The sequence below is a fragment of the Lacerta agilis genome, chromosome 1, assembly GCF_009819535.1.
Source record: "Lacerta agilis isolate rLacAgi1 chromosome 1, rLacAgi1.pri, whole genome shotgun sequence".
NCBI lineage: Eukaryota > Metazoa > Chordata > Lepidosauria > Squamata > Lacertidae > Lacerta > Lacerta agilis.
The window spans coordinates 31,503,849-31,575,937 of NC_046312.1; the positions used below are offsets into that span (position 1 = coordinate 31,503,849).

Consider the following 72,089-nt stretch of genomic DNA (forward strand, 5'->3'; position numbering starts at 1 on the left):
ACAACTTCTGGTATTATGATTGCTTTATGAATCTAAAAGCAAAAGCAAAAAAGGACATACCTGAATAGTCCTGCTGTTAACGTCAAAGGAAAATCTAGCTGTGCCAGCTGTGACTGGCTGCTCTAACATCACAATAATCCTGGTCGCTCTCATGGGTCCTGGCCCCTTTGGCTGCCACTGATTTAGCAGCAGTGATGTCACAGTTTGAGCCTTAGAGAAGGACTTTGAGAAAACCTTTGATTATGAATTCTGGGGTCTGTGATCAACTCATGGGGAAAAAACCAACAGAAGTACCCAGGGCTTTTTAGTGACATATGCACATCTGAGTACTCATGGAGCCTTTTTTGAGACGGACAATCCTCTTAGACCCAGTGTGCTCCACTTCTAAAAGTTAGCTTGCAAAGAATCCCATTCATTGTTGATAGTTATTCTTGATAAGTTGCAGTTACAACATGTATTTATATTGTGGGATGTGAAACACAGAGCAGTCAAATACAACATTCCTAGAGTGGACATGTTTGTACCAGCCAGTCGGAACTTCCTATTTCCTCCTAGGCTGGGACAACTTCCCTCCACATGTGGACTAGAGGTGGGCGTGACCTTACCTGTGCAGGTAACATAAGCACAGGGCTAGCCACCATCTCTCTCTCTTCTCCATCTTTCTTTCGTCGTAGAAGCATCAGCTGCTTAGCTTGAGATGCTCTCTTGGCCTGCAGCCAAGAGAGGACAAAGGAACTATCTCCTTATGGGATAGATTGCAAGTGAATATATTTTGTAAGTTAAGTCTGCCTTCTGGGAGCCACCTGTGAACAGATGTGTGAGTAAACTATTTTATACCTTTTATACAAGACTGTCTCGTGTCTATTCTTTTTAGGAGGGAATAAAGGGGAATAACCAGGAAACTTATTTTAGAGGCTTAAGCAAGCCTTGGCAACAAGTTATCCAGTGTGTAAGTTAAAAAAGGGAATGTTACTCTGCTAAATTATAAAACTTGCTAACGCAAGTTGCGAAAGATATTATTAAACAATATATCCTCTCTTGCCTCCCTGAACATTCCCACATATATTTCTTTCTAAGCTTCCTCACGTTCAAGAATGGGTGGCTCTATTTGCTAAAAGGATTATTATACCCTTCCCTCTTAAAAATTGTGATTGGATAAAGAGTTAGCCCCTTTCAAAATGGCGTGTGTGCACATGCATGGAGGTGCTTGCCTTTTGAGACTACCCAGAACTGGGATAGGAGCATGAGCCAGTACAGATACAAAAGAACAGTCATCTCTGCCAGTTGCACAACACAGAACAGGGCCAGCAATGGGCAGAAGAGCCTGTATAATGTACATGCCAAGCTAGATGGCCAGCAAACATTAGCTCAAGCCACTCTGTGAATCACATCAGCTGGGCGATCAAAGGATCTGATATTATGCATTTTGGTTTCTTCACTGGGACTAATGCTTTGCAGTTCTGTAAGGAATTACCTATCTATTGGTACACTGTTACTAGGGGCTCATTTTACACATTACAGAAATGAGGAACTACATCACACGCACAAACAAGGAAAACAAATGGCCAAAGAGGACAAATATGCCATTGCATAAGATTGACATATGTTGATTCATATGCAAATGTAGAAATGCATTACCCCTTACAAATAGAGGTTGCCTTTGAACAGAGGGCTTTCCTCTGTAAAGTAAGACACATGCACAACTGTCCTTCAAGAGAAACCTCTTTTGCCATGAAAAACTCAATCAGAAGTTTCTTTCTCGGCACAAGTATCAGGATAAATGCCATCACATTGTTTATATATGGCCTACCACACTTTCCCGTCTATAAGATGCCCCCAAGTATAAGAGATGCCCCCTATTTTTGGGAACTCAATTAAGAAAAATGGAGCAGTTATTGAGCTTTCTTTGGAGAGGATTGTCCAAAGTTGTTGGGCTTTTTGGGGAGGATTACCCCAGGGTTGTTGAGCTTTTTTTAGGGAGGATTGCCAATCAACACCACCCATTGATGCAGCAACCAATAACACACCGCTGACAGCCTTGGCAGCAAACAATCAAACGTTCCTATCATGCACTACTCATGTATAAGATGACCCCCACTTTCTAGCGAGATTTTAAAGAAAACTACATAGTCTTATACACGGAAAATTACAAGTATATAGCCACTGTGGACATTTGCGCCCAAAGTTACTTGCCTGTTTCCTTATTTGCTACTTTATTTGCTTTTTTTCATTTTGAGTGCATCCAGATCTTCTATAATGGCACTATATGATACTGTTAAGAATTACAGATCTAACAGCATCAAGTAAGTAGCACAGACTGTTCTCTTTCTTGAAACAAAATGATATAATGCGATAACTCTCTTCCTTGGATGGATATTTTCCCTTCTCATCAATAGTGAAGCTGCCCGAGACCTACTGCTAGTCTCCCTGGAGCTAAAGAATTAAAAGTTTGTCACTGTAAAACAAAATACCCCACCCAATGGACCACCACTCCCCCTCCCCCAGCACAAACATGTTTTATGGTACTAAACATGGTGCTATCGTTCATATAACCCTTTAAAAATGAGCTAAACCGAAACATAGGGAACCCCCTCCAAAAAAAACGAAAGTGTTCTCTCCCTCCCTCTTTATTTGCTTTTCTATTTATCATATCATCGATGCATAGTATGTTACAGTCAAACACATCGTAGTAAGAAAGAGAAAAGAAAAAGAAAACAACATAAGTATAAGACATATATCTGCTAAATAATAATAGTAACATAACTTATTCCTCCAATTTAATTGGATCTTATGGGCCTAATTTTAACTCCCCTTCCACTCTTTCTCTGGTTTCTATTTGGTTGTCTTTTTGACTGCATTTCTTATTCTACTAAATTATTTTCATTACTTTACAACTATCCCATTTTGGTCACATCTATAAAAAATCCTTCCAGTAGCACCTTAGAGACCACTAAGTTTGTTCTTGGTATGAGCTTTCGTGTGCATGCACACTTCTTTCAATGCACACTTCTTCTATGGCAGACCAACACGGCTACCTACCTGTAACTGGAACTATTAATTTTCTTGTATAATGTTTCCCATATATTCTCTATATAATGTCCAGTCCTCTTTTTTAAAGCTTCTGGGTTTGTTAGGAAACGTTCTTTTAAACATTTTCTTAATTTCATTATAGACCATCTCCAGAATTCTTATTATTTCTAAAGACCACCATGGGTGATAAAATGTGCCAATTGTTTCTGTACATTTCCAGCATAGGTCCACTTTTAGTTCTAGTTTTAGCTAATTTACTTGGCATCAAGTACCATTTTAAACAGTTCTCTTTTAATGCATAACTAGCAGTGAATTTAAATATATTGCCCACAAATGTTCCCACAGGTTCGGATCAAATTAAATAATACATAATAATAATAATAATAATAAAATTTATTTATTTATTTATACATACCCCGCCTATCTGGCTGGGTTCCTCCCAGCCACTCTAGGCGGCTTCCAACAGAATATTAAAATACAATAGTCTATTGAACATTAAAAGCTTCCCTAAACAGGGCTGCCTTCAGATTTCTTTTTTTTCTCTTTGACATCTGGTGGGAGGGCATTCCACAGGGCGGGCGCCACTACTGGGAAGGCCCTCTGCCTGTTCCCTGCAACTTGGCTTCTCACAGTGAGGGAACCGCCAAAGGCCCTTGGCACTGGACCTCAGTGTCCGGGCCGAATGATGGGAGTGTAGATGCTCCTTCAGGTATACTGGACCGAGGCCGTTTATGATCCAATCTTGTGCCCATTTGATCATAGATGATTTCACAAACTCTTCTTAGTTTCCCAATCTAATAATATCCTATGCATTTTAGATTTTAAAAAATTACTCTAGCTCTTAATATTTCATTTTTAAATTGTACTGGTTTTTCTGCACATCCCAATTTATTACCTACCTTAAATGTTGATTTGATTTGATGATAGTTTAGCCAGTCTGAAAACTAATCTTTAATCTCTGCAATTTTTTTTCATTTTTGGTTCTCCTTCTGAAAAGTCTAACAAATCATTATAGGTACCCCCAGTTATCACTCTCATTAATTTTTTTCCTTTTTTTTCTGCTTCTATTGGGGATAACCACCTGGCTGTTTTGTTTCTAATAAATGTTTGTATTTTCCACACACTCTAATTAAATTTTGTTCTATTAACATGGTTGCGAAGCTTTTACGTATTCCTGCTTTGCCATACCACATACTGGCATGCCAGCCGTGTTTGACATCATGACCTTCCAAATCTAGCAACTGTGTGTTTCCTAGCAGTATCCAGTCTTTTATCCAACACAGGCAGGCAGCTTCAAATACAATTCCAAATCTGGGAGTGCGAAACCTCCTCTGTCTTTTATATCAATGAGAATCTTATGTTTTATCCTAGGTTTCTTCCCCCTCCAAATAAAGGTATTTTCGCCAATCTTTTAGGCATCGTGTGTCATTAAGTATTGGGATTGTTTGGAATAAAAAATAGCCTTTCCATTTTATTCCAACGAAAGTGTTCTCATAACACTTGCCCTTGGTGCTGAAGACAGCAAAGCCATGAGTGGTTCCAAAATTATAGCTAGTGTGCAATGCCTGTGGGCAGAAACATAGCAGAGACTGACCACAAAATCTGCGTGGTATTGGGGGATGGACTAATTGAAAGTATACATTTGATACCTATAAAGAAGAGCCTGCAGACATGCCTTTAGTCTTCCATCTCCATTAACAGGTCTATCATTTACATATCCTTTCGCATATGTGACTTTCTAAAAATTGGAATGCTCTTTGCATTCTTGCTTCTACCACTGCTCTTGCCACTTGAACCTTAAACCACTTAATACTGTACTGGTTTTGATTCTAAATTGCTCTCTTGGTTATTATTGTTAGCAGTAACAATTAAAAAAGAAAGTAATAAATAGTAATTATATATTCTATAGTCTAACCCAATTAAATATTCTGTTCAGCCCTGCTCCTGTGTAAACTCCCTTAAGGAAGTAGGGTTTGGCAGTTTGCGGCATACAATCACCATAGCAGGCAATTATTATTCCCATTTTACAGATGAAAGTGAAGGCTAAAAGGAAGCAAATTGCCTTAAGGCATCCAGAAAGCCCAGTACTGAGACAGTGTGAAAAGATGATGCATCTCCCACAAGCTTCAGTTTGGTGCTAATTGCCAAGTTCTTCAAAGAACTAAATAAACATTTAAATTCTTTATGAGAGTTGTAGTTACCTCCGTTCTTTAATGTAGTAAGATGCCTATTCAAATACATAACAAAGTTCTTTTTCTGAACATCAAAGCTGTATTAAGAAGAGTTCCTACTATTTAGAAACAAAAATGGATATGTATGACTGATCCCCTAGAGGGCAGTATGACCTAAATTAAGCTGAATCGTTCAATTAGCATTTCCTCCTCCAATGATCGGCTCAGTTGTCTCACTTCAAGAATTACTTTCCCAAATCTGCTGGTGGTGAAAGTTATTTTTGATCCCAGAATCAGCAGAAGGAATTATAAATGCTTTGCTCATAAATAACAAGCTATAGAAAGAAATATTTTGAGTACTGTTCAAATATGCTTCATATGCTAGTTCATTTTCAAGTCATAACCCGGTTTATGACTCCCATTCCACTTATGATCCAAGGTGAGGCATGTGACACAGCAAAGATATTAAAGCTCAGCAATATAGGCCTGGCCAGTGCCTAGAATAGAGATCACCTGGGGATCTTATGTACCCTGGATTCCATCATGGGGAAAAGGCATGATTTTCAAGAAGTATATTTAGCCATGAGTAAAAACTGAATTCGCTTGAGACCCTGAGTATGTTCTTGGTATTAGGGTTCAGCCTTGGAACATGCTGCAATGATAAGAAAGAAGAGTGTGTTAATATTTTGCTTATTGTTGTTGTATAATATATAATGTACTATGATTGTAATGGATGGTGATAATTATGTGGCTACCATGGTTCTTTATAGAGAACCTTAGAATCTAACATCTGACAATCAGAAGGGGCAGGAGAGGGAGGAGGAGAGGTAAAGGGGGGAATAATTTTTTTTGCCTGTACTTATGGCTCTCATTCCTAACTAAAACTAAGCCTAGCACCCATGCACAATAGGTGGACCTTACTACTTGTTTTATATAAAAATAAAAAGGTAAAAGACCTCTGGATGGTTAAGTCCAGTCAAAGGTGACTATGGGGTTGCGGTGCTCATCTTGTTTTCAGGCCAAGGAAGCTGGCATTTGTCCACAGACAGCTTTCCGGGTCATGTGGCCAGCCACAGTGGTACCTATTTATCTACTTGCACTGGCATGCTTTGAATTACTAGGTTGGCAGGAGCTGGGACAGAGCAATGGGAGCTCACCCCATTGCGGGGATTCGAACCGTCAACCTTTTGATAGGCTTCTCCCATGGTGCTCCCCATCCAATCTTAAACCATGCATGATGAACATGCACAGGAGCACCCTGGAGATATAGTAACTATTATTGCCATTTTACATGTGGAAACTGAGGCAGGGTGCTAGAAACTGGTGCTGGAAAGAGGGGTCAGGAATGATGCCCTCAGTCTTTCAGAACAAATGCATCTGTCTTCCTCTAGGTTTCCTGACAAGTCTTAAATTGATCAGGACAATTTTTCTACTTTTTCAAAAGATGGAATAGCTCCCAGCATTTCCTAAACTTAACAGTCATGGGATCAGCAACCAATTAAACTTTAGGACAAGCAGTGGATAGTAAGCATAAACCGGGTGTCTTCACAATGCAAGTAAACAAAGTTGTGTTCCTCAAGGATCTTTGCTGGCAATGATTTGCAGAAAGATAAAAGGACAAAGCTCTTTCTTCCGTGTCAAATAGCTACTGCTGCTCTCAAGCATGAGTTAAAGTGGGACAGAACTTGTGATAGTGTGCACTCTTGGAATGCGCTCAGTTGTGTGTCCCAGGATCTCACAAGCCACTCTGGTGTGCATTCTTTTTCTTTCTTTCTCAATTAAGTTTTTGTTAAAGATTTTCTTGGGTTACAAAAGCACATACAGTACATCGTCTCTATTTTCAGATCATAATGTCCTTTAAGACAAAGGAGGGAACCTGTTACCTGCTCTGATCCCCCACTGTGCCTTTCCAAGGTCCTTTCTACCTTTACACTTTGGCTAATTTAGGAACAACCCATAATTTCAAAAGTTACAGATTAGCTTCTGTAAAGCTGAAAAAATCACAGTTGAATTCTTGGTTCTTTATGCTGTTAGTTATCACATTGCTTCCACTATGTGTTCAAACTCTGTTGTTGTAGGGAAACCATAAAAGTTAACTATGATCTCTTTTTTATATATACTTTTAGGGAGTGACTGTTGTAGAACTGTACGTCAGAGTTATTATCGGGATATATGGCAATGTATGGAAATGTTGCTTTGTAAACAATAAACTGCCATGCCTGATGCTTTATTTGCTTGTTAGCTGGCATACATTTCTTCTGAATGCAAATTTCTTAGTGACAATCTTTGTGACACAGATGGCCCACTCACCTGCTTCATTAAAGCCTGTTTAGAATACAGGGCTTAATATAGACTTTAGTCAGGGTAACACCATGTACAGCTAATTTGTAATGATCATATCAACTAACAAACACATAATCATGAAGCTCTTAAAATGTATTAAAATTCAGATCTCTCCATTAGCAGCCTCGCTTCATTAACATATTAATAGACAATGTGCCTTTTATAATTAGCTGTCTTCTCTTTGCATCGTTGAAGATAATTCCAGGAGGGTTTATGGAAAAGTTCACATTTTCTCCACAGAGGACTAGTGCAGAATCCAGGGGTCCCCAAATCGTTATGGGGTTTTTCCATCACCTTTTCTTTCTTTCCCTCTTTCTCCACTCACCCAACCATATTGCCTGATCAATAATAAAAGCCTTTTGCTCCAGAAGGTGAACTTAAGGACATAAACCCTATAAAACAGGGGAGCAAGGCACTTGGAACAGTATATTTTCCTGACTAGACTGTGTCCATTGGTTAAGACCAGCCAGCGATCTTAACCATCTTTGGTTGAGGGCCATTATACAGCAACATAGATAAGAGCATTCTTGTTGAGAGGCACCTCAGTTTTGGAACACCCTCTCCTTTGTGATATGGCTAGCACCTGCTCTTCTAAATTTTAGGTGCCAGCTGAAGGCAATAATTTTTTATTTGCCCAAGATTGTGGTGGAAACTGATGGCACTACTGGCATTTTTTGTTGACTGGTAGTGACTCACTGCCTTGTTTTTAATCGTTGTTTTGTGGATTTGAAACTATTTTACTTGACAACTGCTATGAAATGCCTTTGTGGTAAATGCATGTGTGTGTATATATATATATATATATATATACAGTATGTAAGAAATAATAAATAAATAAGAAGAGCGCTGCTCTAGTGCTGGCTCTCCTTGCACTTGAAATTGATCTAAATCCTGAAATTCATTCTTGAACTCTGGTTACGTTTTTTTGATCGCAGCCACCAGAATGGAATCAGTGGCCAGGTGGAAAACAGGGGGACATCTTAATATGCAAGCATGGTTTGTTAGAATATGGGAAATGACATTGTCAGAACAATTGACTCAAACACAGTAGGATTTAGTTTTAAATTGTATTTTAATCTGTATTTTAATGAACTGTTTTATGTTTTTGTTGTGATTTTATTGGTGTTAGCCGCCCTGAGCCCGGTTTTGGCGGGGAAGGGCGGGGTATAAATAAAAATTATTATTATTTATTATTATTATGGTAAGGGGGCAATGTGAGAAAGATAAATGGATAAGTACATAGCATTTGTTCATTGAATATATAAACAAATCAGTATAGTCAATGCTGTGTCATGTTTCACTGTGGAGAGATCTAATCCATGAATTTGGTTTTGCTTTGTCTCATCCACGAATCCTTGTTTTGTTTTGTTTTGTTTTGTTTTGTTTTGTTTTGCTTGTGTTTATTGTTCTTAATTGAAAAGCAATAACAATAAAATACATTTTAAAAAAAAGAATAATAATTCTCCTGGAACATACCAAAACTCCATCTGGTCCAGCATCCTGTTCTCAGAGTGGCCAACCAGAGCTTGATTAACCAGTAATTGATTAATAAACTAAAGGTGTCTTCATCGATCTGGCTAATAGGAACTGTAGTTCAAAACATGTGGAGAAGACCATGTTGGCAAAGGCTGGAGCAAACCAAATGAAGACAAGCCACCACTGAGGAGTAAGCATGGCTGAGATTGCTCAGGCAGCATTTTGTGATGTGATATTGCAGACTTGAAGTACCCAAAAGCACCCCTGCCTTCATGTGTAAAATCATAGAGAGTATGTATTTAGGATTCCCCAGAGCAACTACAATAACCCTCTCAGTCTGAGCAGGAAGTTAGAACAGCTTTGATTATTTGAAAGGAGCTACATATGTTTAATCATCAAAATGGACTGGCTACAGTGGTACCTTGGTTTGCAACTGCTTTGGATTACAACCATTTTGGATTACAACCACGTCAAACCCGGAAGTGTGTGTCCCTTTTTTAAGATTACAACCCATTTTTTATTATTACAACCAAAAATTTTTTGGGAGGCCCATTGGCGAAAGTGTGCCTTGGGTTACAACCTGTTTTGGTTTACAACCGGACCTCCGGAACGGATTATGGTTGTAAACCAAGGTACCACTGTACTTTAAAAACCATCATATTGTTGCGTGTAGAATTCCATGTTCCATAGGACCTGGATATTTCCTGAGGGATAATACCAGTGTGTGGAATATATTGCTGAAACAAAAAAGATGTGGCCTTCTTAGCATTTTGAACGGAAAAGCAGGTGGTGTGTGTGTTATTTGTGTGTTTTCAAAGGAAACAAGTAATTATAGTGTTGCCACCTGGTGGTGATTGACATTCCCTACAATAACATAAACTTGATATACAATTAACATAAATTGATTCTGCTAGAACATCTTGGAACAAAGTATTTGGGTTCCCAATCAACTTGAATTTTATGTAGTTTATGTCGGATCCAACAACTTACCGGAAACACACAGGATGGAGTTTCTAGGTGACCCATTGAACTGGAAGCCCGGCAAATGAAGATTATTTCTGTATTGAGTCTACATTCTGCCTCACATGTAATTGCGCTGCAGAGGTGACAGGAAAGAAATGCCCCCCCCAAGTTTGCATTTTCCACCTTTCCTTTCCTCCTGCCTCAATAAAAGAAGCTAAGTAACACATTTGCAATGCAGATAACCTGTTGTGAAATATTAACAATGGAGCAGTGGAGTTCCGCAAAAGGAAAAGCAGGGGGATGCCATCCATGCTTTCCAGTGTGACAGCAAGTACTTATGTCAAAGGGAAAGCTTGGGAAATAATAAGCTCCCTGGTGTGGTAAATACCAAAGTAATAATGCACTTGTGTTGTGGTGAAGATCTGTATTATGAAATCTTGTCTGCCTCTTGAAGCAAAGGAAGGAATGTGACTTCCTGTACATCAGCCTATAGAAAGCTGAAATGTGTAAATCTTCTTGTCCAACAGCTCATCTAGGCTTCTTCCTATGGATATTAGAGACAAAGTAGACGTTGAGCAGCTCCGCCTTCTCTCTGTCACCCAAGAGCATTTCTCTGTCTTCTCCATGCAGAGGACCTACTACTTGCTTGTTCTTCCTCTTGCTTTGAAAACAGCTTGAAAAAACCTTTTATTATTACTTAACTTCTCATTCAAGCTTGAGCTTGTTCTGAGCTGTGGCCCACCTGAGCTTCTCCCTGCAAGTGTTGGCTACTCGTATATACTCTTCCTTCATGAATTGCCCTTTCTTCCATTTCTTATGCATGCCCCCTTTAAATCTCAGTTCATCTGTAAGCTCTTATGCAACCACACTGGTCTCTGCAGATGCCTCTCACTTTTCTTTCTTGTTGGAATTGTTTGCAATTGTGCCTTGACCTTTAAGAAATTCCTCTCTCTCTCAGAAAGAGAATGAATATATATAATCTTTTATTAAAATAATCAATGGAAAAAATGCACATTTCATGATACTGAAATAAAATCTACACAACATCAAAAACGAATTTAAGGCTTCTATCCTAGCTGAATCTTTATAAGAGAGGACCCCAACATGGCACCTATGGGTGCATGGCACCTTTGAGGCCTTCCTCAAATGTCTATGAAGCCTCTGAGCTCCCCCAACTCAGGGCCCCCTTAATCATGATCTGGTGAAAGTGGTCACCATTTTATCCCTTTAGGGAAAATATATAGAACTGAAGGAATAAGTCAGAAGAATAACTCACTTCCAACTAGGTGAACCGGCTTGCCCCCACCATTGAAGAGGCCAGTGAGCAACTACCCTATTCTAAGGTTACCAGACGTCCCTGTTTCCCAGGGACAGTCCCTGGATTTACAAATCAAGCCCCTGACAAAATCCATCTACTGTATTTAGTGGGAAGTTGAAGTGTCCCAGTATTCATTGAAAAAAATCTGGTAACCTTGCCCCTATTCTGAATTTAACAGTGGAAAGCATAATGCTGGTGGTCAACAAAAGAGGATTAAAGACTGTCTCAAGGCAAATATTAAAAAATGTAGTATAAACATCAACAACTTGGAAACACTTGCCTGCAAGCACTCCAATTGGGGAACAGCCTTTACCAAAGGTGTCATGGGCTTTGAAGACACTCGAACTCAGGACGCAAGGGAGAAACGTGCAAAGAAGAAGGCATGCTTGGCAAATCCATACCATGATCAACTCTTGCCCGGAAACCAATGTCCCCACTGTGGAAGGACATGTGCATCCAGAATTGGCTTCCACAGTCACTTATGGACTCATTGTTAAAACCGTGTTTATGGAAGACAATCTTATTCAGCTACGAGTGATTGTCAAAGAAGAAGAAGAAGTAATGTGCTCACGTAACGCATGCATGCCATGCGTCGTGCACACGTCACCACAGGATATTGAAAATTTAGGTGGGCCTAGGTATCTCGGCCCACCAGCTGCTTCCCCTGCTTCCCACTTCTTTCAGCTCTATGTACTTTTGAAGGCTCATATTAATTCTATTGTATATAAATCTTACCCTTAGAAAAATGAAGTGTGTGTGTGTGCGTTCTGTTTCTTTGGGGTGGGGGTTAATCTGAGGGGGGGGGAGAGAAGAGAAAATTGACCAGAAGGGATGGTGCCTATAGCCCTCACTCAAAATCTAAATGTGCTCATGGGCCTTAAAGAGTTGGCAATTTCTTTTTCAGAAGATGGAACATGAGGTACATTTCTGCCTTTGCTGGCTTCCTCTCTTCACAGCTATCCCAGATTTGCTTATTGCTTCATAGTTAGTGGAAACTGTGGGAAGTAAAGCACAGGAGCAGTCAAACACAACATTGCTAGAGTAGACATAGAAGGGGAACTCTAGGCCAGCCAGTCAGAACTTGCTGTTTCTCCTGGGCTGGGATGGACTTCCTCTGTGTAACTGGAGATGGGTGTGGTCTCACCTGGGCAGGTTAACACAAAACCACAGGGGCCAGACTCCATCTTCCTCTTTTGGACCACGCTCTCAAAGAAGCCGCATTGCTAAGATCCTCTCTTGGCTTTCAGCCAAGAGAGGGCAATGGAACTGTTTTCCCTTATGGGACAGTCTCCTGAGTACATGTGAATTTTACTAAGTTTAAGTCTGCCTTCTGGGATCCTTTTGTGAACAGGACGCCTGTAAGTAAACTCTTTTTATGCTTTTATAGAAGACTGTGTAGTGTCTTATTTTGAGAGGGATTAAAGGGGGAAATACCAGGACATTTCTTACAGAGGTTTTAACGAACCTGAGCAAGCTTTCCGCTGTGTGTGTGTGTTTAAAAAGGGGAATGAGAACTCTGCTAATTTCTGGGACTTGTAAACACAAGTTGGAATAGGATATCTTAAACAATATATCCTCTCCTGCATCCCAAAACATTCCCACAGAAACAAGGGGTAAAATGCTAGCCTTCTACTTAAATAACAGCAGTGAGTCATTTTTTAAAAAAAAAATCACCTGTCCTATTAACAACTTCGGGTAGCAAGATTTTGGCATCTGTTGCCAATTGCTATGGCAACAGTTGCCATGTTTTATTCTGCTCTCTTTTGTGTACAGTATGTAACTCTTAATAGTATCAATAGACCCCCATGTGCACACATGAAAAGCAGAAAGTTTGCTGGTGAGGAGCCTTATCTTGTGTTCTTTTGAATGCCTGTTGCAATGAGTGAGAAAGCTCAGTAATGTTGGAGAACTCTGAAACTTAGTGGAAAAACATTTACTGTATCAGAATTCAAGGACAAATAGGCATACATAGTATTGACTGTCACAAAAGCCCATGAACCCACCATCATTCTGGCAATCAGACAAACACCCAACTCAGTCCAAAGTTCAACACTCAGGTACTTATGACTCAGGTGTTATTGATCCACACCCAGTCTAGTTTTTGAGTGTGTCTCTCGACATCAAGATTAGACAGGAGTAAGTATCAGGCCAGACAAAAGCTGATCTGAAGGGAGAGCATGCAGGTGTCTGGCTCCTGTTTAGCAAGAAAAGATGTTCTCTTCATTTCTGGTTTAATTATGCCCCCTTTGCTCATAACAGGTGGTCAGGTTTGGGATTTGTAAGGTTTTCTTTCACCTCTAGAGTCCACAGAATATGCCCAGAAAGCAAACATAAGAAAGAAAGGTCATAAGAAACTGTAGTTTCCCTCCCACAGAGCTACAATTCCTAGCAACCTTAACAAACTTCAGTTCCCAGAATTTTGAGGGGGGGGGTCATGTGCTTTAAATGTATGCTGGTTCTGCTTTAAATATATGGCATGGCTGTGCCCCCAATCTGGTCTCCTCAGAATAAATATATTCTCCCCAAAACATGAAATTAAGTTTTGAAAGCTATTGATGAAGTGATGCAATTCATGAAAATGAAAACAGCATCCCCAGTAATGTTCCACTGAAACAATTTCTTTATGCTCTTCAGAATTCTCTATCATTTGGCTTATTTTATTTTTAAAATGTTATACATCACTTGGTTATAATAGAACCTCTAAGCAGTTTTTGAAAGCCATTAGAATTTTCAATAAAAACAGCTCAAAAGCAGGCATTTTAAAAACCTTCAGAATATACCGTAATTACAACAGTACAACAGAATATAATTACAACAGTAAACTAAAAAAAGATTAAGGCACATGTCAGCTATTACTGCTTATAACCAGCTTTTCATTGCTGCAGAAAATTGGTTGTCAAAAAGCAGACAAATAAACAAAATAACAATCCCCCTAATTAATACAACATATCTGTATGATAATAATTATAACAATACATCAAAATACAAAACAAGTAAGGAAAAACCCAGATTCAATAATTCAATAATACAATGAATCTGTTAATTCTATAGAAATTCATTCATAAACATTCCCATCAACAATAAGAATTTATCTCAGTTAACAACAAAGCTGCCCTGGGATAAATATTATAGTATATTAATACCATAAGAAACCAGTCCAAAAACAATATCGATCTTCAAAGCCACTAAAAATGCAATTAATGCATAGTAAAACAATACAATTTGTACACAATAAAACAATTACACTAGCATGCAGTCAAGACAAGTGAGTAGCTGAAGCAGTTTTAATGTATGTATCTAACTAAGAGTAGGCAAAGCAAAAATATTGTATCGATAGATATGGTGAAGAGGTCACATCAGGACATTCCTTATCAGCGGGAAATAATTTCCACTGTTTTTGGCATGTTAAGATACCAAAGAATCCTCTGTGTTAAAATCTGGTCCCGCTAACTTGGAACTGAAGCAAAGTGAAATAATTGGAATGGAAATAAAATATTTTGAAACACTTAAGTGCTTTTATGGAAATGTTTGAAACAAAAAACCAGAATGAGAACAGACAAAAATGTTAAAATCCATAGTTATCAAACCCCACCCTGGTTTCAAAGAATCCTTCCAGCACCAACAATGTGCCCTGTTTTCAGTGTCTAGTGAGCTGCTTCTCCTTCACAAACTTTGCCTTCCATTTATCAGGGTACAGAAATCTGAGGGCAGTCATAAGGCATACTGATAAATTTATGCATGTACCTGATCCCCTGGAGAAAGACTGGCATGAAATATTTGACAACAGGTCTGGATTCAGTTCTTGGAGGTCATAGACAGGTTCCAGACTGATGCCTTCAGTTATTATGTCCACTCAATCAGCATTACAGGTTGGTAAGTAGCAAGGTAGCTGAAAGAGATGCTTGTGCAAAATGGTGGAAAATCCATCTACCTGCAAGAATCATAGAACTGCAGAGTTGGAAGGTCATCTAGTTAGATTCTCCCTTACTGTACCACTTATAGCTGAGGGATGTTTTGTTATGGCATATAGAAAGGTAAAGGGACCCCAGACCGTTAGGTCCAGTCGCAGACGACTCTGGGGTTGCAGCGCTCATCTCGCTTTACTGGCCGAGGGAGCCGGCGTACAGCTTCCAGGTCATGTGGCTAGCATGACTAAGCTGCTTCTGGCGAACCAGAGCAGTGCACGGAAATGCTGTTTACCTTCCTGCCGGAGCGGTATCTATTTATCTATTTGCACTTTGATGTGCTTTCGAACTGCTAGGTGGGTAGGAGCTGAGACTGAGCAACAGGAGCTCACCCCATCGCAGGGATTCGAACTGCCAACCTTCCCTAGGCTCTGTGGTTTAACCCACAGCGCCTCCCGTGTCCCACAGTGCCACCTGTGTATATACCAGTGCTATTTTTCTAGAAAAGGAAGTGCCGGAACTCACCATAGACACCTCCCTTGTTCTCTTACAATGGCAATGGTGCCCACCTGAAAGATGCCGGAACTCAGTTCCAGTGAGTTCCAGTGGGAAATAAAAGCCCTGCATATACCCGGAGGAAAAGAAGTATACCAGATAATATGGAATGTGTTTTATACTACTTTTTATTTTTAGATTTGCCTTGAGAAAGTCTTTAAACCTCTTTTGTTGACCACCAGCATTACATTTTCCATTTTTAAGTTCGGAATAGAGTAGTTGCTAAGAAGAAGAGTAGAAGAAGAATTTGGATTTGATATCCTGCTTTATCACTACCCGAATGAGTCTCAAAGAGGCAAACATTCTCCTTTCCCTTCCTCCCCCACAACAAACACTCCGTGTTTTAAATTTTTCATTTGTTTGATCACTTCTATTTTATAAGTGCATTCATTTTATCAGTCATTCATTAATGTTACATTCATGCTATTGCTTATATTCTGGTGGCTTTTTTCTTTTATTTTAAAACTTTTTTTCTTGGTTACTTTCTATGGTTCAGTATCTGCTTTGAATGTGGAAGGTCCCAGGTTCAGCAGCCCCAGGTAGAGCTGGGGAAGAACCCTGTCTGAAAATCCTGTTGTTAAGTTAGACCTTGGTATAGGATAGCTTCCCGTGTTCCTGTGTTTACCTCCTCTGGAGGTAGCAGTGATGGCAGCTGTAGTTTGTATGTTTTAAAAGTATGGTTGTGAATTTCTCTACTCTTTTTATCTTTAGTAAACTGCTTTGAGATTTATTTATTTTTTACAAGCGCTGTGTAATTTTTATTAAATAAATAAATAGATAGATAGCAGCAGTAGCAGTAGCAGTAGCAGCAGGAACAATCTTAAAATTAATAATGATTTAACATCCAAGAGCTTTTTGTAGGATGAAAAGAGAATAACATGGAACTGAAGGAAAGCATGTGAATTTGTTAGAATGCAGTTCTAAATACACAAGCGTGCGTGCACACACACACACACACACACACACACACTATACCCCTTGGTGATATTATGCCTAGACCTAAGCCATCACTACTAACACATGAACAGCAGACAACATGACGAAGGAGACAACTGAGCCTGGTCGTATTAATTTTCAGAGGTGTAGATGTAATAGTCACTTGCAGGGGGGGGGGAAATAGTTTTTTAAAAAAACACACACCCAGTGGCACCTTCAGAACTACAAATTCATTATGGTACAAGTGTTAATGGAGACTCAAGTCCCCTTGACTTGCATCTGTTGAAATGACCTTGAGTCCACAAACACTTATGCTGTAATAAATTTGTTAGTGTTTAAGACACCGCAAGAGTTTTAGTTGGTTTTGAAGACAGAGGTTTATGTCGTTTGCTTAAGAAAACAAGAGACAAGCAGTATCTTTTTATCCTTTCATTGTTGTTCTTGTTTTTTAAAAGGGAAATAATTAGATTTTCATGGGTTTGCTCAGTGCAACAAGTATTTAACTGTTCTGAAGAATGAAAGGTGACATGATAGACCCTCAGAGAATAAAATTCACTTAGATGCTTGGATACTTTCTTTTCTTAATTTTTTTTAAAAAATCCTTGGGGGAGAGGAGACAGGAAACAGCTGGAGGGGAAATAAGAGGGTAAAGGCCATGCCTGGATACTTTCAAAACCATCATAGGAATCTTCCTCATCAAGATGCCATTGGGTGGTCATCACTGCTATGTATAGGAAACTATTAGAAAATAAATATCTCTGGAGGTCTAACAACTATTAAATTATCTGAGTGGCTGCATAATAATTATAATTTATTATTTATTATTTGTACCCTGCCCATCTGGCTTAGCTTCCCCAGCCACTCTGGGCGGCTCCCAAACGAATGTTAAAACAATACAGCATTAAATATTAATCCCCACTGGTGATGATTTCGAAAGACATGTGGGAATACCCGGGCAGTGATGGATTTGGGCTCTCAAATTTCAGTGGCATCCTGTGCAATGCTACAATTCGCCGGCCCACACCAACTCTCCAACTCCATCCTACAGCATTGTTGTGTCACCCCCTGCAGCTACCCTAAAACCGCCGCTGACCCTGGACCCCGAAGCTGAAGCAGGACAGTGCTTCCATATATACCACCCATCACACTCAGATAATTTGCTTCTAACCACTTCCAGCAGGACACATATTCCTTATTTTTTGTCCATATTTGCCATTGATCCTGGGAATAGGCTAGGAAGAGACTCAGTTTTCAGAAGAAGAAGAAGAAGAAGAGTTTGGATTTGATATCCCGCTTTATCACTACCCGAAGGAGTCCCAAAGCGGCAAACATTCTCCTTTCCCTTCCTCCCCCACAACAAACACTCTGTGAGGTGAGCGGGGCTGACTAGCCCAAGGTCACCCAGCAGCTGCATGTGCAGGAGTGGGGAAGCGAACCCGGTTCACCAGATTAGGAGTCCACCACTCTTAACCACTACACCACGCTGGCTCCACGCTCTCAGGGGAGAGGGGAAAATAACTACTGGGAGAAGGAGAGGGGAAGTGTGATCTTGCCCTAGCAGGGAGTAAGGAATGTGGGGCCGAGGTTGCCTGCCTGTGTAATACTATCTATGAAGCACAGCCTTTCAGCCCCTGCAGAGTTTTTTCCCCTCTTACCACTGAGCCTTATGAGAAAGAAACTCTGGAGGTAGGAGAATATCCACGGGAGAGGACACATGCAGATGTGAGACCCGAGACTCCACGTTTCGTTTCGTTTCGTTTCGTTTATTTTATTTTTCGAATTTAAGCACAATTTTTTTTACGAATATTTAAATTGCTGCTGAATTAAGCGAAGTGTGCCATGGGAAAAAGTTCTGCATTGATCAAGAAGGAAAAATCAGAGCTGCCAAGAAGTGTCAGGAGAGCAGTGGCGCGGTAGCACTGAAGGAACTGAGTTCGAAAGCAACGACAGTTAACCAGAAGCGGTGCTGGAAGATGCGGCCGCTCCGTAGTTATTCTTTGATTGACGGGGGAATCGACGCTCGGCTTCTCTCCGGCGCTCCCCGGCTTGCAGTTCTCGCAGCGCCCGGTAGAGGCTACTGCAGATCGCCTCAAGCCAAAGCGAACGCGCCTTTAAAAAGCAGCTCGAGTCCCAGGAGTTAGTAATAAACTTTGCTACCCACAGGGCGCCTCGATGCCACTTAAACAGAAAAGGTATCCTCTGAGTTTAACGACTCAATGGCAGATTGCAGGATTTCCCTTCTCCACTAAATGTCTTGGGTTCTTGTTCCACGGGTCACGCTTTGCATGGGCAAGTAAAAGTGAACTGGGACTTACAGTTTTTGCTCCATCAGTGAATTACGCCCACACCGACACCGACACCGACACCCCAACACGCCCACAGCGCAGCTTCTCGTCCTCCCACTACCAGTACCACCACTCCCCAGGGTCCACAGCCATCGATATACTCCAAAGCAGGCACCCCCAAACTAGGCCCTCCAGCTGCTTTGGGACTACAATTCCCATCATCCCTGACCACTGGTCCTGATAGCCAGGGATGATGGGAGTTGTAGTCCTAAAACAGCTGGAGGGCCGAGTTTGGCTGTGCCTGCTCCAAAGTGACCAACGGACAAGGCAACTGAGCAGCAGCTGGTGGGTCCTTGCTTCTCCTCCGTCGCCTTCAAGAGAGGCAGATCCTGCTTCTGTTGTGGGTAGAAACGAATAAATAAGAACAACCAAATTTGGTCTGTGTCCTCCAGAAATCATTCCATACTTTATTTGATTAAAAAAAAAAAAGAATTGCGTGGTAATTGACGCGGGAGGCTGTTTGTTTGTATGTTGGATTGTCTGTTTGTTTTCAGACGAGGAGGGACGCATTCCTTTCCACAAAGCAAAGGCAGAACCAAGAAAAATTAACACGTAGCCTTGAAACTGTTGGTTTCTGAAAGGTGGGCAGAGAACGCCCGGGGTGGACCGAGCCGGGTGTTTGGGGTTTAGAGGATCTCCAGTTGCTGTTGGACTACAACACCCATCACCCCTAGCTAGCAAGACCAGTGGTCAGGGATGATGGGAGTTATAGTCCAACTGGCCAGCCAAGTTTAGGAAACTCCTCACACATGGAGTGTGATCCTCAGTTGTCACAAGCACATACGTGGGTGGGGAGGAAAGAAGTGTAAAGGTTGGAGTTAAAAACCAAGGGATGCAATACAAAGAGAAAGTAGAAGCATGCTGAGTTATCACAAGCCTAGGGCTTGCTGATAAGAACGTCGGCGGTTCGAATCCCCGCGACGGGGTGAGCTCCCCTTGCTCAGTCCCAGCTCCTGCCCACCTAGCAGTTCAAAACCACGTCAAAGTGTAAGTAGATAAATAGGTACTGCTCCAGCGGGAAGGTAAATGGCGTTTCCGTTTGCTGCTCTGGCTCACCAGAAGCAGCTTAGCTGTACCCCCGGCCAGTAACACGAGATGAGCGCCGCAACCCCAGAGTCGGACACGACTGGACCTAATGGTCAGGGGTCCCTTTATCTTTATCTTAGTTTGGTATCCTATTGCCATTTACTCGCCCTGCCCCTTTTACACCCATGCACCTGGGAATTGAGGACCACGCGCCATGCATGCAATGAAACAAGCTACAGTACACAAAAGCCAATGCGGTGTAATGGATAGAGTGTCAGACGAGGACCTGGGAGACCACGGTTCAGATGTCCACTCAGACGTGAAGCTAATTAGGTGACCCTAGGCTAGTCGCCGTCCCTCTACCTAACCTACCTCACAGGGCTGTTGTGAGGATAAACACGTGGAGGAGAACCATGTATGCCGCCTTAGGCTCCTTGGAGGATAGGTGAGATAGAAATGTAGCAGATAAATAAGTAGGAAAATGTGTTAGTCTTTGAGGTGTCACAAGACACCTTGTTTTTTGCTGAAACAATCTAAAATAACTACCTCTCTGGAAACAGCTACATTAGCCCAGGAAACCTGATCCACAATCCTCTAAATTAGGCCAGTAGAATAATTTCCGTATTAGGAAGGCGGGTTACCTGGCGACATCGTAGCTGCAGAAAGATTTAGACCTTCCTTGCTAACAAATCCGTCCTGTCAAGCTGCCATGGCTCCAAGTCCATGAACTCAGGGATTGATTTATTCTTAAACAAAGAGTGTGCTGCAGATTCACTACAGGGCAATTCTCCGAGTTGGGAGAAGAGGAGGGACCATGACATTTAAATGTGGGTAAAAACTGAGTCATCCCCCCCGTCCTACAACTACCTCTTTTAATGGAATCTTCTGAGCACCAACCCCTTATTCTCATCGTATTTACTAGGCTATCAGGGTGACTAATTTCAAGGTGCTGAGTCTTACAGTCGTGTGGAGCTGCTGGAAAGTGGTCGTAGTCTGCAGACTATCTGGGGCTTTCAGATTTAATTCAGCCTGCCTACACACCCAACACATACTGAATAGATGCCAACACCTACGCAAAAGACAGCGGAGGAATACTGTATTTTATTACTTTTAAGCCTGTTGTAGATTAATCGAGGAGTTGAGTATAAACTGCGAAATAAACTAGTAGCAGGTTCTTAAAAACCACTGTCGTCTGTGGAACGCTCGCCCACAGTAAGCTGGAACAGTCACTTCCGGGGGTGGGGAACATGTGGTTCTCCAAATGTTGCTGGACTACAGCGCCATTATCCCTGACCATTGGTCATGCTGGTTAGGGACGATGGGTACTGGAGTCCAGCAGTATCCGGAAGATCACAGGTTCTCCACAGAATGGTCTGTCTGGAATATGCATCCAGTTATCGTCGGTAGTCTAAGTCTAGCTGTGTTCCAAATGCGCTGGAGCCATTTAGGGGGAAAGGCCGTCGGCAACTTAGGCAGGAGCCTTGCCACTCTGCTGTCTGAAATAGGCATCGAGCAGAAGTAGCAGAGAGACCTCCCCTTCTCCAGTTTGTTTCCATGTAATCCGACAGCCGAATGATAAACTGATACACTGAAGAAGAAATCGGCGCTTTGCACACTGTAAAGCGCGCGTACGTAAGTTTGCAGGAAGAGGGGAAAAGAAACGGAAGATAACAGGATCCAATCCAAACCCGCCGCTTTAAAAGAGGACCATTAGGATCTTCTGTGTTTGAGACAAAGATCTGGTATATCTGAGGCGAAATGAGATCATAGAAGACTGGAAAGGGGCAATAAATCTTGGTATCTGGTGGCACAAGCGCCAGACACACCTTTGCAGCTCCTTCTTAAGCCTGCTTGTCTGTAGAATGCCAGGTAGGAAAGAATGGCAGGAATGGACCATAGATATATCTGGAGCCGGGAAGGGACAGAGAGAAGTTTAGGGGCTGGTGAGCAGGCAAAGCAGTTGGAAACCAAAGGAGCGGGGGACTAGCTGTAAAGAACTGCGCCCCATTATTCCTTCGATCAATTTGTGCCCAGAGCTCAGTCAAGAAACCAGTCCCTACTCCGAGTGATATGAAATGTTACCAAAGTGACTGGCAATGTGCAGAGTGCTTTTACCACTCTGCACATTATACTTCCCGGATAAAGTTCCACGGGATGGGGTGGAGACGCAAGGTGAAGCCTTGGTGACGCTCGTCAGGTGCGGGTCTGGAATAAAGGGTGGATGGAAGGAATCAGATAAGGGCCTCTGAGCCTGAAGGACTTGAGTTGAGCTCCTAGTCCTTTGAAAGCCCTGCCTGCTGGGCACTTGCCCGCGGGTCGTCCAGGGGCAACGCTAGCTAGTCACCTATTTTCCGAACGAAAAGGCGATGCCAAGAAGGTAACTGGAGCAGGGGGGCCGCACTGTGCCTCAGTGCGGTGTCGTGGTCTCCTTCACTGGTCACTGTGTCATGATCTCCTTCACACACACGGCGCCCCATAACTTATTGACTGCAACTGACGCCCCGATGTTACTGCTTCATCACTAGAGCTCAGGTGGCAGGTCATCTGACCTGAAACAATGGCTGTCAGTGGGGCGAGTGGGGCGTCACACATTGCGCTCCCCAGCAAGTGCGCAGCTACAGTTAATGAACTGCAGCGGGGAAGAGACGCTCACCTTGTATTCGTTTGAGCTTTGCATAGAGACCTAACAGACTTCTCTACCTCTTGCATGCCATGCCCCACTGAGTTATTTCCTCTCTAGCCCTGCATATGTATGTATGTGCCCCACGCATCTGGTGAAGTGGGCTTTATTTCATGGAAACGGATAACCACCATACATCTATATTAGCCCTTTCGGTTCCATATTCAGTTCCATTCTCTTTTATTGCAGCAGCATGAAGAGGCTGTATTCGTCTCCGGTATCACGTAGAGAGAAATCACGTGGATGTGCAATGTATGTGTGAATCAGCCCCTAAACGAAACAGGAACCCAGTACTAAAATCTGACCAGTGAGACTTAGCTATCTTTAGACATGAAAGGAAAATATGAAATATGAAAGTAAAGTGTTCACAACCACTTTTTGACTGTTCACCCCGGGGAAGCAGCCACTGACTTCAATGCCAGATAGTGTATTTATTGCATTTATATCTCACATTTTTATCCGAGCTCAAAGTTGTGTACATGGTTCTCCTTCTCCTCTTTTGATCCCCACAACAATCCTATGAGGTTGGTTAGACTCAGAGACAGTGACTGCTCCATGGTCATCCCGTGAGTTTCACCGTCGAGTGGGAAAATTTGAACCCAGGTTTCCCAGGGCCTAGTCTGGCATTCTAACCACTTCACCGTGCTAGCTCTGTTAAGTAGCTGGTGGTATTCTGCAGGAAAAGGCTGTTTCCCTGTGGTCCTGTTGGGTTTTTCTTGCTTTGTTTTGGTGGCTGACTTTTGCTCATGGAGACAGTGCTTGCTGGAAGCGCATGTTTCCTGAGAGACCCTGGAAAATTATTATTATTATTATTATTATTATTATTATTATTATTAATTAAATTTGTATATCGCCCTAAACCCACAGATCTCAGGGCGGTTCACAACATAAAAACACAATATAAAAACACAAACTACACAACAGAAATAAAAACAAGAACAACTCAACTATCCCCTGTATGCAAAGTCAGACCATGGGCTCATCTAGCTCATCTGGAGGTGACAGAAGACTGTCCCAGCCGTATGTGGTGATGCCGGGGATGGAACCTGGGACCTGCAATGCAACTCATGTGCCCCATTACTGAACGACGGCCCTTCCTCAATTTTTCTGGGCAGGTCCCTAGCCCGAGAGAGCTCTTGGCCAACCTTCTGCGGCGCAGCAGCAAGCAGCATCTCACTCAGCCTCTTCTCTGCTTCCTTCGGTTGTTTTCTCTTTGGTGCCTCTAGAATGTACGTAGTCATATCTGGGACTGACAGCCAAGGAAAGGCGGTGTTTTGTTTGTTTGTGTGTGTGTGTGTGTGTGTGTGTGTGTGCTGTCGATTTCACTATCTTGCCGGGGAGGATTTTAGCTGTTAACTTCCCGAAAAGGTCCTACTTTAGACTCCAGGCGAGAACATTTCTCTTCTCCCAGGCCTTTGGCTAATTAAACCATATTTTAAATTGCTGTTACAGGTAGGTAGCCGTGTTGGTCTGCCATAGTCAAAACAAAATAAAAAAATAAATAAATTCCTTCCAGTAGCACCTTAGAGACCAACTAAGTTTGTTCTTGGTATGAGCTTTCGTGCGCATGCACACTTCTTCAGATACACCCTGTTTCAGTGTATCTGAAGAAGTGTGTCACTGAACTGACCTGTTTCAGTGTATCTGAAGAAGTGTGCATGCGCACGAAAGCTCATACCAAGAACAAACTTAGTTGGTCTCTAAGGTGCTTCTGGAAGGAATTTATTTATTTTTTATTTTGTTTTAAATTGCTGTGGGGGGTATTGTTTTTGTTTGTTACTATGGTGTGCATTTTTCTGTTTTTTACATTGTAAACCGCTCTGTGATCCTCCGGTGAAGGGCGGTATAGAAATTAAATAAATAATAATAATAATGAAATAATAAAGTGACTTATTTTGAACGCAACTGTGGGGGAGGGTTATATTGACCATAGAGCATCCTGCTTTGCCGGCTGGAGCGTTCACCACCGCCAAGCGCTTCAAGGCGGACTTTTTTTGTGCCTTCATTCTTACGGAGTACCCTTCCCACCATCTTTTTCCTTTCTTCTTTTTAAAGCCTTCTTCTGGCATCCAACAGGTGCATTGAGACTGAAGCTTCTTCTGAGGACTGCAGCCCACTTCGTAAGATGCAGGAACTGCCATTGGTATAGCACTGTGGGTGTATGAAGGTGGACGCCAAAATCAATATCTGTGCTTTGTTATTCGCTGGAATAAATATAATTTTTCGCAATTAACTACATCCTTCCGGGATCCAGAACAAGCTTGTCTATAATGCATTTTTATGCTTTAAAAACTCCCGATTTCTCTCTCTCTCTTCTTTTTCTGACTTTGGTATTGCCTGATTATTTAGCCATGAAACGAGCTACTGCAGGCAGCAGTAACCTGTTTCATTGGATGGGTGAAGCAATGGTTAGACTCTCTGAGCTGAAGTTCGCATCAACAGATGAGGTGATGCACTTGTTCCTGGGCTGTGTTACTTCAGCCCAAACTGAGAACTAGCAGGGAGAGCTACAGAAGCATTCTGCTTTCTGGAGCCTTAACTATGTATTGGATGTATGACAGCACAATAACGTAAGAAGAGCCTGCTGGGTGTGTCTTTCATTGCCTTCAGAAAGCTCAGACCTTTTGGTTTCAACATAACATACAGCTCCAGGTTACTTAGGTTGCTTATATCCAAAGACAACAATCTAAACAGGACAGCCTACTGGCCCACGATGACAGTCCTGATGAATTAATACGAGATGCCATAGGGGCAGGATGCTGGTGCTTCTGAAAGTTCTTGCCACAGTCACCTTAATGACATTGCAATCTTTAAAAGTTTACTTAGAAGGAAGAGGTCCCATCATGGTAGCTGTGCACCACCTCCAGTATCAAAGGTGAGATGCCTCAGAGTGTTAGCTACTGGGGAACAGCTGCTCTTGCACTCACGCCCTTCCTTGTGAGCTTCTCATAGGCATTTTTCTGGGTACTGTGAGAACACGATGCTGGACAAGATAGACCTTGGGTATGAGTCATCAGGATTCTTCCTATAGTCTTCCGTTCAATGCGAACATGTTTTCCACTAAGGCGTTTTGAAGTGGAATGTTGTGGAGCTGCAGCCTTGATTCCGACTTCAATTCTCTGAAGTGCAGCCCATTGCTTTATTGGGACTGTCCCAAATTCCAGAAGTGGGGAGTTCCAACCTCAATTTTTATCTGAAACGTTTACCCATGGAGTACAAATTCAGAATCTCTGCTTGAGTACAAGGGTATCAGGTATGTGGATTTCACAACCGGAGCAGTGGCAGATTTAGGGCAAAACTGGGCCGGGCAAAAACCCAGCAGCCCACTCAATAGAACAAGTGAACAAGCAGGAAAGCCCTCGCTCCCTAAACTCACAATCCGTTTACCACATTTTGAAGCAAGTGAAGTTGTACCCATAAAAATAGCGGGTGGTGATAATGCCATTAAGTGAAGTAATTGCCGTTAACTTAGCCATCGAGATAATAAAACAACACCATTAAAGAGCAGATTCTAAATTTGCCTAACTACGCCACTGCACCAGAGAAATGTACGAGAACTAGAGAAACGTTTTCTCCACTTCCGGTTCCAGGTACCTCGAATGAGGCAAATCACATCGAAACCTGAATGTAATACGGAGAAGACCAAGACCCCAATAAACGTATGTGGACGCAATCACATGGATTTTCAGTGGAAGAGACTATCAGTTGAGGTCAATCAAAGCCCGCTTCTTCCAAAATCAATGCTATGCCACAGATCTTTTGGGAAAGTGAGGGTGGCAACTCATCCACAAAAATCCAGCTCAGTCCATTGTGGCTACTCCCGCCAGCGGTCGTTAAGACTGCAGCCTCAATAGAATCCCCAGTTTGCAATTTGGTCAGGACTGTTTAATTTATACCCGCTTCCCCAGCCCCCTTATTTGAACGAGTGGTTCTAAAAACAGCTCAGATTTGGAATTCGTTCTCCTTGTTTCAGTGACGCTCAGGGAACCGTCAGGGCAGAACTACCGGGCAGAAGTCTAGGGCCCCATTCAGCAGATTGAGCAGGAGGGTCCCTGAATGCTGTCTTGGGACATTTTGGAGTAACGTCTAGAAACACACACAGTTCAGCATCAAAAGATGGAGGCAGGCTTCAGATTGTCCAGAGTCTAGGAATCTTCTAACTGCGCCGCTTATGAGACTGACATCCACCCTAAACTGTTTGCTCCCAGGAAACAGAGAGTCCTTGGGGGGGGGAGCCTGAAGGGATGGGTGAAGTCCAACCTCCGTGTGTTTAAATGTGGTGGCTGCTCCTCAGCCGAAGTCCAACAATGTGGGCTTGCTTTGTGAAGAAACCGGTTGGAAAGGCGGAGGGGGCGCGCTTCCTGAAATCCAGCCTCTGCACAATCGGGGAGAATTGATAAAGTGTTCCTGAACCCTCCCAGCTGAAAGGAAATAAATGTCTTGGGAAGACGTTAGGCGAGACCACTCTGGTTTAAGGGCGTTATTCATTAAGTGCCTAAGCGGGTGCTTAATTTAAGCAAGAGCGTCTCCAGCATTCACAGCGAAGAACGCCATCTTAAGCACACTCACTTTGGAAGGAAAGTTTCCTAAGGAGGGGCTGACCTCTAGCCAAGGAATCGTCTGTCGGGGGTCTGAATTAAGCGCCTCATTGAGGCCTGCTGAATTGCAGGACCTTGGTCCTGTTTCTATTTCGGGTGCTGCCGGAAAAAAATTAAAGCCAACCTACTGCGTTGCGACTTCTAAGAGATACCTTGTTTTATTAAAGCTTTTCTCTCCTTGTTTATCTTCCTTCCTTCCTTCCTTCCTTCCTTCCTTCCTAGCACAGAGAAGTGCCTCCATTCCTCCCAAACCTTTGTAGAAATACTACTTTTTAATCCACTCCTCCCGGTCATTGTGGCTACTCCCTTCAGGGGTCCTTCACGCGGCAGCCCCCAAAGGGCCTTGTCAGTAGAATCCACAATTTACAATTTAGTCAGAGCTTGCCCATTTAAAGCAGCCCCTCTCCGCCCCCGCTTTTAACGGCCAGTTTTCTCCATTCACTTGGAAAATGCTTGGCAGCTACACTGAAGGGCGGCAAGGGGAGCCTAGGGGGTGGGGTGAGGGGTGGGAGGTGAGCTCTCTCCGGAGAGCCCCCGTGGGCTCCTTTCGAGAAACGCCTCCTCTGAGTCCCCGCAATCTGGTGTGGAGGAGCCTGGAAGACTCTGCAGGTTCGGGGGGGGGGGCACCGTCCGCGTTGAGGTTGGCACCGTTTGAGTAGGAAAGTCCTCCCCTCTTCTCCTCCCCCCCTTCCACCCAACGTGGAGAGTTATCAGTCGGATTCTGTGGGGTCAAACTATTGAAGCCGTCGGACAGTAAATCAAAAGCATTTCGCAGACACCGGGAAGTGGGGGGAGGTTTGGGAGACTCTCCTCAAGGGCATGGGCCGAGTGGGAAATCCTTTAAGCAGGCCAAAGGCGTTGCATTTCTCTCCTCCTTTTCTCTTTACTTTTTCATTCCGCTTCTTCTTTTTATGGATTGATTGGTGTTAATTCAGCCAGGTGAAAGGATACGGTGTGATTAGGCTAGCAGCAGTGAGCACGGAGAAGGAAGGCGTCAGTGGATTCTGCAAAGGCAGGCTCCCTCCAAATTTAGCTGGAAAGGGAGATTTCCAAAGGAAACTATCCTCGCCAGTTCGAGGAGGGAGAGCCTAAATTGGATTGATTAGCTGTGGGAAAGCAGATAGCCGATCCGGAGGAGCGTGAAAGGGCTTGCCTCAGACAGCGCCTGGTACTTCGGGAAATAAACCCGATTCACTTTAGCGGAACTTAATTCGGTTTTAAGAGGCAGGCTGTGAAGACACGCCGGGCTTTCCAAATGAGAATGAGGGCTAAAATTAAGAACGAGCCACTCTCCGTTCAATCCCCACAGGTCAAATAAATTTTAGCAGGGCTACTCCGGAGTAAAGGTTAGTTCCACCCGTTTACTCCAGAGTAGTCCAATCCGAGTCCACGAAATTGCTACGGAATCGGTCGACCTTATTATGGACATTGTAACGAATCGATCTGCGGAAATGATCGGTGGTGCAAAATCTAAGTTCCCTGATGCTGGAGGTCAGTTTTGTTTTAAATCAAGGGAAACTACTTCAAATATCAAGTAAAGCTGCTGGGAATGGAGTGGAAATATAACCGGGGCCCCGTAAATCGGCCTCGGTTCAAACGCCTCGGCTCAACTGGTTTGGGGCTCAGGGTGTTTCACTGAAAATCTTCCCTCAGGGGGCTATCCACCTCCTGTTTAGTTCCATTGCAAAATTCCCATTTAATTCTATGACAAAATTCCCGCATGACACTCACGTGAAGATAGAATGATCAAACCATCCCTATCTGGAATAGCCAGGTCCCACCGTGGACAGGTCCTCTTCCTCATCAAGAAGATGGTAACAATTTTTTTTTTAATAAACAAACTTAATAATGCACACCCAAAGGGGAGCACATACGAAATATCCACCTTTCCACCCCAAAAGACACTCCCAAGAAAATATTGGAGTCGAGAGGGCGTGGGCATTAGAAGATAATGAAATCCACACTCGTTACAAGAAATAAACGAGAAAACAAATAACATCAGTGCATGCTGATTTTATATATCACAAAACAACAGAGGCATATTCCCCTGCTCAAGAAGGAACTACCTTGCAGTACACGTTGGCAGATTCGTTTAATTGTAAAGAAGCCTTCGACATCCTTATTTTCTAGTATGTGTATTTGTGCGTGTGTATATAGTATGTGCGTGTGCCTATCCTCTGTCTCTAATGCACCCTAAAATGTTTACTGAACAATCCTAATGGTTTGAGCTGCTGCTAGAAATTTTTTAATATATATAAAATGGTAAAACAATTTGGATGAGTAGAGTGAATTGAGTTCAGTTCCTTAAAACGAACAAGTTATTGAGTATATAAAAGTAGGGAAAGGAGGGAGGGAGGAATCTAAAAGCCGTTATCCCAATAAGTATGCCAGTCCTGTATTTATATAACGTATTTATTAAAAAGTTGAGATGAGATATTTTCAAGAAATCAAAAGAGTCATTAGTACAACCAGTTATTGTAAAGTCTTTGTATCTGTTATGACCGTAACAGATATTGCAATTCACCCCTCAGTATTTTAGCATACAGTTCTATGACCTTATAACTAGTTTTGGTGTTACTATGTGTTTTGCATTCTCATTATAATTATCATTATTAGCCGAACAGTCATGAAATCACCAACTTTTTTAAAAAAAATGCATTTGGGAAGGGGAAAATAACTTTCGATTCCCCAGTAACTAAATTATTTTAATCACTTCGGTGAATAGATTTCCCCAAAGAAGCAAAGAAAGAAATGGCGCATTAACTCAGAGGCGAGCAGAACGGCTCCCATCCCAGCATTTGCTTCAAAACAGGGCTCAGAAGTGCCCAGAAGGAACGCTTTTGATTTCTAAGTTTCCTCACGAATCCAGAAACTCCCCGACACCCAAAAAAAAAATTCTCTCTCCGATGCGAACAAACTTCTTGGGAACGAAGTTCCCTTGGTTTCCTTCCAAGAAATCTATCTAGGGCGATGCGTTACTTGTATGCGGTTCACGCACGTGAAAGTTGTTTCCACCGTAAGCGCCGCTTAATATTCTAGCCTAAAGCATCCCTCGCCCTATACACCTCAACTTGGGGTGTGGGTCCATCCCATTCATTTCCACGGCATTGACTTCCGAGCGCGCTTGGGACTGCAGTGTTAAGGTGGCGGCTATCTGTAACTTGGCGCCCGGAGAAGTCGAGGGGGAAACGGAGGGGCTGATTGGGGGGGGGGGGGTGAGTAGCTGCAATTATATTGGCGTGGAGAAGCTCACCTTTTGCCGAGCGGCAAAGTATAATCACCGCGCAGGCTTCGACTTGAAGGCTGGGAACTCTCCTCTGGGCACCTACTTTTCTCCTAAGCGCTTTCTTGCCTCCTCCATGAGAGGCTCCCAATTGAAGGGAAATGATCCTTAGGCATTAATATCGAGCCAGTGACAAAGCGACCGGCCATTTACGCCGCCACTTTAGACAAAGATATTTAGTTATCCCCGGGTAGCAGCAAGTGCACTTTCGCCTTTATTTATTTATTTGTTTGTTTTAAAAGCACAACCCCAGCCGAGAGACGCCAACATATTTACCAGGGGCAATTACTTAACTTGTTAGGACTTAACTGTTATTTGAGACTCTATTATTATTATTATTATTATTATTATTATTATTATTATTATTATTATTATTGTTGTTGTTGTTGTTGTTGTTGTTGTTGTTGTTGTTGTTATTTAAAACAAAACCAAAAACCAAAAACCCTACCAGGTAAATTGCCCCCTCCCTTGCCTTGCTATTTCCTTCAGCTTGAAAGAATCTCTTTATTAAATTTGGTGCCAACGCTCTAGGCCTGGGTGAGTTTCCCCTCCCCACTTTGAGTTATTTTCCTTTTCTTCTTTGCCCGCCCACCGCCTTTCGCCTTCCCTTCTAATGATGGGATTCTTCCCTCCCTTCCCTGCGGAACTTGCGCGTGTTAAATATCGCTTGGAGCAAGGGCGCGCGCCGGTGGATCCACGAGCCGCCTAAGCAGACCTATTTGGAACGGAGCCATTATGAAGAGGCAGATCTGACACACCCACGCATGCCCATTAAAATCAACCGGGGAAATCCTCTACTCGCTTGAGCGGGGCGTGGGATCGTGCCCCTCGAGGCTCCCTCCCCCCTCCCCTCAGCAGCGCGCCTTAACCGGCTTGTGGATCGTGGTGGAGCCGCCTTCAAGCCTCCGTCCCCCAGGCAGCTCTCGATTTCTCTTGACACCGAGGTGGCCGCAATTAGGCTGAGCGGAATATTAGGAAATGAAAGACACAATTCTCCACTGGCAGGGTGATGACCTAACAGGTCTTTTCCATCCCTGGCGCCTCTGATTCATAAATAACCCGAGAAGCTGCTTTTAAGCTTTAGACGTGGCCCGGAGGAGTGCGTGACACGGTTCCTATTGGAAAATAACAAACGGGCTCTTAGCTTTAATGTGTTTTCCAGCAGCCCATCATCCTTATACAATTGCTTTACACACATTTCTATCCCCCCCCACCCCGCGCAACATCCCCCACCCCCACCCCAAAGTTCCAGCTTCCATCTGCCTGCGGAGTAACGAGCTAGACAAAACGATCAGATGATTGCATGTACAGAGAACATATATTTGGCGAGGCGTGGGCGGTGCGGGCGGGGAGGGGATGCGCTCGGAGCCTCGGACAGATAAGCTTCCTATAGGCTCTATAGCTTATGTCTCCTAAGCAGCGCTGATAAGGCACAAGTAGTTTGCTCTAGACAACCCTCCGCGCCTCTCTCGAGGCTCCGTCCAATGTCTGGCCAGAGAGCGGATTCCTGCCAACTTGGCGATGTAGGAACGCTCCATCCCGGTGCTATTTCACACAGAGACTGTTCTTTTCTTCCTCGGGTGCTTACGAAGGGGAGGCGGGGGCGGGTGATGGTGGTGCTTGGTGGTGGCTAAATCCAGTCCTTCAGTCCTGACCTTCCTCGTTCAGACTGAGGTAGGAGGAGGAGGAGGAGGAGGAAGAGGAGGAGGTGGGGGGTGAATGGAGGAAGTATGGGGGGAGCGTGTGGGTCGGTGGGTGGGTAGTTGGGTGGTAGTGGGTAAAGAGGGCTTAGGATCCGAACCGGCTTGCTTTTTGTGAAACTCGCCCACGGGCGGGGCGGGGGAAGGAATAAAGCTCCCCCCCCCGCGCGCCTCTCCCAATCCTCCTTTCTCCATATTGGAACCTCTTTAGAGCCCCTCTCCAGCCTTAGGGTTCGATTCGCACCCCTCCCGAACAATAAATCCATAAACCGATTGATTCGGGGGAGGGGAGAGGGCAGGACTTTCCCTTTCAATCGTTGCATTTTTTAATTTTTTAAGGCTTTTGATATATATATATATATATATATATATATATATATATATATATATATATATATATATATATATATATATATATATATTAAAAATAATAAAAAATAAAGGCTGAGTGGGCAGGTGGTTCGGGTGGGAAAGCCTGAGAAGTAAAAGAGGGGAAAAAACTTAAAAGGTGTTTACCTTGTCATCAGCATGTACGCTAATTATCTCGGGCAAGATGTGGGGTTCTATTGTCTTGTTGCTTTAGTGCCTATGCCCCGCCTCTGGTGGCAGCCTAAAACCTGGCGTCTGGCTAAAACAAACGAAAGGCAGCTCTGAGCCTCCACTCAATCCAATTAAGGCGGACTTGGTCCACTCGGTTACGTGTTCATCCAACAAGATCGGCGTGGAGGCAACACACCAGAATATTTGGCAAAAAAAAAAAAAAGGAGAGAGAGAGTGAGTGAGAGAGAGAGAGAGAGAGAGAGAGAGAGAGAGAGAGAGAGTTTTGCCTCCCCTTTCCCTTTTTTCCCTCCTCTCCCCCCAGCCGCCGAATCATGTCGATGAGCCCAAAGCATACGACTCCTTTCTCAGTGTCTGACATCTTGAGCCCCTTGGAGGAAAGCTACAAGAAAGTGGCCATGGAGGGGAGTAACTTGGGGGCTCCTCTGGCAGCTTACAGGCAGTCGCAGGTTGCGCAGCCGGCCATGCAGCAGCACCCCATGGGCCACAACGGGACGGTCACCGCTGCCTACCACATGACAGCCGCCGGGGTCCCTCAGCTCTCGCACACCGCCATGGGGGGCTACTGCAATGGAAACATGGGAGACCTTCCACCTTACCAGGACACCATGAGGAACAGCGCTTCCGCCACCGGCTGGTACGGGGCGAACCCGGACCCCCGCTTCTCCACAAGTAAGTGCTCCGAGCTTTTCCCCCCCCTTCTCCTTCTCTCTCCACCTTTTCCCGCGGCGCGGTCGCGCGGTCCCCGGCAGACAGGGTAGTGTGGGGCAGCAGTTAGAGCGGAGAAGGGCGCGAGGGGGAGCATTTGGTATGAAGCTGGTCTGGACGTTGCTCCCCCGCCCACTCCCCCAATTTTTGTGTAGTAGTAGTAGTAATAATAATAATAATTAATAACAACAACAACCAAAACTGCAACCGGTTTCTGACCTTGTCCTGGGCTCCTGGGTTCTTGTCTGCTCCTGGCTTTGGCTGGAGGGAGGAAGGGGCATCTCTTGCGCCTTATGATTAATCTCAGCGGCTAAGCGCATTCACAAAGAGAGGAGAAGCGTTTTATTGGACAAATGTGGGTGGCTGAGACCAGGAGGGAAGGAAGGGACTTACGAATAAAGAATAATGCGCGCCCAGAAGAAAAGAAAACGTGTGAGGGAGCGCGCTTGAATATAGGAAATAATAAAATGTTTGGACGCCAAACAAATTGTTCAAATAAAACCCTAAGGCGAGGGTTCGTGAAGATGATGAGGTTCCGGTGGCCCTTTAAAGTCTAAATAAAAATTGAACAGGTGCGAAATGAATTAGATCCCTAAGCCTGATCTGCTTTAGAAGTACGAAGGCAGGCTCTGGACTACGTCTAAGGAAATTAATAAACGGAGAGAAATAGATAACCCATAAAGGATGTGAAAAGGGCGGGGAAGTAACGTTTATTTATTTTTTGACAGGTGGTTATTTTTTGATAGATTACAAGGTGTAAACGGCGTTGCAAAAGTGGAGTATATGGTTCTTAGATTATCCTTAGATTATCCTTTCTTAATGTATGCAGGGATGTATGTGTGAGGTAGATAGCTAGATAGATAAGCATGAAAATGTCCCTTTTCCTAAATTTGAATTCTCCTCGCTGGCCGTTTCTAGTCACTTCTGCACGAGAAGATTTTTTTTGTTCTTGTTTTAAGCGGGGGGGGGGGGGTTGCAGCGTGGACAACGTACTCTACAAAGCCACCAGATACCATATCCGTTTCAAATCCTATTTAGAAACGGATTTCTGCCGATTTTTCAGCGTCTTCCGCGTTGACATTTTCACCGGTATCAGTGTAAACTGGTATTAGTGTTGTAGGGATTTGACTAGATATTATTGTTTAGCATTTATTATTGTTGCTATTATTATAATGTCTAGGGACATGTCAACCATGGCCTTTTTTCCCCCTTTGTGGATCTGGATCTCGATAACAGGATTCGGCCTCCCGGCATGCGGGCCAAGCCGCTCCCCGCGGGTCTGCCGGAGTCTCCTCCTCGGCTTTGCGCTTGGTTCCACTGATTAACGCTCCTTCCCCCGCTGTTTCTTCCTCCCTCCCACAGTCTCCCGCTTCATGGGCCCGTCGTCCGGGATGAACATGGGCGGCATGGGCAGCCTGAGCTCGCTGGGCGACGTGAGCAAGAGCATGGCCCCGCTGCAGAGCACGCCCCGTCGGAAGCGCCGCGTGCTCTTCTCGCAGGCGCAGGTGTACGAGCTGGAGAGGCGCTTCAAGCAGCAGAAGTACCTGTCGGCGCCCGAGCGGGAGCACCTGGCCAGCATGATCCACCTGACGCCCACGCAGGTCAAGATCTGGTTCCAGAACCACCGCTACAAGATGAAGCGGCAGGCCAAGGACAAGGCGGCGCAGCAGCAGATGCAGCAGGACGGCGCCTCTTGCCAGCAGCAGCAGCAGCACTCGCCCCGACGGGTGGCTGTCCCGGTCCTGGTCAAGGACGGCAAGCCCTGTCAGGCGGGCTCCAACACGCCCACGGCAGCGGCGGCGCTCCAGGGCCACCACCAGCAGCAGGCTGCGGCCACCGCCATCACCGTGGCCTCCAACGGCGCCAGCCTGGGACAGCACCAGAGCCACCAAGCCAGCAGTGCCGGCCAGTCGCCAGACTTGGGCCAGCACGCGGGAAGCAGCCCCTCGTCCCTCCAGAGCCAGGTGTCGGCTCTGTCCCACCTGAACTCGTCCAGCTCGGACTATGGGACGGCCATGTCTTGCTCCACCTTGCTATATGGGAGGACCTGGTGAAAGGGGCCGCCCCGACGGGGCCCACCACCTCGTCCTTGTCCTACGGGCTGACCCCTTCCTTTTCTTTTTCACAGGCACACACACGCACACAAAAACACACACAAATACACACGCACCCTCCTCCTCCTTTGACTTCTTCCCTTCTTCTCCTTTTTTCTGCTTTTGTTTTGTTTTTGTTTTTTTAAAAAAAGAAAAGACCAGAACTGTGGGGTGGGGTGTTGTGTCCTTGGGACAGACGAGAGGACCAGAAGCAGACTTCTTAAGTTGTGAAATGGCTGCCGTGTTGCTGAAGGCCTGGAGCGTTGTCTGGAGGAGTTTGGTGGCCCCTGAGACCCACGATGGACCGTGTGCCCGCGGCGTGAGGTGGATCTCCAGTGGAGGCTTGTATGTACAGATAAGAAAACAAACAAACAAACAAACAAAAACCCTCGGGGCGAAGGGTGGGTGTTTTCTCCCCTCCCTCACTGCCCCAAAAACTTTAGCGTCCCCCCTCCTCCCCCACAAACACACACTCTTCAAAAACAATGCACAGACGGAGAACCTTCGCTGGCCTTCAGCCCAGACGGTGGATGGAAACGCGGGTGCTATCACGGCTTAGCTTCCCCTTCCCCCTTATGTTCGATGTGAACCTGTAGCTGTATAATGCTGTCAAAAACGTTGGACTAAACCCATAGTTTTTAGCATCCTGACTATTTTGTTGATTAAAAGGAATATATCAAGCAACGATCTACCAAACAAATCAAAACTTTTTAAAAATAAAATAAAATAAAATAGGAAAACCCACTTTTTTAAAAAAAAATAAAAATGGATGTCCGCAGATCGGTGAAATTATTTGGCGCACGTTTATCTTTCTTTCTTTCTCTCCGCCCCTTGTAACTTATGTAGATATATTTGGCTTTAAATATACTTCCTGAGGAGCTTCTAATAAATTATAAAGATCACTTATCTTTCTTATTGCCCTTTGCTATTTCCCCAACCTTCCTAACACCTCCAAAAAGAAAAAGAAAAAGAATGCAATTCGGGAGCCGAATTTGCGCAAATAAGCTTCCTTCCCAACGCCCGTTGAATTCAACGGGGAAAGCGGCACAGGAAGGACGATCGGGTCCACATTTCGGGGAAACTGATCAGCACATACAGATATAGGATCGATTCGTATGTTATATTCCCGATTAACTAGAGAATACGACGACAGGGAGTCCTGCCCAAGATAAGTAGCAAGGCATGGAGACAAGGGAATCCAAGTGGCGTCATTCGCAGAGGAAAGACAATATTTGCAGACCCACTAATCGAAATCCCGAAAGGGTGCTTTTAAGATGCTGTTAATGCAGGGGAAGGAAGCTAACCAGGAGCGTACTAACAGGGTTGGGGGGGGGGGGTGGTGGATATCAAGTCTTTGTAAAGAGCGTCCAGATTTATTAACTTGTAAAAACACCATTTCTACAAAGGTTTCCTATGTAATTGTATTTTAAGGAAAGTACAGTCATCTTATTTATAATCAAAATAAAACGATAGTTTATTGTGCACGAGGTGTATCGTGTAAATTGAATTAACCTTGAAGCGCGCGCGCACACACAAATTGAATGGGGGGCGGGCGGGTCTGAGATATATATGTGTGTGTATATTGCCCTCCCTTTCCGATTTTCAGGCCAGGCAGATTTGTCGATGGCTGTGAACTGAGAATAGTTTTATAACTTTCCCGTTGTTTTAAGCCGGTAGAAAAAGTCACGACGTCACGAGCCAAGAAACAGGCGGCGCTCAAAAAAGGAGCTTCCAGGGAGAGCAAAACGAAAGGACTTTACATCCAAGTAAAGCGGCTTTCTGCGGATCGGACATAAAAGAGTTGTAGGCAAGGGAGAAACAAACCAAAACCCAAAGCACCCTGCGAGGCAGAGCCCACGTGAAGCTCACGGCTGATTGCACTGCAAACAGTCGGTCTACGGGCATCTCTGGATAATGATCAGCAAAAGGGTTTAATCATTCTCTGCTTAGGAGCCCCGGTCGGATACGTAATCCTAGCTTGGCTTGAGATATCCAATATATGCAATATCTATCTATTTATCTATCTATCTATCTATCTATCTATCTATCTATCTATCTATCTATCTATCTATCTATCTATCTATCTATCTATCTATCTGCAAGGGTGAAGGGCACAGGAACACAGAGAGAGAGAGAGAGAGAGAGAGAGAGAGAGAGAGAGAGAGAGAGAGAGAGAGAGAGAGAAATGAATGAATGAATGAGAGAGATGGGGTGAGAATTGTACAGACAGAAAGGGCTTCAACAACCGCGCAAACGAAACGGCTACACAGCCTAAGCAGAGAATCCACTCCCCTCTAGGGCTGGTGGCGAGGGTAGGGTGGGGTTGGGGGTTGGGATAGAGGCTTGGTTCTTGATATAACGATATGTGCACATATATGCGTCTCCAACTCTTCGTCACGTGCGTCAGCAGAGAGATATTAAATATTCGGTGCAATATAAAATGTAGATCTCTTGTTTACAGAGGGAGAGCGAGAAAGTGAGAGACTTTGGTCAAGTGCGGGAGAAACATTTCCAGCTGCTCCTTTTTTTTCTTTTCTAAATCAGGTCTCTCTCTCTACCCCCCCCCAACTCGCCTTTTATACCTCTGCGCTAAAATTAGCATCCGCGGAGCCCAAAACGGAGCACTCGAGGCTGTCATTTCAAACGCCAGCGTGTCTTTTTTGTGATTCTTTTTTCTCCCCTTCCTAAATGAAAAAGCTTCAAATAACTGCGCTGAGGGTCTTGGCAAAGGGAAATCAGCAGCGAGAAGCTCGCCAATAATAAATCTCTCGGTTTGGAGACACATCCAGTAGAGTTCAGCTCTTGGAATTAAAAAACAAAACAAAACAAAACCTCCTTATTTAAATAACGTGTCTACAATTCACAACTCTCTTTAACTGTGTTAAGGGATCTCAAAATTTTATAGTCGTTTTCTCTCTCTCCTTTTTTCTTTCCTGAAGTAAATGAATTGTTGACTGAGACAGACAGGGGAAGGGAGGCGGTTATAAAACAGCATTCCTGAAGGTACTTTAGTAGTCTCTTGTCTTGCCCCCCCCCATCTCGCCCCCACCTCCGCAGCCCTAAAGTTAGGCCTTAGAAGAAAAAACATGGAAACGTGTTTGTCCCGAAGAGCCTCGGGAAAATAAATGGATCGAGTTTATCTGGACAAGCTTAATAAACACATATTTGGTGGTGGGAGTAATGACTGTAATGGATGATTATGTACACTGACTTATCTTACTGCGACTAGATTTAGTTTCGATTAAATAAACTGGCTTCCACTTTGTCTGATGTCGGCTTAGTTTAAAGTCTGTTTGCTTGTTCCACAGAAAAGGTGAATTCGTCTCTTTATAGACCTCTAGAGTCCAAGCAAACACAATTCAAACTGTATTTACATATCAGTCAGCAGAAATGCAAACAAAACGGCTCTAGCAAAATTATAGTTCTTTCTCTCGCTTTTTCTTTTTTTCTTTTTTTAAAGAAATGACGTAATAGCATTGAGGTTTAATCATAGAAAAAGACTCCCCCCCAGGGTATACTTCTGTCTGAATTGATGCAAGCCATTATGGTTTCGTTTGTTGGTTTATTTTAAAAATATTTTTAAAATCGAAATTTCCCTCCAAACACATTTTGAGAATTTGGACTAGCCCTACAATAAGCATAATTTCGTTTAAGGCCGAAGTTCCAGCTGCGTTTGATTTGGAAGTGGACCATCGTTGATTTCAGGGAAATTCGTTTGTAAAATGAGTGTGCTTAATACTGCGCCCATAGGCTAAAATGGGAAAATCTGTATTACACCAGGGCGGGTGCGGAATCACCCTGGCCTTGTAAGATTGGTGTTGCCTGTTGTGCTGAGTGACTGAGAGGAGAAAAGGGAAGGGAAGTGATTAAAACTTGGAACGATGGAGGAGAAAAACGAACTTTTGGTGTGCATGGAAGTTCTATCCTTGTCCACATGGGGGGGAAAATGATGAGAGGCCTGTGGACTTTAACAACAACAACAACAACAACAACAACAACAACAACGGGTAATGGGATCTAATCGAGGCTGACTATTTTGTTCCCATCTCTTTGCCTGGATACCGGAGAGAGCATTCCCTCCCCTTATATTTATGGGGTGTTTAATCAAATGGTGCAAAATGTAGCTAGAGTAGGACAAGAAGTTAGAATATATTATTCTATCCCCTTGTCCCACTCTAGCCACAGTTTGCACCATTGAACTATAAACACCCCATAGATAAAAGGGGAGGAATTGCATATAATGGCTCAGAGCTTCTTCATATTTGAAGATCAATATCAAGCCACCTTCTCTCTCCCATCCCTCCGCCCAAGCAAGGTCTTCTTTGGTCTCAAAACCAGGTTTTGAGGTTTCCGCGGATTGCTTGTTGAAGGGAGAAAATGTCACCCAGCTCACCCATTGGAAAAGATGGCCAGTTCCCTTCCCCCACCCCCTGAGTATTGTCTAGGAATCCTGCCACATTATCAGTTCTTATGAAGGCACAAATGTTGCATGGAAGTGCAGCCCGACTGTTTGTTTTGAACATTCGTAAAAGCTGGAAAATGAAGCGAAGCCCGAGAGAAAGCATCTGCCTGTAGATATATATATATGATCAGTCAGGCCAGCAGGTACACAAGGGCCTCGCTGGAGAACCAGCTCTTGTCCAGTCGCTGAGGGCTGCTTGGACAAAAGAGGACTTGGAGGTAAACACTGAGTGGCTCGTGAAGATGATCAATCCTTGTATGGTAAACTAGTTGGAGCAAAGTTGACAGCATCTTTCTCATCTGCCCAGTTGGTCTGCTGATGACTCCGGGGGTGGGGGGGCGTGGGGGGAAGAGGGGAGGTCACAGTAAATGGAAATATGATGTCTGTGCTATCAAACGGTTCTGGAAAGTAGAAATACTCTCGTCTATGGCAATTTGGTGATTAACACGAAATGACTTGCGTTTGTTTCCCCACAACAGGCACAGAAGAGATCAGGTAAGGTCAACTCTCTCTCTCTCTTTCTCTCTCAAACATTTTATGTCCATCCCTCCTCTTCTCGGAAGCTGTGGCCAGGAGGAGATAAAGAAGGCAGGGGGCTTGATCAGAAGCTGTCGATGCTGGGACCCCGAACTTCGACGCACTTAACCACGAGGAAAGCTTTCAGTGGGACTGACTTCCTCGTAAGTGTGTCTCGGATAGGTATTCTTATTTGGAGGCGAATTTGGCAAATGAGAGGGGGCTTCCTTCCACGTTCCTTTAGGGCGCTGAGTGTCAAGCTAACATGGCATTTGTGCAGGAAGAAAACAGCTAAGTGTGTGTGCTTCGGATTTTTTTGTAGCCGGGAAACGTTTGTCTGTCTATCTTCCTCAGCTTTGCTTTGATGGCTTGTTAAAGAGATAACTATTTTTTAGAAAGGACCGTGTCTGCCGTTTCTGGGCCCGCCTGCAGGGATCTAATCCTAATCGAAGGAAATTTGGCTTCATCAGCCTAAGGTGTAATGAGCCACCTTTTCTACCTTAGCACACACACACCAGAAATCATGGTTTTAGTTGGACCCCTTCCTCCAACCAGACTTTCCTGATTGTCGACACTTTCTCTGGGAAGTAAGTTTCATGATGTCTGTGAGGCCTGTTTCTAAGGAGTTATGTGGGGGTCCTTTCCATGTTTCAGCTTGCGGGGTGCTAGCTACGTTTAAAATTTGATCACTTGGCTCTCCCCGTGGTCAAACGAGCTGCTCTCTTTTGCTGTCGCCATTGGGGGGGGGGCTCAGAACCGTCGTTTTCTTGAGACCTAAGGCTTCGTGAGGCCGCTTGGTTTCCGTTTGGTAATGTCACCAGGAAGGTCTTCCCATTTGGATAATTTTCTTCTGACTGTAAATGTTTCGAGCTCTCTAGGCTAGCCCAGAATTTTGCTGAGTCGGGATGTCGGAGGGTCATCCTTCTTTGTGTGAAGACGTGTCTTTGAAAACGTGATGAAAGGATCCAGCAGCACAGACACCTTGATGGGACCTGTGGAAGCTGGGAGGCGTCGCGGGGGGGGGCAGGGGCAGTGGCTGGGATGGTGTGGCTGTAACAACTCAGAGGAGTAACTGAGGTCTGAGTCCTTCTGTGATTGTTAGCGACCTGCTAACCGATTTACTCCAAGACTCTTCCTAATCCGAGTTTTGGATCGGATTTCTGCTTTTGTTTGTTACTAGAAGACACCCTAGTCCTTATTTTTGGCCTTTTCCTTTGAATGGGGCAGTACTGTTGCGAGTATAAGAATGGTTAAAGAGACAGGAACAACTCCTAACCCCCCTCCCCATCCAACAACTCAAGTTAAACAACCCAAGCGGCTTTTGTAGCTTTCTCTGTCGGCCGCCTGTTTTTAGTTTTTTTCTCCCTGAATGAGGGTGATGAAAATTTATTTTCCTATGGGGATGGGTGGGTATGGAGTTCACTATTAGTGTTGAGATCCGTTTCCCTTACACGATCCAGCAATCAGGCAGCAATCCTGTACCTACTTTCCTGGCAGTAAAGGACACTGAACTCGATAGGAATTCCTTCTTGGTAGACGCGGATAGGATTATTTTCTTTGGATTTGCACTGAAATCTGTAGCTGAATCCAAAACATGTTAACCGAGAGGGAAGGTCCTCTGGCTTCAGTGCGATTCCTTAGTAAGTATGTGTAGAGTGGCAACCTCAAATATATTCAACATTGCCCCGATCGTGTCTTCAACGCGGACCGAAATGCAGCTGCGTGGATCTAGTATCCAACAGTTCTTCGTTGACTGTTTCTGTATGTTGATTTCGAGGTTAATAGTGCATGAGAAACCTCTCACCCTCCCACTCCATAGCAGCTTAGGCCACCAGTCTCTAGGAAAGACGAAACTGATTTTAAGGAAATTCAGTTGCATTTGTCAAGCTGAATGAATGCCTGCAGAATTTCTGAAGTGGGTTGGAGTAAAGAAAGCCAAGCGAAAAGACAAGACGTCGAAACCTTCCGCACATTTGAAAACATAACCCTAATCATAGTAAAAGAAGGCCCTAATTCGACTTTCGGGTAGAGTCTGGGTACTTTCACAGTACTTCGGCAGAAACAGAAAGCTGTTCAGAATACTGTAATCAGAGTTAGTCATTTCTTTGAATTTTCAAACTAGTACCAGAAGCTCCTAGCATTTCCGCCGTAAGCGCTTCGGGTGCACAGAGTTTCAGATCTCTCTCTCTCTCTCTGTCCCTCAATCTTCCCCTCAGCTTTAAGAAAGGAGCAGCTTAAATGCAGAGGTATCACTGAAATCGAAACAAAGTTTTCCTGTCTGCCTTCCCACATTATACCGATATTTATGTAATATAGTTATAAATAGGAATTTTGAGACTGGCGATAAAGCAAAGGGCTAGTTTAACAATTTGCCAAGCGATCTGGAGACTTCAATTTTATGCACACCGACTTGGGTGCCGAATTCCGTGGGGTCTACGTGGGTCAAGTGGGCTTCACTCGCCCACTAAAGTCAGTAGGACTTGGATTAATTTTGTCTGCGTGGCGCCCAAACTCAGTTCCGGTGGTGAGCAAGAAGTCGGAACCTCGCCTAGATAGTAAATACCTTGTTTCGATTTCAAATCGTGTAAAACAATAAGCTTCCTCATATGAAAGCAAGCTATGCAGTTGTAGGTTTTTAAGTGGTATTAGCTTTGGAATAGTCCATCGTAACTTTATTATAAACTTTCGCTCTTTTCCCCCTTCCCAACTACAAACATGTAAAGAAGCACGCTTCTAAGGCTACAATACTATCTGGAAGTAAACTCTATTGAATTCAGTGGGCCATACTTCATAAGGACCCAGAACAAAGTCTTAACAAAAAAACAAACTACTAATTCCATGTTCGGGTGAGAACTTTTGGTACTTCAGCTACACAGCTTCTACTAATTATAAGAAAGAATATTGCCTATCCTATTAACAAAAAAGGGGATTTTCTAGTAATATTTCCACTTAATAGAGAGTAAATATGGTCACAGCATGCTCAGGGTTTCAGTTAGAGGCAAATAACAGATGGTACTACAGCTCAGAAAAATATTTGACCCCCGCTCCGCCAAAATAATTTAGAAGATGAGGGCTTCATTCTGCTCCTTCGAAATCAACGGCGTTTTCCTACAGATTTCTAAGCGAGTAGGATTGCAGCTCTGTCGTCAGATTCTATGCATAAATCTACCTTTTTAGTGGTACTTCCTGCCAGCCCAGTGTGCAGGAGACTGCATCCTTTCAAATGTCCTTACACCCAAGGAATTCGGGTCAACGTTGAATGGGCTGTAAGGCTGAAAGGTGCGCATGCGCTTAGGTACAGGTCTCTTCAAACGACGCTAACTAGTGGCAAACCATGTATCATCACCGTGATATCTTAGTATTTTAAGAAAAAGTAATCAAACCCAGAATATGCTTATAAACAACCCCTACTACAGCCCCTATAAACAGAAGTAGCTTGGTTTAGTTAGGATTGGGGCGGTGCATTCTTAAGCAGGTTTATGTCGGAAGTAAGTCCTACTGTTTTCAATGGTGCTTATTCCCAGGAAAATATGATAGGATGGTAGCTTGTAACTGCACTTCTATGCACAATAAGCTTAATTAAACACAGTGGATTTAGCTTTATGTGCACGTAGGACAACCCTGTGAATTATCTTAATATAAAGCATTTAAGCCGAAATGCTAGATTTGAATTCTACTATTTAGGCTTAACTGCATCGTTGGTCTGGGCGTAAAAGGACCACTTCCACTTATGTAATTCCATTGAAGTCTATGGAACTACTCTTTACACATTAGCCACTAACCCTTACCTACCCTGGTTTGTCTTAATTGATCTGAGAATGTAATAGTATACCTGTTTATTATAGTATTTCCGCAGGCTGTACAACCCTGAAAGTGAATCTGAACCCTGGAAGATAATTTCATTACACAACCACCCTTGAATAAATTAAGTGGGAGTACCTTATGTACCTTATATGCATATTTTAATCAGGTATACCACGGGTATGCATAATTACCGCCGTCTAATTGAATTTGACGCACCCAGCTATAGATGTGTGACATGTAAAAATATTTTGTCACCATATGGACATGAACTGCTTCCTACAGATTCCAAATATTTTCATCGCTCCTCGTCATTCTGCGCTTGAAAGGGTCATCGTTTGGAGGAAAGAACCCCAACCACCTCCTCCCTCCCTCTCACTCACTCTCTCTCTCTCTCTCACACACACAGATCTCTCTGGTGAAAGTATTCATTAATATTCATAGTGTGGGCGATGGATCATTTATGCATCCTAACCGCGCCGCTACACACTTGTCCATTCTGAAGCGCTCAAGTGGCACCGACCAATCAGAAGCTGAGAGAAAGCTGGACCGGAGTTCGGGAGGGGGGAGGAGGAGTGTGGACAAGATAAAGGAAGAAGGCAGGATGGGCAAAAATCAGGAGGGGAAGGCAGGAGCGGGCATATGTCCGTCTTAAGTCCTACCAAACGGTTGCATTTCTCACCCCTTGACATTCAAAACTCATTTTCCAAGCTCCCCGCGCTTGGAGAGATACCAGCCGCTTTCTGAAGTTGCCAGGAGGCCGCCGCAAGTTCCCTGCAAGGGCTCTGGCGACACTTTCTGGGGAGCATTGCTGACAGGGGTGCCAACTTGAATAAAATATTTGGGGGTGCAGGTAAGCCGCGTCCCACCTAATTGATCACAGGATGCGGCGCATGCACACCATTTGAATGACAATGCCCATTAACTTTGGGGGGACACCCTCTAATAGTTTATTGGAGGGCCGAAGGGACCTAGGCCCCTAGGAGTTGACTCCTATGATTGCTGACCACTGACTGGGGAGACGGCTGGCAACGCGCAGTGGAGTCTGGGCGCCCCGAATCCTCACAGGCCAGACCACGCCAGCCATCTAGGCACATTTAAAGCACATGACTTCCGCAAAAGAATCGGGGGGAACTGTAGTTTGCTAAGGGTATTGGGAATTGTAGTTCTGTGAGGAGTAAGCTGTTGTTCCCAGAATTCTTTGCTGGAAATCGCTTGCGTTAAATGGATGGTGAAGCGTAAGGCTGGAGAAGTTTTCGCTGCTTCGAATTCCAAAGACGCCGATCTGCAGCTTGTAGGGGAGAATATCTTACGTTTCGGAGCCTTTTGGTACTTTCATGATAAACTGTCTGGACAGGAAAGCAAGTCTATGCGCGTGACATTAGTTTAGCCTCATCCCTGGACATTTACAATGGGGGGAGGGGGATAATAGTAATGGCCTTGCAAGCCTGAGATAAATATGGATGAAGCACTCGGAAGATCCCCAAGAGTTTGAGTATGACGCTCACTCTCCTGCAGACTAAAATCTTCCTTGAGATTTATCCTGCTCTACCCTATCCTCACTTTATTTCCTGTTTTCTTACCCTCTTCCATTTATAGATGATAAGTTGTATGGGCAGGAAAGTAAGGGTGTCTCTGCACAGCCCCAGCAGCAGCACGATTTATCTTCCTCCTGCTTAATATTTGAGAGGGAGTATTGGGGTGTGGTAGTCAACACACATTGCCTGTTCCTTGAGGTTAGGAGCTGGAAATGGCAGGTGCGCGCGAGGGAGAGATGGAGATGAAGGGAAGGCTAGACGGGAGAGTGTTTGTGTTTCCAAGGCGCCGCCCCCCCTCCCAGGCTGCCGTAATTATCTTGCTGAAATATTCTCCAGTGGCCAAAAGTTGCAAAATAAATCGACCTCTCCGCGCTGGTTCCAGAGGTCTGTAGCCATCATCCTTTTTTCAATACATTTTAAACAAGAGGCTCTAGCGAGCGACTCCGATTCAATACACATAATCAGTTTGGAAGTCTTATTTCCATTTGAAAACAGGCCTATTTGCAATCATGAGAGCCGGACACGCTGAAAGATACAGAATAACGTGCCCGGGAGAGGGGAAGGTGTGGGGGGAGAGAGAGAGTGAGAGTGGAAGAACCGTCATGCAAGCACTGAAGATTTTCTGTCCCTTCCCAATCCTTATTTATTTATTTTAAACACGAAGCTGTAGCTATGAGTATTTTTATACATTCCCATTGGAAAATATAACTTAATTGCTTTTTCCACCGCCACCCCAAACCGGGACCAAAGCAAAACAAGCTGTGTAATCCACAGCCAGGAATACCTCCCGTCTCCCCAAATGGTGATTGGGGAAGTATGTTGATTGTTCTGCTAGCCTCTTAGGGTTAACAGGCATTTAATCAAGAGAAAGTACAACACGGGTAAATGGTTTGGGGCAAAATGCTAACTTGGTTTGTAATAACGCGTTGTCCTTGAATACTGCGGCTGAGCGGAAGTTTGCAAGGGGTGAGGGACTGGGGTGTGTGGGAAATGATCGTCTTTGTGTTAATATGGCCGAAAAGCCATATGCAGAACTAGTAGGTCGTTCTCCACCTGGATGCGATGTTAGAATAATAGAATCATGGAGTTAGAAGCGACCCCGAGGATCATCTAGCCCAACCCCCTTGCAATGCAACAATATGCAGCTGTTCCATAGGGAGTTCGAACCTGCGACATTGGCGTTATCAGCACCACGCTCTAACCAGCAGAGTTGGTCTTTCCCTTTTGCACCTTGTGCCTACAGAGATTTCCTTTCGGAAAGAAGTTCGGCTGAAATCAAGGGTGGAAAGGAGTACGTTTAGGAGGGTTTTGCTGGCTGAGTGTGCGTGCGAGATGGGGAGAGGGAATATGGGAGCGCGCGCACTCGCGAGTGCGTCGAGATGTGCGCTGGGTAACTCTCCGAGCTTGGTGTAGCGAAGATGACGCCAGAAAGGGCAGGATTCCTTGAATGGATATGATATGTCTGCCAAATGGTGCTTCACAAACTCATTCAGCCTAGAGGCGGTACTGCAAGGCTTTATATGGGAAAGAGGGAAGGGGGGTGGGTGGGTGTGAGGAAGAAAGAAAGAAAGGAAAAATGCTGCTGCAACCAGGTCACTTTTGGCTATCTTAAATAATTATGACCATGATAATAGCGAAAACGGGGGGTGACACTTCAGACAGAAAGAGATGTCTCTCATAACGGAGTCCATGGGACGATGGTGCTCAGACTGAAGTGGGAGGATCCGACTACTGTACCTGAGATCTTTTCTAACGAAGGCACTGAGAAGGACGAGCGCTGCGGGTTCGTGTGTCTTATCCATGCCAAACACTCCCACTGCAGGGCTCTAGCCTGCCCCCAGCTGTTCTGCTAAGCGCCAAGTAATATTGCACGACTGTAGCGATCAGATTTAAGACTCCTTGTGATAAACTCCTCTTGCCACAGCTTTCGATTTGGGACAAGCAAGAGACCGTAGTCTCTTCAAGGCCGTGCCTGCTTCTGGGCCCTCCCACGAGGCACCGTCTTCGGAGCCACTTCCTAGGCTGTGTTGGTAGAAAGGAAACCCCCCCTCCCCTTTGCCAGTCAAGTGCCAGCAGCTAAGTGAAAGCTGAGAGGCACACACCGCTCCTTAATAATCATTATGATCAATGTTTATGAAGAAGAAGGTGGAAAGAAGTTGAGGACTGGCAAGACAAGAACCACGGAGACCTCGGGGGGCCTTCCGCAGCCATTGAAAGCAATGGGAGGTTCGCTATTGGCTTGAAGGGGTTGCGGTTTGCGGGCGCAAACGCCATCGCTGATTTCAGGCTTTTGAGAAGGCGCCTGTGTTTTCAGGATGCCTGTCCCGCTTCCTCGCCACCTTCCGGGTTCATGTCAGTGCCAGATGAGAGAGGCCTTGACTCCAAAGGGAGCTGATCGCAGCTCTTTTACTCCTGCACTCCTAACCGCCTCCGGTTGCTTCCTCTTTACCTTTTGCTCGTCGTTCCTAAATGGAAAGGAATCGGAGGCTCCCTGGATCCTCGTCCTCCCTACAAATTGAGAGTTGGGTCCTCGGATTACGATTTGCGTACATAGCCTCCCAAATTAACGCCTGTTTTCTTTCCGCTTATTTATTTGCTTATTTCTCTTTCTTTTTTTTGGGGGGGGTGTATAAACCATTTAATTAAAAAATCAGATCTCAGGTCTTATGTTGAAAGGCGGTATATAAATCTAATAAATAAAAATTATTTTTTTTATTATTTTAAAAAGGAAAGCGCACCTCAAAGCTACGTTGTAGATAAACCAATTTTCAATAAAACAGCACATCTTAAAAACGAATATGCATAGCTAAATTATATTTACTGCACGATCCAGCGAGGAAGCTGTTCTGGGAAGCCCCAATGGAGCGGAATAGGAGGTGGCGCAACGACGCTTGGACAGCAGACTGTATGGGAAGGGGAAACCACCCTTTTCTTACAGCCAGATTCATCCCTCCCCCTAAATGTAATAAAGTATAAAGCTGAAGCAGCTTTATACTAAGCCAGATGGTTGAGCTGCTTGGTACAGTTTTTCTTTGGTCCGGAGCTGCTCTTCAAGGTCCCAAACCTGCGAAAATTTTCAGCTGGAGATGCCAGGTTTTGAACCTGGGACCTTGGCTTCTGCATTGTTTGGAACCATAGGAACCAACCCCAGTAAAATATTTGATGGGTCTTCCTTCCAAAATAGTTGAGGGGAATTCCCATTCAAATAGAGTGTGTGCCATGCCATGTGATTGAATATGTGGGGCGGGGCTTACCTCCCGCCGTATTTTATTTAATTTGTCACCCCTAGTTGGAATCATTAGTCTGAGATGTGTACTAGGCACATAATGAACCAGGAACATCTCCTGGCATAAAGAGTGTCTTAAGGAACAAACATCCCATGAATTAAGTGATCGGTTTGTGGTTAGGACCATAGGCGCCAACTCCTAGAGGCTTCGGGGGCTTCGGCCCCACAATAAAATATTTGAGGGGGCTACCCTCCCCCAAGTTGATGGGCATTCCCATTCAAATAGTGTGTGTGCACTGCGTCATGTGATCAATTATTAGGGGCGGGGCTTACCTGGGCCCCCACAATATTTTATTCAAGTTGGCACTCCTGATTAGGAGCGTCTGACACACATATGTTGGAACAATTTCAAAAACAAAGAATAACTTTGCACTCGAACACTGATGCCTTTGTTTGAGTTTCTAAGGTGTTCTACCTCAAAGGTTGACCGTCAGAAGCACATTGTTATCAATAAAATAAAAGACACTGAAATAAAACAAGGAGCTCATTTACCGAATAGCTCAGTTGGTTAGAGCATGGTGTTGACAGCACCAATGTCGCATGTTCGATCCCCCTATGGGACAGCTGCATAGTCCTGCATTGCACGGAGTTAGCATAGATGATCCTCTGGGTCCCTTCCTACTCTATGATTCTACGATTCTACACTTAACCTGAAGGATTTGCTCTGCTCAGCGAAATATGTCCCACCAGGGGCTCTGGCGATTCTCCAAAGGGTATGAAACTCAACGCAAGCCCTGCATCAACTTTAGAGGGAAATAAGTACTGAACTCAATGCTGCTTACTTCTGAATACACACGTAAAGGATTGTAGGATAGAAGCGCACTCCTATAAAAAGGTAAAGGTAAGGGACCCCTGGACGGTCAAGTCCAGTCAAAGGCGACTATGGGGCGCAGCGCTCATCTCGCTTCAGGCCGAGGGAGCCGGCGTTTGTCCAGTTTTCCGGGTCATGTGGCCAGCATGACTAAACCGATTCTGGCGCAACATGCCTGCTCAAAGGTAGGCACTGAAGTCAAAGGTGCGGGAGAATGTACCCTAAATCACCAGCGACGAAGACATTTCCACAGGGAATCCCTCGAGTGGAAAGCCCTGCTAAAATTCATTTTTAAAATATCTGCAATGAACCAATGTAACCGATTAACGTTTTTTTATCCTAATTTGATGGCCAACGCAATTGCCGACCTGAACAACCACGCGAAGCCAACGATGCACCTCTTTTAGACATTTGGCCAGTTCTCTAGCAGCTGGACCGGCATTCCAGTTAACTTGAACCTTGGATACTTTAAAACGGTTTTTTCCAGTTAAGTTCAATAAAGGCTAAATTATCTTTAACCGAGTAACTTCGAATGAAGTTGCCGGGGCACCAATTGCAGGTGGGCGAGTGGGTGGGGATGATCCCACAGTCAAATGCACGATGTTGATAGCCCCATAAGGACAGCACTCCGATGCTTCCAATACTCAGTCAGTCCCAGGGATGCTTGTCCATAGGAATATATATTTTTGGTTGTATTTAAATGGAACAAAATTCTGCTAGCACTTCTGGAAAGCTTCCCAAGTAAAAGTGCTCATGTGCACTTAATGAAGAAACAACGCAAAACGAGACGACGTTGGCTTGACTTCCAGGTTCGATTGTTGTCGGCTCACTTTCTTAGACCTAGAAGTCCGATCCAGCCCAAGCGAAACCCTTGTAGGTTGCCCTGATGTGAATGGGAAAAAATCTGACTCTCCTGCTGACTTTCCTAGGACTTCAACACAGGCTGGACTTCAGCTGGACTGTGCCCCACTTGGATGCTGAAACCCACGAGATTTACTTCGAATTAAACACCTTTAGGAATCATAGAAGCGTAGAATCATAAAATTGTAGATTTGTAGGGGACTCCGAGAGTCATCTAGTCTAATCCCCTGCAATGCAGGTTTCCAGCCCACAGCCATTCCTGGATGGCCACGATGGGGTGTAAAATGCAATCATAGGAGCCAGCTCCTAGGGGCCGATGTCCCTTCTCTGGCTCCCAATAAATTATTCGAGGGGCCAGACCCTCAAAGTTGCTGAGTATTGTCATTCAAATGGTGTGCGCGCGCCAAATCATGTGATCGATTATGGGGTGGGGGCTTACCTGCTCCCCCATATGTTATTCAAGTGGGTACCCCTGAATGCAATGGAGCCAAAGGTGGGGATTATTTGTTGGTGCTACTCAGAGCAAGTGAATAAACTTCGGAATGCTCTCATATATTGCCTGGGAACATGGTGTGTGAAAAAGAAGGCAGGGAGGCAGAGCATACAGTGTATATGTAGAACATCCGGTGACTGCGTCCCAGACAAAGGTTGGAAATGCTTGCGGGCTTCCCACAGGTTTCTGGTTAGCCGCTACAAAATCGAAAATTCTTTCCAGTAGCACCTTAGAGACCAACTGAGTTTGTTCCTGGTATGAGCTTTCGTGTGCATGCACACTTCTTCAGATACACTGAAACAGAAGTCACCAGATCCTTAGCCGCTGTGAGAACAAGAGGCTGGACTATGTGGGCCACTGGCCGGATTCAGCAGGTTCTGCTTATGTACCGGTGGAAGCCGAAAACTCCGAGCTAAAGAGCAGGGCCTAAAGGCTACTGTCAGCATTCTCTGGTCTCTGCCCAAGAAGTGGAGAACCGCCGTCGAAACTTATCGAACATCAGTCCTAGAGACACGACTCAGTGACACCGTTTGGCTTGTTTCTTAGGTTAAGGAACCCGGTGGAGAAGTTGGGGGGAGGACACACACACACACACACACACACACACAGTCTGATGTTCGTAGCTTCCGTGTCTTGTCCCTTCGGAAGAGTGGGAATGCTGTGATCTGCACCTCATCCAAGCCAATGCGAAACTTGCAGGCCTCGGCTGAGGTCTGGATCGCACCACTTCTGGGGAAAGGACTGTAGCTCGGTAGTACTGAATGTGCCATAGGTGTGCAGAAGGTCCCAGGTTCAGTCCTCAGGATCTCCAGGTAGGGATGGGATTCGGGAAAGACCCTCGTCTGAACTCCTGAAGAAGAGCCTCTGCCAGTCAGTGTAGCTAGATGGACCAATGCCTATACAAGGCAGCTGTCCACCCTCCCAATAATTTCTCCCGCCCTTCCTCCCCCCCCCCCCCAGGACTTGGAGATGGACTGGAGGCGTGCCTGCTGCCTAAGTGATAGCGCACATTCATTTGCCAGTTGGCAGGGGCCGCAATCAGATCCTTTCCGGTACATTCAGAAATAAAGAAGCAAATAAGCCGTGTTAAAGGGACGCTTTTCATGTGGTATCGTTAAGATCCCCCACTGTCTCCTTCAAAGGGGCAGAGGAGAGGAGGCAGGTACTTCTCGGGAAATGAAAAAGAGAGCGCTAGTGAGATGCAAGCGCCTTGGGCTTCGCAGAGCAAATCCGACAAGCACCCGAGGAGAGTCTCTGGCGGATCAGGTCCTCCTCCTGCTGGTCAAATTCAGACCCCTTGGATAGCCAGCAACCGGAGGTCAAGGGAGACTGGAGTGGCTATTGCCTCTGCATATTTCTGCTCCTGAATTCTCTGCCTTCCGTTTTGTTGTTAGGATTAATTCATTTTATCCATCATCGCTTGTTACATGGGGCAAATAAAGTTTTAAAGCGATTGACTACTACTTAAAAATGCAAAGATGCCACAAAACAGCCGAATGAGATAAAGCCATACATGGTGTGTGCACCCATCAGCAACCAACAGCAAGGAAAATATCCTTCCCTACCCAACTAAAAGAGGAACACTGTTATGTTTAGTTATTAGGTATACTTTTTACGGTGTCGATTTGAAATGGTGCGTTGATTGCTGGAGTGTAAAGGGACCTCTTGGTCGTGCTGCTCATCACCACGGTGGCATCCAAATAGTCCGTTCAGGACAAGGGCACCAAACTTTTGAAGACCCATCACTGGGAAGATCCAAAACCGGTCGCTCGGAAGTCAGTTCCCTCGAATTCAGGAGTTCCAACTCCAGAATAAGTTTCTGAAGAGAAAAGGAGTTGAGCAGAACTCTTCCTCCAGATTCTCTTCCTTGGTGTCACAATGGAACATGCAGCTTAAACAATTTGTAGCCAACCCTTGCTCTCAAGGAAGGCGTCAAACCGGATTTGACCAGTTATAGGTAGGTAGCCGTGTTGGTCTGCCATAGTCGAAACAAAATTAAAAAAAAAATCCTCCCAGTAGCACCTTAGAGACGAACTAAGTTTGTTATTGGTATGAGCTTTCATGTGGTATCTGAAGAAGTGTGCATGCACACGAAAGCTCATGCCAATAACAAACTTAGTTCGTCTGGAATGAATTTTTTATTATTTTTTGTTTTGTTTCGGATTTGACCAGGGAGGGCCAGAGCTCTTGACAGTAAGAGAATAGCATTCCTACGTACCTCCATCAATGGATATTTTTAATGCAAACCCAAGAGAAAGCCCACACAGATACAAATGGAAATGGAAAACTAACATCAGATAGAACGTGACAAGCTGGATTCCCTCCCCCTTTATACCCAGTATTAAGCAGAATTCACACGTGATGCATTTCCTACATTAAACTTTGGCATGCAGCTCTACAAAATATTAAGCTGTGGCCGTGCAAGTTCTCTCTTTTTCTGTGGTTTGCTTTTAGCTACCTTCTGGTTTTAAAATGTTCTGAGGCATTTGCTCCATTTACACTAGGATCAGAAACAGGTTTCCGCCGAAGTGAGTCCTATTCACCTGAGTGGAGCTTCTTTCTGAATAAGGCGGCTTAGCAAGTAATGCTTTATTTGTGACAGGTTGGGATTCTGACGTTCCACAAACTATAGGATTTAGCTCCGTTTAAATCCATTTAACACTGAGCGAAATGAGAAGGTAATGGAGGAGGGGAAACCCCTCTCCCTCCTCCCTTTCGTAACCGAATGCCCACCTTTTTATACCCTGCTTTCGGTTTCAAGAGGTTCTCAAATCTCAAATGGCTGTTCCAACAGTACTTCCGATATCGTCTCGCTGGCCAATGGTCCTCCGAATAAGGCAACCGCAGAACAGGCGGTCTAGAATGCGGTGCCAAATTTACTTGGAAGCCATTCCTGTTGAATCCAGTGGGGCTTCTCTTCACGAAAATGTATTTAGGAGTGGGGTCCTCTTGAAGCCAATGCCAGTTTATGCAAAAGTAAACTTTAAAGTAAGTGTGGCTAGGATCGCAGCCTCCATCAACGTTTAGGATGTGTGCTGCTTCTAAGCACAGAAATGTCCCCTTAGCTTTAGTGGCACTTAAAGGTAAAGGTAAAGGTAAAGGTACCCCTGACCGTTAGGTCCAGTCGCAGACGACTCTGAGGTTGCAGCGCTCATCTCCCTCTATAGGCCGAGGGAGCCAGTGTTTGTCCGCAGACAGCTTCCGGGTCATGTGGTCAGCATGACTAAGCCGCTTCTGGCAAACCAGAGCAGCGCACAGAAACACCTTTTACCTTCCCGCCAGAGCGGTACCTATTTATCTACTTGCACTTTGATGTGCTTTCGAACCTCTAGGTTGGCACTTACTTCCATGTAAAATGCAGAGGATCGCGGAACTGATTTGTTAACACAAGCCAAAAAGTTCTTAAAGTGATCCAATCCTTTTGGGGGATGGCATGAAAGTCAAATTTGTCCCAGGACGCGATCCTTGGTATGTTTATGTCGAAGTTAAAGTCAGAGAAATTAATGTGAATCATTCCTATTTGTGATGAGGATCTTTACATTTGGGTGTTACCCTTAACCACATTTAATAGGAAGGAGCTCTGCTCAAACCAATGGGACTTGCTTTCCGCCTAAAGTTGGCAAGGATCGGGTACTATCACTCCCCCCCCCTTTTTTTTGTTTTCCACGTATTCGAAAGGATTATTCTTTTGTCCAATGAATACAAACTAAATTATCAAAGCACGTTGAGGGATAAAATGAGAAGATAATCATTAGGGGTTTGTCCAATATTTCACACGGAAAAAAAAACACCCACCATCCTCCAGGCTACCTTTTTACATGTACTTGTCCTTAACCTTTAAAAGCAACGGCTGTAAATACAAGATCTGTACTTTCTCTAATAGATTTTCCTAGGAGCTGGTGACAGAGAACTGATTTCTTTTCTATTAGGCTTTAGCACATCTTTGTTGAAGGCCCCCGCAGAATGACCACGGATTAGAATTCGATTTGCATCTCTTAGGCTCCCTGTGTGGTCTTTGTAAGGAGCTTGTAACTGTTAAAATGACTTGTTAGGAAGCGTGTGGGCTCTCATCCCTCTGCTTTTGACAGAATGATTGAGAAATTCAGTTCGCCCCTATAGGATTTAGCCTGCGTATTCCACCTGAACCTTAAGCAATTAGACCCTAATCTCAGCGCAATCATATGGGAGTTAGGATTTCTTGTACTTTGTTTACTCCAGGGTTCTTATATATATATATATAAAAAACACCTCGATTATTTTAAACAAACTTTGTAATAATATTGTCCCAAATGTTACAGAAACCTAGCAGCATCCAAGGCTTTACTTGAAGTTAAGAATGTTATAATAAACTTCAGACAGAGAACATGCATGGGAGTTATGACAGATATTATCCTACCTTCACTGGAAACCTTGGATGCAACAATCCTTTGCAAACTGACTTCTGAATCAACCTGTAGGGCAAGCAGAACCACTGAATTCAAGGGGTTTTACTTTCAAGTAAACCTGTACTTAGGACAAGAGTGCTAACAGCATTCTGGAAACAGGACAGAGGAAACTCTGAATGTTCATTTCTGTTTAAACACACACACCCAAGTTACTTTCTCGCAATTTGCTCTGCAAAAACCGTAAATGCACTCAGAAAAACACCCCAAACATAATTTATATTAGGGCATGAGAATAACTAGGATTTAACAAACAAAACTAATCAAAGTTTGAGCCCAGACTAGGGAAAATGTCTGTCTGTAAATAACTAAATGTTCCACTGAGCAATTTAATCTGAGCTGGATACATATGAGATCTCAGAAAAATAAGCATTTCCTAATGAAAAGTCTTTTCAGGCTTTTAGTATATCTTTCCTTCTCAATATCACAAATGCACAGTGGTTGATTGTGATCCCATCCCCCAAACATAGCATTGCTATCATGGAGATATCATATTTCTCCAGAACTCAAGCCACAGTATTTTATTACAGTGGGGGGAAACAAGCCTATGGGGAGGGAGAACTTTGCTTGTGCAAATGCCACAGTCACTTTTTGAACAGGACCTGTGACATCATTGGTGTTGAGTGACACATCTCCCCTCTCCTCCCATCTCCTGCCCACTCCACTTTCTGACCATTTAAAAGTTTCATTTTAATGATTGCCCCCCCTTTCTTTAGAGGTCGAGCACTATACCATTCAACTGCAAGAGCATTCATGCAGCTCTTTTAAAATATGGCGTGCACCTTCTCCTCCTGCTAAAACACTTTGTCATTTCAAGAAATGTGTTAGTGTTTTATGGTCTGTATTACACATCTCCAGAGCTGAACAACATGGTTGCCTCTGCCCTCCCCCTCCCTGCCCTGTCTCCAAGTTCTGAACACGACAGCAAAATTGTCAACCCTGCAGCAAGATCCCTCCAGAGTACTGGGACCAAATTATTTATTATTACCTCTGGGTTGCCTGCTGCAAGACTGAAAATATTTTATACACAGTAGTTGGATGTGCACAGCTTGGTGCTGTGATGATACACCACTCACTCAGAAGAGTTTAGTTCTGGAGGTAACTTGGGGGGAAGATGAGGAAGAGAGAAGAAGCCCAGTGGAGGAGTTCTACCGCTGCTTCAGGTCCTAACCTACTCACAATTGTCAGCATTAGCATTCAGTGACCATTGAACGTGCTCAGTCCTCATCGGGCTGTTTAGGGCAGGCATAGGCAAACTTGGCCCTCCAGATGTTTTGGGACTACAACTCCCATCATCCCTAGCTAACAGGACCAGTGGTCAGGGATGATGGGAGTTGTAGTCCCAAAACATCTGGAGGGCCAAGTTGGCCTATGCCTGGTTTAGGGAGTTCTCCTCCCTTAGAATATTCCCTTCCAAAATGCTCCATCTCCTAAGCATTTTACTACCCCCTCTCTTTTGTGTTTTGCACTTGGCCACATAAGCAACTGCACTCATTTTATGTGTTTTATTTTAAAAACAAATCTACTGCTTGAGCATAACCTCTAAGTGGCTTACTAGAAATATTGAAATTACCATTAAACCAGGCTTCCTCAACCTCGGCTCTCCATATGTTTTTGGCCTACAACTCCCATGATCCCTAGCTAACAGGACCCCTAGCTAGCAGGGATGATGGGAATTGTAAACATCTGGAGGGCCGAGGTTGAGGAAGCCTGTACTAAATGGTTAAAAACTAGTTAACAACATTTAAAGATCATTAACAGCAAAGGAGATTTGAAAATGTCAACACCTGCATGTCTGGATAGGCTTGCCTAAGCAAAAATGTCTTAAGCTGGCACTGAAAGGAACACAGTGAAGGTGCCTGCCTGATGTTAACAGGCTGGGAGCTCCGAAGTGTCACAAAATGCTACCACACTAAAATACTGATTACTTATAGCTGTGGAATGCGTATTATGTGGCACACGTAACAATACTTCTGCAGATCAAAGCAGTTGAGTGGGCACATAGGGGAAGATGCAATCACGCAAGTAAACTGGTCTCATGCCCTTGTGGGCTTAATGGAACTCTCAGATACCCGCAGTGGAACCACCAAGGTCCCCTGCCCTTCCTATTTATTTTTTAAATTATTATTATTTTAAATGAGTTTATTTGGCTTTTTTGTCATTTGATAGGGGTTGCCTGTTTCTGGGAGAGTTTTTTAAATTTAATTTTAAGGTCTGTGCTCTATCTAGCTGTAAACAGCTGTGATACAAAAATCAAACAAAAATTAGACATCAAGAAGAACTTTCTAGCAGTAAGAGCTGTTCAACAGTGGAATTGACTCCCTCAAGAGGTTGTGGATTCTCCTTCCTTGGAGGTTTTTAAGCAGAGGCTGGATGGCCATCTCTCATGGATGCTTTAGTGGAGATTCCTGCACTGCAGGGGGTTGGATGAGATGACCCTCAGGGTCCCTTCCAACTGTGCAATTCTATGGTTCTGTAGGAGGAAAGGATATAACACAGCATTACAGTAGTGAATGAACCTCTTGGTTGACCAGTCTCAACCAGTGGGATTCAGAGTACAAAAGAAGACACAAGATTGTTTACAGGTGTGATGCATCATATACATGGTTTCTCTGGCTGGTTCCAGACATTGGGAAGGGTTTTTGTCCTCCATGTCCAAAGATAGGCGACAACAAAATCAACCTGGAATATATGTAAGTGCACATGACAAGTCAAAGGGAACATCACAGGAGAGAGAATAAAAGTCCTTCAGGAGAAATAATAGAGACAGAGCTGGGGAAAAGAAAGATGGATGGGATCAGAGGTGGCCTACAGCCATTTTATATGGATATCATTATCACACTGCTGGTGACAGCAGTTGATACTGTTTGTTTAGATTTGACTTGGTTACAGACTAACTGTAAGTGGAGAATGGGGAGCAGATTCATTGCATAGGAGGTGACAGATCAGATGTGCCACTCTCATTCTTCACCAACGTGATGGACTTGGGTCACTGACTGTATGTATCAAGCTTTTATTTTATAACTGTTACCTCTCCCACTATCCTAAAAGCTTCTACTCTCTTTCACATCATGTGACCTTATGATCTGAAGGCAAAAGGGCTCCACAAACTATATAAACCTCCTTTTCCATGCAACTTTAGGCAATTAACTACTGGAATGAATGCATCAGTCTTGGAAGTGTATTGCTAATCTGTTTGCTAGCTGAAAAAGTGGGTTTTGTCTTTTAGCCATTGCATGCTATTAAAAGATTGTAAATATTGTAAAACTTTTTGTATTTTTCCATAAAAAAAGATTGAGAAATGGCATCCAAAAAGGGATCAGTAATGTGACATTTTTCTACAAGCAGAAGGAGCTGGTGAAAAAGAGTAGCAGAACCAACTTGTGTTGAAACTTTACATAGTTACTGACATGTACTTTATTGGGAACATTTATATCCTGTCTTTCCATTTAATGTTATTGTTTCTGTACTTCCTTGGGTTCTGTATAAGCCAAATAATTTGAGTTTAAAACATTCCCATAGGGAATCCTCAGTGGGCTGAATCCTCTCCCCCCATTTTTATCCCTCTTTGTACCGGTATATTTTTATTTGACTCATAATTTTTAACCAAACTGTACTATAAGGACAGAGGCATGTTGTTGTGACAATAGTGGACTTAATTATCAAGGCTGATTAATGTAATTGTACAGTTATGGGTAAGACCAAGATTGCAGATAAATGCTGGGCTGAAGCAGGACCAAAGTTGAGGTCACAGAGTCTGATTTGGATGTGAGACGAGATAAAAACATGGCCAACTCAAAACACAGTGTATGGCCAGGAGCCAAAAGTGAGTAGCCAATTGAGAACAAGACTAATTACAACTCATTATGTGTAAGCGGAAGTATTTTCGAGGAACCAAATTAGTTGAGCCATAATGTCAGAAAACATTAGCTCTGAATATACCTTGAATACCAGTCGCTGGGAATCACATGAGGGGAGAGGGGATGTTACTGATTGTGGGCTTCTCATTGGTATCTGTTCAGCCATCATGGGAACAGGATGCTGAACTAGAAAGGCTTTTGGCCTGATCCAACGGAAATCTTCTTATTAAAGAACCAGACCTGTTCATATCTAGATCAGCCCAGATGCTCCCATCTACATTTCCATGTACTATTATCACATAAAGGTGGTTTAAGTCATAAGTAAGACATGGAAGGGCAGATCCTGAAGTTGAGGCTCCAGTACTTTGGCCACCTCATGAGAAGAGAAGACTCCCTGGAAAAGACCCTGATGTTGGGAAAGATGGAGGGCACAAGGAGGAGGGGATGACAGAGGACGAGATGGTTGGACAATGTGTTTTCGAAGCGACTGGCATGAGTGGTCAAAGTGCAGGAGGCAGTGATAGATAGGCGTGCCAGGCATGCTCTGGTCCATGGGGTCACGAAGAGCCGGACACGACTGAACGACTAAACAACAACAACAACAAAGACATGAATTGGATTAGGGCAGTAAAGTGAGAAGAAGTTGTGTGCAAAGTCAACAAAAGCATAAGCAGAAAATGGAGGGTACCTAAGCCTGTTTTACAAGCTATTGTGTTGAGTTGTTCTGTGTGGGTGCCTTGGGCTCTGTGCCTCCTATACTGCCAGATACAAACGGAGTGCAAAACAGCCAGACAAACACAACCTGCTAATGCAGCTGCAGATTTGGCTGATCTGGTCAACATGGCTGCACAAGGCACTATGGAACTGAGTACAAAATTTGGATGGTCCTAAATTCCTTGGTCTCATCACTGACTGCTGTCTACTGATAATGGACAGAAGTAAGACCAAAGATGTGTACCTCACTATCAAACTCTGTGTCTCGTGTGTTATTATTATTTTTTATTAGGGATTTTCTTGTTTTACAAAGGTATATGCAATGTGTCTCTCGTATTTTTCCATGCAGCATTTTTACACATCCGTTTCGTTTGTTGAGACATTAGGAAGAAAGGGGGAGAGAGGTGGGTGGAATGGAGAGATGGGAGGGGTGAGGTGGGGTGGTGATGTTTCTTCTTTACTTAATATATGTAGGGTGTCTGATGTGTTATTTTATTCATTATGGCTCCAGCCCAGTGCTCCATGAAATCAAAGAACTTTGATTTTAAAGGTGATTTACACAGTGCAGTCCTTGTGTGCTGTTTTAAATATCTTCGTGCAGGCATTTATATCACATGGAAAGTTATTTCTACCCACCATGTAGCTTGGTGAGTTTATTCCACAGCAGTGCAACAGTTTCTTTTTGGATGTTTGGGAAAGAAAATTAGTCCAACTTCATGGAATACAACTCTAACTTTTATTGATAGTACCTGCCCTGTGTAAAACTCAGTATCTATATCTATATACTTAAAATAAACACTAACTATCCAAACTCTAGTACAAAGGCTGCTAACAACACACACATGTGTGCATCTCTACCTACACAGTCTCCTCCCTCTTCTGAAATTAGAGTAGGTTGTGGTGCCCAGAACAGTTTCTCAGATTCGCATAATGGGCCCATGGGCTTCCAAAAGTTGGCAACCTGTGTTTTTCATGCATCATCAACAGTTCTGCAACAAGATAAATTACTAAGCCACTTAAATATATTGCAGTATGGGCTATACTTTCCCAGAAGGCCCTGTAACATTCCAAGACTTAGGCTGTGATTCTATCCATGCTTCTTCCTAGAGTAAACTCATTGAACTTAATAGAGCTTACTTCCGAGTAGGCATGGATAGGAGTTTTAATGTTTTATAAGCAGACATCTGATTTTGCAATACATTTGATATGTGCTGCTAGACTAGATGTTGCAGTTAGTTGGGAAAGTATTAGAATACCTATGAATTGTGATTTCCCCTCAGAAAGTTCAGGCAAAAGGTTGAAATGGTGCAACTTGCTAATTGCATTCAGGTCAGAAATAGTCATTGGCGCCATCATGAATTCATAGAGTTTGTTTCTTTCCTATTGGAATAATTAAACACCACAAAACATAACATCAATTTGCTTGATTTTCAAATTTAAAAACTCCTTTTGAGGTCAAAATGCAGTGTAGGCAGGATGAAAAATGAGAAGTAATTATGAGATAGACAGGATTTGGCACTGTTTCAGCACTGTGCTACTTCCTTAACTCATCACCCTCTAACGTATGGATGGGAAGCTTATGTCTCTCCATTGTGGCTGGACTACAACTCCCATCCTCCATGACCATTGGCTTTGTTGGCTGGAGCTGATGGGGGCTGAAGTCCAGCAACTCAAACTCTCTCCTCCCCAACTTCTGCTGCATTCGCGTGCTCACTGTTTTAACAACATTGTAATTCTGACTATCTTGCTTACCCTGTGTTAAACTAGATATGGGCAATATCGCTTGGCCACCCCCTTATTCCCCACAACAGTAGCTAATGCAGAAGGGATTTGTGTGGGGTATACCTTCCTCTTCCCTCCATCTCCAGCAGGCCCTCAGATATGCACACACACGACAGCATGGCAGCTTCATTGGTACATTGAGCTGTTCCTAGCCTTCCCATGGACCCAGCCACTTCCACTCTCAGTGGGAAGGGTGCACATACAGCAGCACCCATGGGACACAGAAGCATAGACCATGCCTCAAGTTGCTGGCATCAAGATTCATTTTTTGGCTTAGATACATTTTCAGGGGGGTATTTTCCAGGTTTTACTCAAAGTTGATTTCAACAGGTCTACTCTGAGTAAAATTTAGTTGAATACAGTGGTACCTCTGGTTACGATCGAGATCCATTCTGTAGCCCCGTTCGTAACCCGTGACGTCTGTATCATGAAGCGCCATGTCTGCGCATGTGCACGACGCGATTCGGCACTTCTGTCTATGCGCGTGATATCATTGGATGTGTCTGCGCATGCGCGAACCGCCAAACCCGAGCGTACGCATCCCACAGTGTACGTAACACGAGGTATGACTGTACCACTCATGGCTTCAGCAGGAAAAACTTATCTAATTTATTGTCAGACATACAGAATCATGGTTACATTGGTATCAAACCCGAAATATTCTTATGACTATTTAGTCAACTCAGTTTTAGTCAAGGAAATGAGGAACTGACAGATCAAATGGTATATATATATATATGCCAAATCTTAGCAGGTAATTGTTTTATTTATTTTAGGATTGGGGCTTCCAAAGCCCTCATGGTGGCTAGGGCCCACATTTTCTTATTGGATAATGTATACAAAATAGGCACACCAATGAACACTGATGCCCAGAGTTGCAATGTGGGAGATTTCCTCCAAGAATGAGCACATCAAATAATTGGAAGAAACAGCTTATTTGGGAAATCACTGAGGTAGGACTTGTCATGTAATCTTGAAAGAACAGAGCAGAACTCAAAGGCAGAACACTGGAAAAATTCATTGGAAAAAAGTGATAATGTGCTAAGAGGAGTGAGATTTCTCAATCCCATTTCTTGGCAAAGCAAATGTGAATATTGATTTATGTTGACTGAGAAGTCCCAGCTACAGAATGTGGGGATCAGCTATCAAATAATGAATATGAAATACAGAATATTAACTATCCACTGCAACTCCCCGCTCGCTCTGTTGTTGTTTTTTTAATCACCCCTACCCATAAGAGGTAGCCAGCATTCTATGCCCACCCACTGAGCATCCTGAATTTTTATTGGACTATTTATGGAGCTTGGAGATGTGGTGCATGCAAAAATATTAGAATCATGGATTCCTTCAGTGATTTCTGTGGGCAGCTCTCACCATCATGCCCTCCACAATCTTTGCACAAATACCACTGAGATTGTCACTTGGATCTTCAACACTGGCAATGGGACAGTGTCCTGTACTGCACCTGAGGTCAGCAGACAAGTGTAGGAGGCTTGGGACAGGGCATGTGGCCCATACAACTCTCTCCTCCAACACTTTGCTCCCACTTCCCAGCATTTGCCACCAGAGGCAATTGCCTCACTTTAGGACCAGTCCCACTGTAACGCATACTTTTGGTGTGTATAACTCATGGGTATCCAAGGCCAAGTGGGTCCCACCAAAGGTATCTTTTCCAAAACCTGCCCCTAAAACAACAACAACAACCCCGGAGGCAGCACTGTCCTCGATTAGTACTGCCTCATTCTTTTGCTCCTGCAGACAGGACACTTCTTTCTAAGGAGTTCTTTCTAGACCTGTGGATAGTGGAGCTTTAGGCATGTCAATGCACAGAATTGCACATGGATCACTGGATCTTGGGCATCTTTGTCTGTGCCTTTTCAGGGGCTGTTAGCTATTTCTCAAGGTTAAAATTGTGAGGCATTTTTCTGATCTAAGAAATGAACTGACAGAACGGGGACCCAGAAAACTTACAGACAGCAGTTCTGGGAATAACATTAAAAGGAAAGGAGGTGAACATATCAAAATGCATTTCTCAATGGGACATTAGTTAAGTCATAAAAATGCAGCTGTCTTACCATGTACAAGGAACTGGAAGTTTTACTCAGGCAACAAAGAGATTTTCTGAGTCCCAGAACCAGAATACTATTAGCTGTTCACCTGTTTTCAGTACAGTGGTACCTCGGGTTAAGTACTTAATTCGTTCCAGAGGTCCATCCTTAACCTGAAGCGTACTTAACCCGAGGTACCACTGTATTGTGACTTCTGGATATATTGTTAAATGACATAAGGAAAGGGTGATTTAAATTTTCTTGAGGGATAACAAAGCTAGTCTGAAGTCATTAAATATGTTTGATTAGCAAGTTGTGTTGCCCTATCTATAGTTGGTAAAAAATATGTTTCATTTTCAGCTTATAAAGAGTTGCAATTTAACTATCAACTTGCATACCCTTTCACCAACAAAATTTGTTTCAGCGAAAGGTATCACTTTACCTATTTTGTACCTAATATTTCGGAATAGCAAAACATCTGTCTGTATCAAATGTTGGGGAGAATGATTAGAGTTGTCAGTTGATGTCATTTGTAGTTAAATCAACTACTTACCTTCTAACCAATTCATATTTTAACCAAAACCTCAATACAGATGTCTTCCTTGAGATGTTCAAATAAGTTTATGATAACTTGCAACTGAATGAATAAAAGCTCCCATTTGTTGTTGGATAGAAAGGTTCTCTTTAATATGTTCATTTTCATTCACACTTTCTTAGGAGTAAGACCCATTGAATTCCCAGGAATTAATTACTTAGTAAACATCTATCAGGAAAGGGACGCGGGTGGCACTGTGGATTAAACCACAGAGCCTAGGGCTTGCTGATCAGAAGGTTGGTGGTTCGAATCCCCGTGACGGGGTGAGCTCCCGTTGCTCAGTCCCTGCTCCTGCCAACCTAGCAGTTCGAAAGCACATCAAAGTGCAAGTAGATAAATAGGTACCGCTCCGGCGGGAAGGTAAACAGCATTTCCGTGTGCTGCTCTGGTTCGCCAGAAGCGGTTTAGTCATGCTGGCCACATGACCCGGAAGCTGTACGCCGGCTCCCTCGGCCAGTAAAGCAAGATGAGTGCTGCAACCCCAGAGACATCAGCGACTGGACCTAATGGTCAGGGGTCCCTTTACCTTTACCAAACATCTATCAGATTAATCTGCACAACTTTAGTTGATCAGTCTATTGACTGAACTGATTAATCTTTGTAATCATCGAAATTATATATTTTTCACTCAGTCCACACTTGTAAAAAAAACAAAGAACCATTAATATAATTTTAACTTTCTGGTGCTGAACATAAAACATGGTTGGGAATTCCATCAAAATCAACTGGACTCACTTCCTCGTAACCACTCTGATTTTAGGAAACTGTAGCACGGAAGAAGGTTTCTGCTCTCAGGTACACAAAACAGGCTGATTGCTCAGAATTAGAATGGGCAGACAGATATAGAGGGCTTCTCATGCATTAAACTAGTGATAGATGCAGGTCTTTCTTCCCATTGAGCTCCATTTTGGTTGCACCCTACCACACTGGCTGCAGGCATAGAAACCAGTTTCCAAATGCTGACACATATCGCTACGCCTGCTTTGGGGCATATATCTCTCTGATAGGTTTGAAAACACGAGAAAGCACTTTAATATTTTGCAGATATAGCACGAAAACATTCTAAGGAGTCCAGCATCCTATACTTTTTGCTTCAAGGTTTTTCTTTGTTGCCTTAGTGGCTATGAAGGCCACGTCTTCCATGCAAAAAACTGATTAGCAATACAGAAGTTCCCTTTAGATTTCTTGGAGTGCCTTAGATTTCTTCCTTTTGGTAAGGGAGGGTTATTTGTTCTTCGATGGATTTTCAGTCAATTTCTCGATTGCCTGATTAAGAAAGAGGAGAGTTCAATAAAAAAAAAAATATGGAATCAGGCCTTGTAAAAACAATAAGTCAGTCAACCAATCACCAATTATACCGGCTGTATCATTAGTAAAGAAGAATTAAACTAAGACTTGGAAGAACCGCTGCAGGCGTTTTCCACTCTAGCTTGGGTGTGAGATTTCTAAACTTAATGTCTCTCTGACTTCAAATACACTCTTAACCATGAGTTATTAAGATTGCCAGGAGGAGATTGCCTGGAATTTTGGGATCCCCCAAAAGTGGTTTTTAAAAAGGAAATTTCAATTGAAAGCCAGATAAAAAGGTATTGTGCAGTATGTCCCTGCTTAAAATGAGAACAAGGAATGGAGCACTGCAGTTAATTAGCTCTAGTCAGCGCTGGCTACTCTGCAACATTTCTTACAGCCGCGTTCTATCTGAGCCTTAGAGTAAACATTTCCCACATGCTTGATGCAACCCCCCCGCTCCCCAAAAAAACCCTGCCAGAAAATAAACATTTTAGCCATTCAAAATCAGGAGGCATCACAATGAATCTTTCCAATAACGAGTGAAAGGAGGTTTGAAACCCTTTGCTGAAGAACAGAATAAGCCGTTGACCATTCGTGATTGTGTTCTTATTTGCTTGGCATCTTATTCTATCCTTACAGGACAATCCACACATACCCTAGTTATACCCCAAAGCGGTTGGATTTACTTATGTTGATTTAGTCCCAATGAAATAAATGGAACAAAATCGGCTGGAATCCAAGTACTCCAGGATTAACCGGGCTGTAGATCAGGCTGCACATTATCTAGCTATATTTATTGTTTGAAAGTGGATCTTCAGTGAGCATTTTATTGTAATTGCATTGCTTTTTTATTTACAGCATAATTGTTTTTCTTTGCTAGCAAGTCCTCATTTAAAATAGTCTAGTTAATGCATTACAAATAATGAAGTGCTACATTGCCTCAATTATTTCTGTATTAAACGTATCCTGAGCAAAGTTAGATATGCGAAATATTGCCATTTTTCTCAGTTCCATCAAAATAGCATTTAATCTTCTTCTGATTCAGCAAAACTGACTACAGAGCAGAAACACTTTTTACAAGCTTACTTTTCTATGGGGAAAAAATGACAACACGTTTTATTGCCCTTTGCAGAAAGTATTTGTGCTTTACATTTTTTATTCATTAGGCACAATCGCTGAATTTTAAAATTATCTATTGTGTACAAATCATTTTGTTTAAACAGATATGCACAATTCTTATATTCCTTTTAAAAATGATTATTTGCTTTTCCCTCAGAGTAAAAATGCCAATCCAATAAATATGGATTGTTCAAAAATGTTTTAAGCGTTGGTTAATATATTTCTTGCAACATATATCATAATATTAAAGGTAATTTATTAGCCAGTTTTATATTGCAATGTTGTCTAAAAAACGATTGTAGCGTACAGTTCATGTTTAATACATACAAAGTGATTTGATATATACAAACTGAGAACACCCTCTTGTTGCATCTCCATTTAACTTTATTTTATTTTTAAACACTGCAGTCTATATTGGGTATTCTTTGAGCTTTTTCAACAAAATCCTACTTTAGCATGGGTGGGGGAATATTCAGCATGAGAAGGAAATCGGATGTGATAATTACATGTCTGCTACTTAGCATTCCTCATAAAATAGGCAATAATATGAAATTTCGATCTTTCAGTTGAAAATACACAGAACCATGCTGGACAGAGCCACCTTTATTGGGAAAAAGTGAATAGGGTTTTTGGAATGGGATTAATTAGGCGAAGGAAGTATAAGGACTTCTGCTTTCAGAGACAAAGTGCTTTCCATCATGAATCTGCTTGTTATTAAAGGGTGGATTGGGGTGGGGGGGGGGAAGAGCTCCTAAAAATCAGATCCCAAAGGAAGTGCATTTTGGGTTTGACTGAAGCCAAGCATCTCTAGCATCTAATGCGCAGAAACATTCCCCCCCTCTATTCTTTTCCATGACCAACTGAAGAAAATAATTTCACACTAATTATTTAATTTTCAAACTTAAACTATATTCAATGCTGAAAACTGTACAAATGCCCCATTCATAGATTCCTAATTACATGCTTTTTTCAATTAAAAATATATCCAGCATTTATATTTTGTGCATATTCCTCATAATCAGCTGTTTGCACTTTCATATAAAAATATCCAACAACCCAGGTAACTCATCTGTCGATCTAGCTATCTATCCAGACAAACATAAATATTTTAATGAACAAAAACTTAGTGTTTTCATGCTAAATATTCCAGAATTAAAATCCTCACAACATATACCTTTAAAAGCACTGTTAAAAAAGCAAGTACTCTAAACTGGGTTTTAAAAAAATAAAATGCTTGAAATGGCATTTGAGTTCCTTGGACAAATCCACCGTCAGTAACAGAGAATAAAAGAGTATTCCATTAGCAAATATCACATTTAATGCAATCATCTGAGTCAGAAAAAAAGATTGCGTTAAGAAAGGTTTTATTTACATGATCCAGATGTAGATATTTATTTAGGCTGGAGTTAAGCAGAGATCTTTAAATGAGCAAATGCTTCTCTCTCTCTCTCTCTCTCTCTCTCTCTCTCTCTCTCTCTCTCCCCTTTGGCTCATATTGGTTTATGATATTTTAAAATATGATTTTAACTTATATGTGAACACAGAAGCAATGCAAAATCTTTGTTTAATAGGACCCCCATATCCTTTTTTATTATTAAGCATCGGATTTCATTCAAAGAATTGCAAACTAATTTTCAGCAGACCCAGATTATTCTGAAATGGTTAACCTTTACAATACATGAAAACTAGGCCTGTCATTAGAATAAATAAATCCTATTCAAATAGCTGTATGAGTTTTGGACAATCAATCAGTTATATTGCATAAATGCAGTTGTACTAAATGGAAAGGAAGCTTTGGGGTGACATTGAAAATTGAATCAGGTTTATTTGTCAGGACCGTTTGACTTGACGTAAGTCAAGTTACACAATTAGCAAAACCAAGAATCTTGGAAACAGGCAGTTAGAAATTTCTAACATGCACACACGTATCTGCAAATTCAAAGCAAGCAACCTTTTCACTTCCTGGCATTCCTTTTCTCTTTCTGATTGGAGCAATGGTCCTTCTCAAAGAAGTAAGAGTCTTCAAATATTTGATAGCATTTCTTTACATAAGCAAATAATGAAGAAGAAGAAAAAAGGTCCTCTGTTCCATTCCACTCCTTCCCTGCAAGAACAGAAGTTTGAACCAAGACTTAGGCATACTTTGATATCCAAGGGATTTAAGTGAATTGGGACTAATTTAAGCACCACTGATTTCAATGGGTCTCTTCTAAGCGTGGCTAAATATGGATTCAACCCAGAGACCAGCAAAGAGAAGTTCTTGCACCACTGTGTCAATTTCCTGAGCTGTGATTACAGCAGTGGAGGATAGTCCATTAGGGCAAATGTGGAACTGCTCCACCAACCACAGTCTGTCCTCAGCCAGCCCCTCCTGCCTCCCTCCTTAGCAATGATTCCAGGGTGTGAAACTGCCAGTTAGCCTTTTCCTTCGTAGTGTCAGTGTTGCCCTTGTAAAACTCAGCAAGGAAGAGGACGGAGACAAAACTAAAATTAGCTGGCTCCACCTATCATGGACTCAGACTCTACCTACTCTACCTACTACACCAGTGTGGTGTAGTGGTTAAGAGCAGTAGACTCGTAATCTGGGGAACCGGGTTCGTGTCTCTACTCCTCCACATGCAGCTGCTGGGTTACCTTGGGCTAGTCACACTTCTCTGAAGTCTCTCAGCCCCACTCACCTCACAGAGTGTTTGTTGTGGGGGAGGAAGGGAAAGGAGAATGTTAGCCGCTTTGAGACTCCTTCGGGTAGTGAAAAGCGGGATATCAAATCCAAACTCTTCTTCTTCTTCTTCTTCTTCTTCTTCTTCTTCTTCTTCTTCTTCTTCTTCTTCTTCTTTGGGCTCCCTGCTTTCTGCCCTACCAGTCCCAATGGGCATCAACCACCACCAGATTGCAGCAAACCAGGGGCTGGGCTTGTAGTCATACCTCTTCATGGGAGTGAAAATGTACGTACTTGAATTGTGCCCTGGGTGGTTTTTAACCTTTGAAAGACAGGTCTTTACTTGCAGGCAAAGGAAACAGAGAGTAGTAGAGAATCAATGTCCAGATAACATTTGACTATTTTGAGGAATTGCAAAATGTAGTATTCACACCAAGGGGTTTCAAATACAGATTTATCCTGTACACATGAAAGGCAAAGCAATGCCTATTGTTTTTATGTAAGCACACATCATGGCACACACTTGTTTAGAAGTGGCTTTTGGATGTACTATGAAGTCTCAAATAACCATATTTGAAAATGTATGACAGATACTGCTTCTGCACTGAATTTTCATCGTGTACCATGTTCACTACAAAAATCTCTCATTTGAAGCAGCATATGTCCAGTTTTTTTTGTTGTTGTTCTGAAGATGCCTGTTCTTGGTTTCAGTTTTGGCAATGGCAGCTCTTGGTTGAAAAACATGCATGTTTTTGCACTGGAATTCCCATAGTGCAGTGGGTGCTTCAGCTCTTGTGAAAATACTAACTGGTAATGCATCTGATATGTACAGAGTCCTTCATTTTTTGTCAGTACTTGTTGTGAACTTGGTTTGGCACAGCTGCTGGGCCTCAGAGGTCTCTTCCACAGAATGTCCTATAGATATTAGGCTGGCAATAAAGTTCTGGGCCAGAATTGCACTTGCAAACATTGTTAAAGGTAAAGGTACCCCTGACCATTAGGTCCAGTTGCGGACGACTCTTGGGTTGCGGTGCTCATCTCGCTCTATAGGCCGAGGGAGCCGGTGTTTGTCCACAGACAGTTTCCGGGTCATGTGGCCAGCATGACTAAGCTGCTTCTGGTGAACCAGAGCAGCGCACGGAAACGCCGTTACATACTGACAAATATATAATTATTCCCTCCCCTTGAATATGAGCAGGCATAATCTCACTTGTCTTTTCGGTGACTACTGAAGACCTTCCCTCTTTCAAGAAATCTTCTAAGTTGAGATCACTCCCAGTCTGCATCTGTATTTGAAATACTTCTAAGATGTTTTCTGTTTTTTATTTTACATTATTACGTAGTTTGTTGCCCTGGACTCCTTTTAGAGGAAGGGTGAAATATAAATTTGAATAATAAATCAATCAATGGCCCTATTTATTTATTTATTTATTTATTTATTTATTATCAGTGATGGCTTACAGACTTACTCATTTCTAATGACAAAATATATCAGAAAAACAAAAGGCAAACAAACAGAATCATAGAACTGTAGAGTTGGAAGAGATCTCAAGAGTCATCTAGTCCAACTTCCTGCAATGCAGGATTCACAGTTAAAGAATCCCTGACTGATGACCATCCAACATCTGTTTAAAAACCTCTAATGAAGTGCGGGGATTCGGTGCTGAAGCTTCCCGTGTGTAAGTCTAGGCCACCTACACACGGGATACCAGTTGCCGGGGAAATGCGGCCAGCGTTCCACGTGCGTATTGGCACGGGCGCCGGCCAAGCCTCATAATCTGAAGTTGCGTGAGTAAGTCGGAAATGATGATGCCTCGAAACTAAACTTGAAACCACTTGCGACCTCCTGTACTGTTACCAAAGCAAAAGGCGACCAAACTAAGGGTAAAGTAAAAGCACTAAGTGAAACCCCTAAGGTTTTTAAAATCGAATCTTTTTACCTTTTCCCCAATAAAGACAGACACCGATGTTTCTTTTATGGCTTTGGCTGACCCGCATAGGCTCTTACACTTTACTGTTCCTAGCCCTATGCTAAGCTTTCCCTAAACTAACAGTCCCTGCACCGCCAAATCTTCCGCAATGCTAAGGCTAAATAAAACTATACCGCCAAATCTTCCGCGATCT

At 43.5% G+C, this 72,089-nt stretch overlaps 1 protein-coding gene across 2 annotated transcripts; it reads left to right on the forward strand.

Annotated features, from left to right (window-relative positions):
- The first annotated feature begins 27,983 nt into the window (after window positions 1-27,983).
- On the forward strand, window positions 27,984-35,753 carry NKX2-1 (NK2 homeobox 1). 2 transcript variants are annotated; one of them, XM_033143285.1, is made up of 3 exons: window positions 27,984-28,001; window positions 33,192-33,559; window positions 34,958-35,753. In XM_033143285.1, exons 2-3 carry the CDS (start codon window positions 33,202-33,204, stop codon window positions 35,647-35,649), a joined length of 1,050 nt encoding a protein of 349 aa, XP_032999176.1. In that variant the 5' UTR covers window positions 27,984-28,001; window positions 33,192-33,201; the 3' UTR covers window positions 35,650-35,753. The 2 variants fall into 2 exon arrangements, with proteins under 2 accessions (XP_032999176.1, XP_032999167.1); XM_033143276.1 differs by lacking the exon at window positions 27,984-28,001 and adding an exon at window positions 31,984-32,303.
- Window positions 35,754-72,089: the final 36,336 nt, after the last annotated feature.

Bases quoted from the DNA above. Each gene is read 5' to 3' on its own strand.
- NKX2-1 (XM_033143285.1), top strand. From the start codon at position 33,202: ATGTCGATGAGCCCAAAGCATACGACTCCTTTCTCAGTGTCTGACATC. The intron at 33,560-34,957 runs GTAAGTGCTCCG...TCCCTCCCACAG, and splicing joins GGACCCCCGCTTCTCCACAA to TCTCCCGCTTCATGGGCCCG.